The 60,948-nt window shown below is 44.2% G+C and overlaps 2 protein-coding genes across 4 annotated transcripts; both read right to left on the bottom strand.

Annotated features, from left to right (window-relative positions):
• Positions 1 to 2,125: 2,125 nt before the first annotated feature.
• TEX26 (testis expressed 26) lies at positions 2,126 to 25,199 on the bottom strand. 3 transcript variants are annotated; one of them, XM_020884400.2, is made up of 7 exons: positions 25,002 to 25,199; positions 20,637 to 20,718; positions 15,362 to 15,527; positions 12,725 to 12,875; positions 5,022 to 5,198; positions 4,691 to 4,852; positions 2,128 to 2,955 (listed from the first exon to the last, which is right to left on the bottom strand). In XM_020884400.2, exons 1-7 carry the CDS (start codon positions 25,177 to 25,179, stop codon positions 2,882 to 2,884), a joined length of 990 nt encoding a protein of 329 aa, XP_020740059.2. In that variant the 5' UTR covers positions 25,180 to 25,199; the 3' UTR covers positions 2,128 to 2,881. The 3 variants fall into 3 exon arrangements, with proteins under 3 accessions (XP_070327856.1, XP_070327855.1, XP_020740059.2); XM_070471755.1 differs by lacking the exons at positions 20,637 to 20,718; positions 25,002 to 25,199 and adding an exon at positions 14,095 to 14,222 and having other exon boundaries at positions 2,126 to 2,955; positions 15,362 to 15,448; XM_070471754.1 differs by lacking the exon at positions 25,002 to 25,199 and having other exon boundaries at positions 2,127 to 2,955; positions 20,637 to 20,864.
• A 6,397-nt stretch (positions 25,200 to 31,596) lies between these two features.
• Positions 31,597 to 48,389, bottom strand: MEDAG (mesenteric estrogen dependent adipogenesis). The gene is made up of 5 exons (XM_070471753.1): positions 48,016 to 48,389; positions 37,695 to 37,804; positions 35,953 to 36,065; positions 35,229 to 35,514; positions 31,597 to 32,790 (listed from the first exon to the last, which is right to left on the bottom strand). Exons 1-5 carry the CDS (start codon positions 48,291 to 48,293, stop codon positions 32,666 to 32,668), a joined length of 912 nt encoding a protein of 303 aa, XP_070327854.1. The 5' UTR covers positions 48,294 to 48,389; the 3' UTR covers positions 31,597 to 32,665.
• Between the last annotated feature and the right edge of the window lie 12,559 nt (positions 48,390 to 60,948).

Raw genomic sequence — 60,948 nt, 5'->3', positions numbered from 1 at the left:
CATAGCCAAGAGTCTGGAGACAGGGAGACATGAAGAAATGGGGGGTGATACTTCAGTTTACCACGGTGCCCAGAGAAAAAGTCTATCAAATAGTACATCCCAATACTGTGCTTTTAAGTAGCATTTGTGGTTCTAGAGTGGCAGTCACTTGCCTGTTCTGCAGTTCTGGAGGCAGGATGCTTTCCTGTCTCCAGCCACATGGATGGCAACCCATCTGGTTGTCTGCCAGCAGGTTATCTGCTGCTGGCAATGGAGGTGATATAGGCTTTTCTTGCCTGTGCTGCCCTTAGACTACCAAAACTACCTCCGAAGAAGTAAAGGGAGATTTGGGAGAAGGGTCGATTAGGTGCAGGTAGGGGATATTCTAGGGTGGAGAAACTATTATGTATGATACCATAATAAGCACATGATACCATGCTTTTGTAAAAGCCCATATAACGTCACAGCACAATGAGTCAAATTTAATATCTATAAATTAAAAAAAAAATTCATTTAAGAAGTCAAAGATCAGGAATTCACTAGCGCTCCAGTGGTTAGGACTCTGCGCTTTCACTGCTGAGGGCCCAGGTTCAGTCCCTGGTTGGGGAACTAAGATTCCATAAGCCAGTCAACTTGGCCAAAAAAAATTTAAAAAAGAGGTCAGTGATCCTATCTGGGACTTCCAGGGGCTGGAGCTCTCTTCAATCTTTCCCAGCATCAGGGTCTTTTCTAATGAGTTGGCTCTTAGCATCAGGTGGCCAAATTATTGGAGCTTCAGCATCAACATCAGTCCTTCCAATGAATACTCAGGGTTGATTTCCTTTAGGATTGAATGGTTTTATCTCCTTGCAGTCCAAGGGACTCTCAAGAGTCTTGTCCAACACCGCAGTTCAGAAGCATCAGTTCTTCAGCACTCAGCCTTCTTTTTTTTTTTTTTTGTTAAATCCAACTTTCACATCCATACATGACTACTGGAAAAACTAAAGCTTTGACTCGATGGACCTTTGTGGAAAGGAGGACAGTGGAAAGCTGAAGGTCCAGCTATAACGTGTCTGAAGAGATGAAACCTTCAGCTTCAGGAGAAGCTTTGTTAGCACAGTCTGAGGAAGTGGGTTAACATAAAACCAAACCGTGTTCACAGGGATACACAGCTTGTACTAGCATAAGTTTATTGACTATTCTGGGACACACAAGCTAGAACAAGAGAGCCCATGCTGTCAAGAGCCAATGACTCTCTCTCCATCCATGATCTGACTCCTGCCTCCTAGACCTCTTTCATCTGACGACCCTCTGCCTGGTCCCCAGCCAACTATGCTTCAGCCACTCTGCCTTCTGACTCTTTCCAGAACACTTCAAGAAACACTTCAAGATATTTCCTACTTGGATGGCTTGCTGTTCCCCAAGCCTGGAAAGCTATTGCTCATCTTTTGGCATGGCTGGCCCTTCCTCTTCTTAATGGGTCAGCTTAAACCAGGCCTCTTTATAGGAGCCTTGGACTATCACAATACTGCTTACACTGTGTGTGTGCGTGCATGCTTAGTTGCCCAGTCATGTGTGACTTTTCTGTGACCCCATGGACTGTAGCCTGCCAGGCTCCTCTGTCCATGGAATTCTCCAGGCAAGATTACTGGAGCAGGTTGCCATTTCCTTCTCCAGGGGATCTTCCTGACCCAGGACTCAAACCCAGGTCTCCTGCATTGCTGACAGATTCTTTACCATCTGATCGACCAGGGAAGCCCGATGCTGTGTGTAGCACCTACACTTCGTAATTCTCCTGTTCATTTTCACTTGTTTATGATCTCTCCCTCTCTCCACGATGCAAGCTCCATGTATGTCTTTCACTACTAGTGTATCCCCAAGATCTACAACCCTGCCTGGCACATAAGAGGTGTTCAATAACTATTCATTGAAAAAAGGGCTCTTCAATGTTTAATATTTGGTTTAAGATCCTGACGGAATATGGGCCATACTCTGGAGAGTGCTGGGAGGACAGGAAGTCCCACTGCAAACACTAAACTGAGAGAGAATCCATATGAAATTACTCGTGGGCCACAGCTACAGTCCCCAGTGCTCCAAGAAAGACAGAAACAGCAAAAAAAAAAAAAAGAGAAATTTGGAATTAAGTAAATGCACAGAAAAAAAAAAACAAACCCAGATGAGTGGCAATATGAATATAAATAAAAAGCATAATTCAAGGTCAAAACCATTAACACGGTCAAAGAAGAATAACATGTAATAGGAAAATGAAGGAGCTCTGTGTAAGTCATAAGCACTAATAAAAAACATAGGAGCCAAAAATACATAGCAAAAATCCCAGAAATACTAGGAGACATTGATGAAAACACTTCCATTGTGGAATTTTTTAAATATTTTTGCCTCAAAATATGACAGTTAAAATATACAATTAAGACAAAGAAGTGGCTTAAAAATATAATTAACTATACATTTTTTCTTCTGCTATTCATGTAATACACAAATCATTCTTATACTTGGCATAAAAAATGTTTGCTAATTTTCCCAAAGCAGAGATTTGTTTTTTAACTTTCAAATTCAAAATCAACAATAATGAATTTTTTAATCCCCTGATAATTGAAAAATTAAGAAACCTCTTCCACATAATTCCTGGTTCAAAGAGGAAACCAGAATTGAAGACACAAAGTAAGTATCCAAAAAAGAATGGTGAGAAAACATTACATCAAAACTCACTGGATACAGTTAAAATTGGGTGGGAATAGGTTGGGAGGCAAGTGATGATTTTCAGCCTTAAATGATTTTATTGTTTAAAAATAAAACAAAATTACACAAAGTCATGATGAAATTATAATTCAGAACAATTTGGATCTTATTTTTTCTTGATTATTGAGAAAAGAACTCAGTTACTTTCAGATGTTCTTCATTTGAACTATTGTTCTTTTTTATCCATTCTTTGGCCCATATCACAGTAAGAGCGAAAAAAGCGATCAAGAATCTGCCTTTCTGAAAATTATGAAGAAAAACAGGATGAAATTTTCCACTTAACTATTTCAGGGTTAAATAGAGAAATTTATAAGTAGACAAATACCCGACAGTAGTACTCTAAAAAGCATTCAATGAGATCAAAAGAATCACGATAGTCAAAGCTATTATGTCTAATAGCTAAAAAGACTCTTCAATATTCAACATCTCTTGAATGTAATTATTGACTAAAAAGAGCAAACAATATTCAAGGGATCAGCAAGACTTCCTGGAAAGAGCGTGGATTGTGGAATGAAATAGACTTAGGCTTTAGTTCTGTGCAGCCCCTCTAGTATTCTTGCCTGGAAAATTCCCTGGACAGAGGAGTCTGGCAGGTTACAGTCCTTGGGGTTGCAAAGAATCAGGCACGACTGAGCACAAATGGCATACGTCTGTCATCTCTATTTATTCGTTGCCTCATCTCTGAATCAAGGTACTGATACTTACCTAGCACAGTTGTTGGAATGGATGAAGAGTGCTATATGTGAAGCACCTAGACCATGCTTGTTCTGGGTGATGTGATGATAAACAAAACAATAGAGACTATTGTTCCAAAAGTTTCATGAAAGCCAGGGTTGCTTTTCTGCCCACCAGTATTGGTAGGCTTTGCAGTCTTTGAGTGATAACTGACCATGGGAGGCCCCTCGCTCCCCAGCCTCCATTTCCTCATCTGGAAATTGAAGGAGTCTTGTCTGGTTATGAACATCTATGGTCCCTTAATTATAATTACATATTTTTAGATTGTACATGGTGGAGCTGTAAAGCTTTGTCACTCCTAGAAATTACCATCTGTGCGGCCAGAACTAAGAGAAAGGAAGAATGCAAGTGATGTTACCTGTCCTGTGTTCAGTGTGACGAATGCCACTGGAGGGCTAGAGAGCAGGGTGTGTGTGTGTGTGTGTGTGTGCGCGCGCGCGCACCTGAGTTACTCTCCACCTAAGCTGGCATTTGTTTTTGTGATCTCACGTTTAACTTTGAATGTTTTACAATGTACGTAACATGTTAGTTTGGTGATATAGGAATATGTGTCCTAGAAAGTGACCCAACCAGTCCTGAATGACATTTATCTCTTTGAGGATGAGATACATGAAGATTTGCATGTACCCTAAGAAGACTGTCACACACACACACAGAAAAACACCAAAGAGGAATAAAGATTACACAAACTAAAACAAAGCTATGAGAGAGCACAGACTTCCACTGGAGAAATCAATTAACCGTAAGAAAAAGAGAAGTCGCCCTGGAGCAGTTCAACCACAGCAAAGTGAGATCAGAAGTGAAAAGCTAGATGTTTTCTTTTTAATAAGTGGGGATATATTCACTGGGGCCTCTTGGAAGAAAAATTTATTTTCAATAGGTTGAGGTTTACACAAAACTGTATATGTTGCATGCGTGCTCTGTCGTGTCTGGCACTTTGTGACCCCATTGACTGTAGCTCTCCAGGCTCCTCTGTCCATGGGATTCTCCAGACAAGAATACTGGAGTGGGTTGCCAAGCCCTCCTCCAGGGGATCTTTCTGATCAAGGGATTGAATCTGCATCTCTTGCACCTCCTGCAATGGCAGGTGGATTCTTTACCACTGTGCCACCTTTTTGTATTCACCTACATATCTATTGAACACCAGGGGCTAGAAGTTGGGAAAATTTCTATTTGGTGGAAAGCCACACATTATTATGATCTGTAATTTATCGAATAGTAACTTGAGACCTCATCTTACCTTTGTAGGAAACACCCTGAAGGTACTCTGTGACTTGAGAGGGGCTGAATGAGTTCAGAATCGTCAAGAAATCCAGGTAGGCTTTCCCGTAATCACTTTGGTAAATGGACTGCTTCTTCGTACGCTCCTGGCTCCTCATGTGGCTATACAGCACAGAAGGGACTAGAGAGACGCATGGGAAGGGAGGCCAAGAAGCTGTCACTCAGCAGAGAATCCCAGCCTTTATTTGTGGGACTCGCCAGGTCCCACAGATGTGTTGTGGAAAGTATTGAGGAATCTCGGAATAAGAACAGTCTACAAAATTGTTTTAAAAAGCTACAGATGTACTCACCTAGACCTTGAGAAGCAATGGGTAGGCTTGAGTAGCATCCGTATTTGAAACTAAAATCCTGTAACTCAGGAATTTTAGCTGGAATTTGGTAATTCCTTCTAAATTCTGTGTCTGCTGGTCGGGGAACTAACTTTTTCCATTCCAGAAACATCTGAGAATGCTGTTTATCCTTTGGATCTGGGGAGGAGGTACAAATGGAAGGCAATAATTACTCCTTGTAAAGTGTTTCTAAATAACATCATATTTTCATTCCATTTTGCTTCTGGCAGTAGCTTCCAATTTATCACACTCAGAACCCTCTCTTCTTACATTTAGAGGTATGGTCAATGTACTTTTTATGGACGTTTCAACCAAGAAATAATTTTCTGCTTTATCAGGCACAGGAAGCATAGGCTAAAATGATCAGAAGTAGTTTCTAATGAATATACTGTTCATCAGTTAGGAGTGTTCTTTTGTTTCTGCTTCATGGACTCAGAAAGCATGCCTCACTCCAGTAGTCCTGCCTATGCCCTGGGGCTGGGGTTAGGAAGCAGAGTGAGATATTTTAGATAGGGCTATGGTTGCCATATAAAATATAGGAGTTCAGTTAAATTTGTTGTAGTTGCTGTTTTGTTGCTACACAAGGCCCTTGCAATGGAAATGTGGAGTTAAATTTGAATTTCAGATAATGAATAATTTTTTGTGTCTGTATAAGTACTTATTTTTTACCTGTTATTAGGACTTCCCTGGTAGCTGAGATAGTAAAGCATCTGCCTGCAAATGCAGTATTCTTGCCTGGGAAATCCTATAGACAGAAGAGCCTGGCAGGCTTCAATCCATTGGATCGCAAAGAGTCGGACACAACTGAGCTGCTAACGCAATATCATTAATCAGTTTTAATTGAGCATGTTGTATTTTTATTTGCTCAATCCAGCAAACTTAGATAGGCAGTACACATCATCCCCATTACCTGGAAAAGAACCACTTGAAAAAGGGCCTTACTGATGGAGGGTTAGGCCAGATCATTGCTATTAGTGGGTCATAGTAGTGTTGTTTTTGGAAATAACTCTGCTAAGAAATATTCACTAATATGATCATTAAAACCTCTGATGTACTAGCTAAAGCCAGGTTCCACAAGCATTGCCAGATTAAGAAAGGAGAGAATCATGTCATCTCACTTAGAATGAGCTCACCCCTAATTCTTGCTACAAAATGTTGGTTCAGAGGCACATCACACAACATCAGCTTTAATCAGAACAAAAATATTAAAAACAGGAGTATCATGAGCAATGTCACAACAGTGCTAATTACTACTGACTCTAACCTTGATTCTTCTTCCAAAATAGTTTTTCAATAGGTCTTCTCAAAATAGACTCCAATGTACATTGTATATCAAGCAATATGTGATGTCATCTACTGGCACCCAAGAGCAGTTTAATATGTATTTTTTAAAGAATGATCTCCATCCAGAACAGCACAGAGGGAAAGGGTTTCACTATATGGTGTCTCTTAATTTAGATGTCACAGGGAGAAGAGGACATGGGTGCTCAATGGCCCTCATAATGACCTCATAAACCACCCGAGAAGACAAGGTTATAGAGAGGAGAAAACTCTAGGGCTCCAAAATCAGGACACTCCTTAAGATATTTTGGACAACTGTCTGGTATTGTTGCTAGCAAGCACCATCTATATAACTTGGTTTTTGTGAATTACTAATAGCTTTATTAATAAACAAATTCCCATTTTTTGCAGATGTCTATCCCTTTTCCCTAGCTACCGCTCAAAAGCAAATGCTTTCAGTTCCTACATGTGTTCTGTGCCAAAGTTAAAGATAATGAAGTCATTGTTCTATCTTACTGCTACTGCTAAGTTACTTCAGTCGTGTCCGACTCTGTGCGACCCCATCCCTGGGATTCTCCAGGCAAGAACACTGGAGTGGGTTGCCATTTCCTTCTCCAATGCATAAAAGTGAAAAGTGAAAGTGGAATTGCTCAGACATGTCTGACTCTTCATGACCCCATGGACTGCAGCCTACCAGGCTCCTCCGTCCATGGGGTGTCCTACCTTGACAACCTCAAATGAGTGTGATGAGAAAGAGATAGACAGGAGACACAGATACAGAATGTAATATCTTGCAACTGTAACAAATGGAGATATAAATCAGAATTACCTAGGAAGGTTATGCCAAAATATACCTGCTGAACCTCATCCCAGACATGGAGAATTTCTAGATGTGGGAGGGACCCAGGCACTTATACTGTGAACAAGCTTCCCATATGCTTAAGAATCACTGACTCTAAGCTTTGGATAAGGTTCTACAGAAGCCCAGAGGGAGGGACTTCTCTGGTGGCCCAGTGGTTAAGACTTCACTTTCCAATGCAGGGAGTGCAGGTTCGATCCCTAGTCAGGAAACTAAGATCCCACATTTCTCATGGCCAAAAAAACCCCCAAAACATAAAAAACAGAAGCAATATTGTAACAAATCCAATAAAGACTTTAAAAACAGTCCGCATGAAAAATCTTTAAAAAAAGGAAAAGAAAAGAAACCCAGAGGTGGAAGGAAGACAAGAATCAAAAGGCAGATACAGTGGGAGGGAACACGGGTAAACCTATGGCTGATTCATGTTGATGTTTGGTAGAAACCAACACAATACTGTAAAGCAATTGTCCTTCAATTAAAAATAAAAAAAGAAAGGCAGACACAGAAAAAGGTGTGTTTTGACGAATGTTCAGCACTGAAGCTAAAATGGGTGGTGCAATCGTCAAATGCAGTCTAACTGGTGTGAAGGTGAAGAATGCAGGGCAGGGAGGAGCAGTAGCTGAGGGTGAAGCAGGAGGGGAAGGTTAGGATCCACACTGAGAAGGGTCTTGAGAGACTTGTCCACAAGTAGAGCAACTGGAGATGAAGACCCAGAAATGACAAAAATCAGGCTCCGGATTTACTCTGAGTTCCTTTGAAGAGGAAGAGTAAGTCTTCATTGATCCTTAGTACATATCACCATAATAGACCTCATTAAATATTTACTAAATTGAGTGAACAAAAGAGAAAAAAGAAACGTAATCGCTATGTATTAGTAATTAATCTGAACCACACTCTAGTGACTGCCTACATGATATATGCTTACAGTAACTTTTAGTTCTTAATCCTTAACTAATGGTTTTATAGTCTTTATAAAATTTCCTAAAAATGAGTTCCTTCGGCACTATTGGGAGAAATTCCTGATACAGAAGGATCTGAGGAACACCATATGAGTGCTGAAGTGCAGCCGTAATGTTGCTGAAGTCCCAACAGAGAAGATAACCTGACCCAATGTCAACCCCACCCCGAGGGACGATCCCTGCGCCTCAGGAGACCAATTCCCACTGGTTTTCTTTTCCAGTTGGTAAAGGTGATAGGGCTTCCCTGGTGGCCCAGTTGATAAAGAATGCACGTGCAATGCAGGAGACCCAGCTTCGATCCATGGGTGAGGAAATTCCTCTGGAGAAGGAAATGACTACCCACTTCAGTATCCTTGCCTGGAGAATTCTATGGACAGAGGAGTCTGGTGGGCTACAGTCCATGGGGTCACAAAGAGTCAGACACAACTGAGCAACTAATACTTTCACACTTTCACAAAGGTGATACCAGAGTAGTTATAGTCCAAAGGGAGAAACTGCCCCTTTGAGATAGTCCATGGAATTGCAAAGAGTCAGACATGACTGAGCAACTAAACACAGCACATGACGTTCAATCCCTAGGTGGGGAAGATCCTCTGGAGAAGGAAATAACTACCCACTTGAGTATTCTTGTCTGGTGAATTCTATGGGCAGAGGAGTCTGGCAGGTTACAGTCCATGCAGTCGCACAGAGTTGGACACGACTGAAGCAACTTAGCACACATAGCACATGGTGGCTGCAGAAGGGCCCCTGCGAATCTACAGCAAGGACTGTTCAAAACTACTAAGACCATGGGCACTTACTCTATAGGCAGGTGAAAGCTAGTTCTGCTGTTCTAATTCATCAAAGCCAAGTTCTCAAGCCTGAATGTGTAAACAAGCCCCTTTTACTGCTTCTCACTCATTGGCCTTAATTCAATAATGAGGATTCAAAGATAAGACACAGTCTCTGTGTTTCAGAAGCTTAAAGTATTAGAGAAACAGATACATAAAAGGGAATCACAATATTTTTTGATAAATGCTGTGGAAGAGGGAAGAATAGGAGCTACAAAAACATGGGAGGGGCACCGATCCAAATCTGGGGGATCAGAGAAGACTCCTGGGAGAGAAATGAAGTTTACATTTAGACTTCAATTATGGACAGAGATAGGGCTTCCCAGGCGGCTCAGTAGTAAAGAAACTGTCTGCCAATGCAAGAGCTGCAGGAGACATGGCTTCGATCCCTGGGTCAGGAAGATCCCCTAGAGGAGGAAATGGCAACCCACTCCAGTATTCTTCTTGCCTGAGAAATCCCATGGACAGAGGGGAATGGAGGGCTACAGTCCATAGGGTTGCAAAGAGTCGGACACGAATGAGTGACTGACATCTGGACAGAGATAGGCTAAAAATAAAAGGAGGGAGAGGTCTTCACACAGAAGAGGCAGAGGGCAAAGAGCACAAGGTTACAGGAGGCATTGTAAAACTGGAGGGTAGGGGGCAGTCGTGGAGGCTGGAGGACGCTGTGGGGGTGGGCAAGGACCAGATTATACAGCACTCACCTTAAGGCACTTAGCTTTTATCCTGGGGATAAAGGGGAGGGAGATATCACTGAAGGATGTTAAGCTGAAAAGTGATGTCAATTGGCACATCTGGAAACTTACTATGACCCTAGTATGGACACGAACTTGAGGAGACAGAGTTGGAGAGGGGAGTGGACTAGAGGTCATCCAAGAGATAGATGATGATAGCCTGGATTAAGGCAGTGGCCGTGGGGAGGGAAAGAAGCAGATGGAGGTGAGAGATTTAGGAGGGAGTCTTGACAGGTCTGGGGTATTTATCCACACATGGGGAAATGGTAATTCGTGCTTGCAGAAAGCACAACTCTAATTGGAAGCTCAAAGACATCTTTTAAGAATGCTGACATTTCAGATGTTTTTCCATGACCCTTTATCTGCAAGTATGGAGGTCTTTTGGATTCTGTTCCCATCCAGCTTCAGAAAGTATACTTCCCAAACATTCTCTCCATCACTCAACAAATATTTACAGGGAATGAGGCTACATACTGTACTAGGTCCTGAGTGAATAAGAACTTTGGGGGGCATACTGAGTAGTAGAGGAAAAAGTAAATCACCAAGAACAGGAAACAAGAATCAGTCAACAAATGACTGCAGAATGCAAAGGAGACAGACAAGCAAGATGACAGCACGCCTCTTCAGATAAATTTAGGAAAGGTCTCACAGGCAAGGTGACATTTAAGCTGGAGTCAAGAGAGTGACAAAATGAAACTGCGCCTTTCAGGCAGAGGGTACAGGCTGAGTGCTGACCGATGGTGGGAAAGAGGTTGCGATCTTAAAGGAACTGAAAAAAGGCTCATGTGGCTGCAGACTAGTGAACGAGAGGGATGGAGTGAAGAGGAAAGCAAGGGCCAGGACAGGCTTGCAGGGTCTTGTGAACCAGGAGAAGGAAGTGAACCATGGATTTTATTCAAAGTGCAAAGGAAGACAGTGAAAAGAAGCAGTAGAAGTATTCGATCCAGTTTAGACTGTGAAAGAGCCTCTGACTGCCATGTGGCAATGGAATTGCAGGGGTCTGTAGATGACACAGGAAGTTCAGTGCTAGGGAAAGAAGAAGGTGATGACTTGGAACCCTAATGAGGCCTCTACTTGATCCCCCAATACACAAAATCAGGGGCCCAAGGAAGGACTTGGGGAAGAGATACAAATGCGGAAATCCTCAGGATGATGGAGAGTTGCTTTTATAAAGGAACCAGGAACTCAAAGGAACTCTGTTAGAGGTCAAGTAGAAAAAAAAGACCAAAAAAAGAAGGAGACAAAGTAGCAGAAACCAGGAGAGTGTGGTGTCACAGAAGTTCAAAGGAAGAGAGTTTCAAGAAGGAGCAAGTGGCCACCGGCATTTCATGCTGCCAGGTTATTCGACATGTTGACAAGAGTAGCTTCAGTTACCAGATGGGGGCAGAGACCAGATTGGAAGGCTTTGGAAGTAAAAGAATTAGCAGTGCTTCCTATGAAACCCAGTGGATGGTATCCATGCAAATGACTCCTCCCTCCCTGCACTTGACCATACTGAGAGGAGACTGGAGAGGTTAACACATTTTTAGAAGATGGAAACCAAATAGACATGCAGCAATTGAGTTAGCAAAGTAGAGAAAGCTGAAATGAAGGGACTGCAGAAGGGGTTAACAAAAATGTGAGCTAATCCACACAGCAAAACTCCAGCAGGCTCAAAGTCAGGGAATTGGTTCAGTGGAAGGCTGATATGGGGGCTCAGGGTGGAAAATAGGTGACCTTGGTCAAAACTTGGATACAGAGTGGTTAGAATTCCCTGGATCACCTTCTTAACCTCATGGTAGTCACATGATTACCCTTCTTAGCCAGGTTCTTGGGGCAAAACTGAACCAAAGCAGCTCTGGATCCAGGGACACCAGACACAGCAGAAGGTGATGCACTGAGATGCTGGACCAGGTAAAAACGGATTCAGTGAGTGTGACAGGCACATAGGAAACTAAGCATCTGAAAAGAGATAATTATTAACTATGGTAAAAAAGAGCAAAAGAGAACTAAAAGGAAACATACCCATAAAATATCATTTGGCTCAGCAGTGTTTGTTGTTGCTGCTATTTAGTCTCTAAGTCATGTCCAACTCTTTGTGACCCCATGGACTATAGTCTGCCAGGCTCCTCTGTCCATGGGATTTCCAGGCAAGGATACTAGAGTGGGCTGCCATTTTCTTCTCCAGGGGATCTTCCTGACCCAGGGATCAAACTCGTGCCTCCTGCTTTGGCAGATGGATTCTTTACCACTGAGGCACCAGGGAAGCCCAAGCAGTGTTAACATAATTATAATATATCATATGATCATAATTATAATATAAACACTAACAAGTGCATTAACTCCAAATTTGTAATATAATTATATTGAGAGGATGGATGGAGGGGACTTGAGAAAGAATTGTAGGAGGACCACATCCTCAGTTACTATAACTGAAGTCAATCATAACGCCTAAGACTGAGGAATCAGAAATAGTAGTGTGAGGTATATGATTTTAAAATATGGAGGATCCCATAAGAATAAATAGTTGAAAGGATGGAAATTGATAGTGGGAGTAGGACCGAGAGTGGATGGGGGAGGAGTTAGGGAATTGCTGTTTCACTGTGAGCATTTAGGTAACTATTAGATTCACTCTATGCACATATCAGTTTAATAAAAGGAATTTTAATATAAGTGTTTTTAAAATGGTAAACCAGCAGTAACTAATTGAAGACAGCAGGCTTAACTCGACCCCATCATCTTCTCCTGGCTTGTCTTTGTCCTTTGAACCCAAGAAGCCTTTCCTGACCTCTTCCTCCAGTGTCAGGCTGAATGTCCTACTGTGCATCCACAGGACCCTGCATTTCCCACAACGTGCACCTTTTTATAGGTGCTCACTAGGTCAACTTTTGTTTGCAAAATTGCCTTTCTCCACATCTATACCGTGAGTGTCTTGAGGGAAGAGACCACATCTGTGTTGCTCACCATGGAGACTCTGGTCCCCAACATTTAACCAGGGAAAAGGAGAAAAATGGATGTTTACCCTTTGATCGGTCCACAAAGTCTCTCTTTGTGATGGAAATAAACTGATTTCCTATTGCCTTCCGAACCTCTTCCATCGATGCAGCAATTTTCCAAGGAAAGTAGCTTTTTACTGAGGTTGTCGATTGAGGTAGTGTCCAGAGAAAGAAGTCCTATGGATACACACACAATTTTCAAGAAAATCCACAGGGTTTCACCTCATGGAATGAAGAACACGTGTGTTTTCGTATGTATGTGCTGTCGCTTCAGTCGTGTCCAACTCTTGTGATCCCATGGACTGTAGCCCGCCAGGCTCCTCTGTCCATAGGATCTCCAGGCAAGAATATTGGAATGGGTTGCCATTTCCTCTTCCAGGGGATCTTCCCAACCCAGGGATCGAACCCAAGTCTCTTACATCTCCTGCATTGGCAGGTGGGTTCTTTACCACTAGTGCCACCTGGGAAGTGTTTTTGTATACACATTCTTTTGAGTTCTTTACACCCAGCTACCACATTGAAGCTGCAGTGTCTTGCAGAGCTATCATCTGACCCAGTTATAACATGGAGCTTTGTCATTTCTTTGACTTTTCATGTGGAGGGCAAGAAAATATGACTGGGAGACGTGATCATATTTAAATATATTTTATAGGTAAATAAGGTTTCCCGATGCACAGAATGTGGGATGTGAAGCAAAACAATGGGCCAAAAATGGCAGAGAGGCCTCAAAAGAGTAAATAATGCAATAGAGCCTCAACTTAGGTGATGGGAGAGTCTACAGGCTGGCGGAGGAACACTCATTGGCTTAGACAGCACAGAACCCGCCCACTCTGGCTCTCATTGGTTGAGACAGTGCAGGACACCCTGCCAGCCCAGCTGTCATTTGTTGAGAGCCTTCAATAACACTTAAAGGGAAAATAAGTGCTGTTCAGTATGTATGTGTATGTCATGTGTATACATATATAGTGTAATATTGTAACTATTTTACGTTAATTATAAATCTTCAGGAAAATACTTAAGAGGTAAATAGATTATATGTGGGTGCCATGAGGAACCAAGTTAAATGGGGCATGTGTATGTGTTCTAATGACTCCAAAGCCTACATCTAAAGCTCACCTTTTCCATTCAAGTCACAGATTTGTGCATTCAACTGCCTATTGGACATATTCTCACCCAACATGTCTTCAACTGAGCTCACATTTCCCCTAAACCCTTTCCCACCAAACCTGGTCCTCCCGAAAGTTCCAGTTCAGTAAAAAGCATCAGCACAGACCCAGCCATCCAAGTAAAAATCAGGAACAGCATCCTTCATTCACTGCCACCTTGTCTTTTATATCATTGCAGTCATCAAATCCTGACCTTAAATTCTACTGGCCTGACCATCAAATTCTACTACCTTATTATCCATTGAACATGTCCAGGTGGTTCCATCCCAGGAGGCACCATGCCATGTGGCAACCCAATAAATGAAATCTTACTACAATTGAGCTTTGCATTTTATGATGGGAGAAGGGTACATAGTACCTAGAAAACAGAGTGAAGGTCAGCCACTTTCATTTAGTGGAGAAGGGAATTCTAGCTGGCTCTTTTTAAACTAAGCCTATGAGTTACCTTGGTGGATAAGAGAAGAGCATTCTGGATAAACAAAATAGTACAAGTTCTGATGGTTTGAGAATGCAGATACCAAATACAAATACTTGTATGTGCCTGTTCATAGCAACTTTGTTCATAATAGCCAAAAGGTCAAAGTCACTCAGTTGTGTCCGACCCTTTGCAACCCCATGGACTATGTAGTCCATGGAATTCTCCAGGCCAGAATACTGGATTGGGTAGCCGTTCCCTTCTCCAAGGGATATTCCCAACCCAGTGATTGAACCCAGGTCTCCCACATTGCAGGCGGATTCTTTAGCAGCTGAGCTATCAGGCAAGCCCAAGAATACTGGAGTGGTTAGCCTATCCCTTCTTCAGCAGATCTTCCTGACCCAGGAATCGAACAGAGGTCTCCTGCATTGCAGGTGGAGTCTGCAGCCAAAAGGTGGCAATAACCCAAATGTCCATCAATAAATAAATGGATAAACAAATTGTGGCATATAAATACAATAGAATATTATTCAACCATAAAAAGGAATAAAGTGCTGATAGATGCTACAATATGAGTGAGCTTTGAAAATGATGTTTTTAAACAATGCTAAGTGTGAAGCTAGACACAAAAGTCACATATGGTATGATTCCACATATAAAATATCTAGAATGTCATCCATAGAGACAGAAAGCAGATTGATAGTTGCCAGAGACTAGGGGAGTGAGAAACAGGAAGTAATTTCTTAATGGGTACAGGGTTTCCTCTTGGGATTATGAAAATATTTTGAAATGAGATAGAGATGGTGGTTGTAGAACATTATGAACACTAATTGCCAGTGATTTGTTTACATGAAAATGGTTAATTTCATGCTACATGAATTTCACTTTAATTAAAAAATATTTCTTATTTAGGGGGATAAAGGAGAAGTAGTTAGAAATAATTGTGAGAAAGTGAGCAAAAAATAGTCTAAGAAGGACCATAGCTGTAGATGATGAAGGATCTTTGGGATATATCCAAACTCTCATTCTTATGGATTATGGATACAATATTAAAGTCAAAAGATATGTAGAGAGTATCTTACCTGACTAGGGTAAAATCTGTGGTTCTTGATTCCTCTTGAAGTCCCAACATTGATCGAATCCTCTTTAGAATAAGATTTCCAGACATACTCATCATTGTACTGTGTTTGATTAGGAATAGGATCACTAAGTGAATATGTATATCCTAGCCTTCTGGTACTTTTCTGACTATAAGAAAAGAGTAGAAACCAAACTAAGATTACATACCAAATTTCACAAGAGTACACATGTCAAATAATTTTTCAAAGGTTGGCTGGCTTGATGCCATAAATATTTCAATATCTAGGTTTCCCTGAAACAAAACAATCCTGTATCTTAGGATGGCCCTTAACTAAAGTATGGGAGTCCTAATATGAACTTTAAAAGAATAATCTCAAATTCATTAATTTTTTTAATTAATTTTTTAAAAATAACTGAGTACTCTTCTGTGTAAACAAGTAGTTCAGTGTAACCAGATACTTGGTAAAGACAAGTTTCTATGAAAAGTATTCCAGTTAATAAAAGGAAGAAATATAAGAATTAGGATACCAATGGTTTTCAAGTCCCTACTGAAATAACGAAACGATCAGCAGTTGCCACTGTGAATATACACACAAAAAGCCACCTATTAAATATTTTTGTCAAAATACCCAACCTGAATCAGATGAAGTCTTTGCAATATCAGATTACAGGAAATACATGAAAAGGAGGATGTTTTTAAATGACAGGATGAGGGTGGAATCAGAAAAATCCAGAAGAATAACTTGTTTCTTTGACAAAGAAATTCTCAAAGCCTCCAACTAATAAAAAAAAAAAGAAAGAAAGAAAGAAAGAAAGAAGAGTGGAAGAACCTATAGGTTAAGTGAATAAAGAAATATAATGTGTAGACCTTGTTTGGATTAAATTTCTAGCCAACTTCTTTTTTTAAATTATGAGACAATTGGGGAAAATTGGATTGCTGATTGGCTATTTGAAATTAAGGAATTGCTTTTTTAGGTGATATAATGGTATTGTTACATATTTTAAAAGAGTCTTTATCTTTCAAAGATACATAAAAACAAATTAGAATTGTGTGTGTGTTGGGTTACTCAGTTGTGTCCAACTCTCTGCAACCCCATGGACTGTAGCTCACCAGGCTCCTCTGTCTATGGGATTCTCTAGACAAGAATACTGGAGTGTGTTCCCATTCCCTTGTCCAGGGGATCTTCCTGACCCAGAGATCAAACCTTGGTCTCCTGCATTGCAGGCAGACTCTTTACCATCTGAGCTGCCAGGGAAGCCCAAATACTTAGAATTAACATTATATAATGCTTGGATTTTGCTTCAGTATTATCAAGTGGGAAGGCTAAGTGGAGGATATATATTAAAAATGTCCATGTGTTGTTGATTATTATAGCTGGATGATAATTGGGAATTTATTGTATATTCTTTTTTCTATGTCTAAAATATTTCATGTTGACTTAAAAAAAAAAAGAGGGATGGGTTAGATTCAGGTTATGTTTGTAAGAAACCAAACATCTGGAAAGTGGGATCCATCTGGATGCTGGACTGTTTCACTTGTCATTTAGATGCGCAGATGCAAGCATGACTGTGGTCCTAAATCAAACCAAAGTCATCAAAGGTGCATGAAGATTTTTGCAAAGGGAACACAGCACAGATTACTTTAAAGGAATCAATTTGCACATCTGCATTTGTCAGTATACTCTTTCCTAACGTGTCTTCCCAAGTACAAATCTGCATATCTATGTGGGTCTTTCTTTCCTGCATCTCCCATCTCTTGCTCTCTGCATTCTTCTTCATCATTATACTTTGGGGTATAAGCCGCCAATCATGAGAAGGGTGCCTGGCAAAGGGAAACTTCATTACAGTGATTTCAGGGAACCCTCTTGTAACCCAAATTCCATACACTTACCCAGGACTTGCTGTTCTAGGTCAAGAGTGAAGGGTGGAACTGTAACCAGATTATTCTGGCCTGTGTGGGGATGTTCTGAATGTAGGTACGCTGTATGTAGATGGTGTGGCTGAGAGTAACAGCTAGTTTTCCCTTTCCTAACAACTATCAAATGTTCATCCCTCTCTAAGGAGAGCTTCTAAGAGAGCAGAGAATATAGATTGCTGAAAATGGCTCTTTCACTCACATCTTTAAATGTAAGCATTTTTCCAGCTTTTTAAAAAGTCCCTAGGATATGTCGATAGCAGGAAAGAAGAGCATCTCTGTGAAGATGAAACAGTACAGAATGGCAATGCTGATTCTTTTCAGTGTAACTGGAATCTTTCAGAGACTATCACATTTTTAAAGATTTACTGTATAAAACTGGTACATGAAAATCTTGTGATCTTTTTTCAGATTTTTAAAATTCATCATTCAATAAGATACTTAAATCTACTTTTTTAACCCATATGCATTATGAAACATTTACTTCAATATAGCCAATCCTCATTTTATTTTATTATGTAAAATATTTAATACATGAAAGTATATGCTAGATTGTCATACTATTAATTTTACATGTATAACTATATGCTAACCTATATAACTTTTTCTTTCATTAAATGCATAGTAAATATTTGTTTGGTATCTAAAGAAATCAATTAAGTTGTTTTTTATTTTTATGCATGGTATTATTTAATCATTTCCCAAAGTCAAGCACCAGAGTTCTGCACACACGAGAACATATTTAACTAAGAAACCTCATTTTTTGAAATCATACTCCTCACTTAACAGATAGCTTACATATTTAGCTACACATTTCACTGTATTATTTTTATTACTTGGATATAATTAATCATATTAGACTTAAATCGCTTTACACTTCCCCTGTCTACTTTTAATAATCTTCACTAATATATGCATTCCATAATTTATCAGTAGTTTTCATAATATTTCTCAAAACATATTTTAACATTTATTTGACCTAGAAGTGTAGCCAGATTTTATTTTGACAGGAAGTAAACCTAACTTCACTTGCTGGTTGGACAACAACTGATTTTACCAGCTAAGTAAGCCTGGTATAAATTGCATGAGTTAAATATTCAGCTCAAAGATTTGGATAAAAATAGATTTAAAGTATGTAATGATAAAAAAAATATTATATTGGAAAACATTTACTGAAATTAATGTTCCTATTTTCCAAGTACTTTTTGAGTATATAATATGAAATAAGTTTCTTCCAAGTGAAGGAGTAACAGATGTAATTTAATAATCATTTGCTAAGACGTGCCTTTTCAGTACATGTCTCAGAAAATGAGATAGGGAATAACTCAATAACCAGATGACAAATCATCTAATTATTTTCTTTCAATAAAAGTGAAGGAGTACCCAACCAAGCTGTCAGCCAATCAATCATTAAAAATCACCTGTGATTTTGCCATAAAACCATGAAGAGTTCAGAGTATTGAATGGCAATGCTTCACTAAAACTCCTTTCATTCACATCTACTTAATTATGAGAACAAGTCTTCTCAATATGAGCATTTATAAATAAAAAAAAAGTAAGCAGGGAAAATTGATGCTGAGTGTGGTCTTATTCCAAAAATAATAACACTCAAATATGGAGACATAAAGTAATTGAAAACAAAACATCCCCATTTATCTCATGAAGATGCAATTCCAAAAAATTTACTTTTTGTGTTTAGTAATTATCAACAATTTGTAATGTGTTTATTGCTTTGAGCAATTCTGTACTAAAAATAATTGTGATAACTCAATACTCAGTCATATAACATGTTTAAAAATTAATTTCAATTAATATACTGAAACACTTGCAAAGAGGTATAATGGAGTGATCAATAAATTGCTTTCAAACACAAAATATATTAGAGCAGGGTAAAGTTCTATGGAGGAAGTGGACTGGGAGTAAGAGTTCAAGAAGGAAAGAGAATGAAATAAATAATCTATTAAAGAAGAGCTTGTTGGTGTATATTTTTAAAAGGGTCAGAGAGTATCAATTTGCTAAGGTGGTTAGATTGCTCACTGGTTATGTGTAAAGAAATGATTTAATGGTCTTGTTTTAAAATGTCAATGTTTAGGATGGGCTGGAAGTTTTATGTTGTACAGCTGTTTTAATTTATGATGAGAACTTTCCTGTGACCTTTAAAAAGACGTGAATTTGAAGACCACTGACCTAGACTCCGTAAGTACCCATTTGGCTTTGGCTTTCATCCCAAATGTTTCCTCCTCAGACAACCGTTACTGTCAGATGGTGAATCTCCCCGCAGGGGACATAATGTGGCTCCGTGGGATAGCAAGTAACTCAGAAATCAAGAGTCTTGCAGCCCTGTGCCTTTTGGAAATCTGTCATAAATATTATGTTGAGGGAAAATGAATGGAAATATGGGGGGTAATTTCTTCATGCTAGCCAGGAGACTAATATGTTCAACTTGTCCTCAGAACAAACACGTTAGTTACGAGTCATCATTCCCACTTTGCCAACCTTAAAACCTTTAGCCGAAGTAAAACTGGGCTTGTTACTTGTCTAAGGTAGCAGAGAAAACAAGGGTTAATTAGAACAGGGTACTGAGGTTCAGCTCAGAACCCATTTCTGCCTGACTGCACTGCCGCAGTCTGGCCAATACTCCATTGGACTTCTCAACAACGTGCACTTCTAAGGTGAAAAGATCCTCTACATTGGAAGCAATCTATAGAGTAAATACAGGCAAGGGAGGGACCTCCATGCTGATTTCCCATCAACCACCGATGCAATGAAAGATGGTAGCCCCACCCTTGCTCACCCACCAACGAGCTTAGAGGGGCAGCTGATGGAGAGAAATTCCCACCACCCTCGGTTCAGGTGGAGCTGGGGAGAAGTTGCAAAGCAATATTGCTTTAGGAACCAATAGTTGGAGGGGTGAAGGTAAAGGAAAGCGGACCTTGACCTTGTTCGACCTTTTAAGACTACAGTTGCGTAGAAGTGCTAACAATTCCTCACTTGTCCATTCATTCATTTGTTATTGCCTACCTCCTGTAAACCAGGTAATGGACTCAATTCATGCTCCATGTTTAGGTAGCACAATTATATTAACTATATACTGAGTCTGTTGTAAAGCATGACACACAGTGGCTTTATGAAGGATCCATGTATTAAATTTCTAAATCTCCCTATAGGGGCTTCGGATACTGTTTTAAGGTGAAAACCCTCTCTGATGCTTGGAGGAGACCTGTGTGTGCATTGGGTCTTGTCTGAATGCATTTTCTATAAGCATTCTCTGATTACTCTCTATCAGTTTTGGACTCTGAATAATAAAAGACAGGTGAACAAGGTCAAGTGTGTACATCAATCTGGCACGAATAGGGATGTACCGAAACAAAGCAGGTGCTGTTCCTGTCTTAGGTGTGAATGCAGTCCTCATCGTGGTGGCATAAGAATCCCAACTGGTATCACCTGCTAAGAGCACAATAAAATGGTTTTAAATGTGGCAGACAGCATATTTTGATCAAATGTTATTTCAATACTTAGAGCAATTTTGCAAGAGAAAAACATTTTGAGTGGTAATATAGAGTCTAAAGGAATGAAGGCCAACTTGTGAGCTCCACCAGGGAAGAAGGGAAGCTCAATTTAATCATCTGAGTTTCCCCCCTAAATAAAAATGTGTTCAGCCGTGTCTGATCCTTTGAGACCCAATGGACTATAGCCCGCCAGACTTCTCTGTCCATAGGATTTCCTAGGCAAGAATACTGGAGTAGTTTGCCATTTCCTTCTCCAGGGGATCTTCCCGACCCAGGGATCCAACCCATGTCTCCCACGTTGGCAGGCAGATACTTTACCACTGAGCCACCTGGGAAGCCCTTCTTTAAGTTACTCAAATAGGTCTATTGTTTTCCTTGAGAATTCACATAGGCTGTTTTCAAGAATTTGAGCAATACATAAAAATATAAAGGGAGTTCATTTGAAATTCTATCATCTTAATATACTCACTATCACTGTTTTAATGCCTGACTTTTCATGCATCACGTTAGATACATCTGTAAATGCATGAACTGATTTTACACAAAAGGGGTCATAGTTTGCATGTCGGGTATTCTCCTGGACCCCTTCTCCTTACTCCTTGCTCATGCTGTCCTCACCCTCCACCCGTCCCTCCCCCCGTGTTAACAGTTGTGCCTGTTTCTTTCCAGACTTTCAGACCAGCAGATATAATCATATACAGATTGATATATATGTATATCAAACTGGTTTGTAAAACATTTTATTTTTTAAATTTCCCCTATTCTTTCTTTATTTTTAATTTTTTGGCTATATGACATGGCATGTGGGGTCTAGTTTCCTGGCCAGGAATCAAACCCGTGCCTCCTGCCTTGGAAGTGTGGAGTCTTAACCACTGGACTGCAAGGGAAATCCCAATGTATTGGGTTTTAGTCCTATTTTGTTTCACAAAAAGAGGCTTATCCTACACAAAGTAACCTTTGTGTATCTCTTCTATCTGTCACTTAATAGCATGATATGAAAATCCCTCCAATTCATCTGGTGCAGCTCCAATTCATTCTTTGTAATGACTGCACAAGATTGTATGGTACGGTGAAGTCACTCAGTTGTGCCCAACTCTTTGCGACCCCATGGACTATAGCCCACCAGGCTCCTCCATCCATGGGATTTTCCAGGCAAGAATACTGGAGTGGGTTGCTATTTCCTTCTCCAGGGGGTCTTCCTGACCCAGGGATCGAGCTAGGGTCTTCTACATTGCAGGCAGACTCTTTACCAGCTGAGCCACCAGGGAATCCCATTGTATGGTATAGATGTTCTTTCAAGTCGTGAGAGTGGGTGAGCTCAGCAAGGGATGGAGTGTCATTAGAAAAGCTAACGTCTGAAGGCTGAAGCCCAGAGCTGCCCAATGTCAGAGGTTTGGGAGATGAGGAGCAGCTGGAGAAGGAGGCTGAGAAGTGTGTGAGATGAGCAGAGAACCAGGAGGCTGTGGATGGTGGAAGGAAAAAGGAGGTTCCAGGAGGAGGGAGGGACCACCTACAAGGCAGATGCTGCTGGCGGACCCAGGAGAGTGTGAACAGAGAATTCACTGCTGTGCTTAGCCACTCAGTCGTATCCGATTCTTCTCGACCCTATGTACTATAGCCTGCCAGGCTCCTCTGTCCATGGGATTCTCCAGGCAAGAATACTGGATTGGGCTGCCATGCTCTCCCCCAGCAGATCTTCCCAACCCAGATATCAAACTCAGGTCTCCCGCCTTGGCAGACCCTAGAACTGATCTGCCCAACCTCTCATTGCCAACGAAGTACCACCAAATTACTTGGGAATATAGTTATAAATTTCAATTCAGTGGTCATTCACTCCTTCATATCTTGGCAGTTACCTGTGGCTTTTTACATTTCACCAGCACCTGGGTGAAATGATCCCTTCACATTTGGTGAGTTTCACCTCCACCTGAGGCTCCCCTAGTCTAATGAAGGCTTAGCCCCTGCCTGTCATGCTCTGTCCCTCTGCTTGCAGACTCCTGTCTACTCTCTGATCCCGTCATACTAGAAATGACATTATCCTTTGATTCTCCTGCTTTAGTGGGGATCACTTTACACTTTAAAGCATTTTATTCCAATTGCAGAATTAATGCTCTTTGTTGAGAGAATTTCAAGCACGGACAAGTAAGTGGGGAGAAACTGTGAGGCGGTGTTGCTCTCTAAAGAACCATCATTGAGCCTGATTTGAAGCTCTGAGTTTGACTCTTAGAGAAATCAGGAAGTTTTTTCCTAAGCAAGCAACACCAACCTAGGCCCTATTACTCTTGGCAGATGCAAGTAAGGATGTGAGGTGAGGAACATCCTGGATTATCTGTTGGACCCTAAATGCAATTTCAACATCCTCATAAGAGAGAGGCAGCGGGGTTGAGGAGGCCATTGTGAACATGCAGGTCAAGACTGGAGTGATGGGGCCACAGGTCAAGAGTGCCAACAGCCACCAGAAGCTGGAAGACGCAAGGCAGGATTCTCCCCAGAAGCCACCAGAGGGGGTAGCCAAGTCAATAGCTTGATTTCAGGCTTCTGGTCTCCAAAATGTAAGAAAATAAATTTTGTTTGTTTTCAGCCACCTGTTCATGTTAATTTGCGATAGCCCTTGGAACAAATACAGCACTTAAGAGCCCAGTCAATAGTAATAGTTTAATAGCAATCAGCCCACGGTGGTCATTATCAACCTCATCCTATTTTGAGATCAGACCCACCTTTTGGAGGGTGATCCAGCAGTGGAAGATGGAGCAGCACAGAGTGACTGTTAGAGATTTGAGACTGGGTGTGAAGGGGCAAACTCCCCCAGGGGGAAGAGGCACTTTGGAGGCAGAATCAATGAGACCTGGTGATGACCTTGAGGTGTCGGTGCCCTCCCCTCAACTTTGAGCATCTGGGACCCTCCTCTCTGCACTTTTGAGTCTAGGAGGACAAGGAGTATAATTTTGTACATGAGTCTGAGGCCCTCCTGTGACACCCAAAGGCATGTGGCAGACAGATGGATATTTTGGTCTGAGATTGAGGAGGAGTTTATGAGCTAAAGATTAGAGAGCCATGAATTGGCAGCTCTGTGTAGACTTGAAGCCCTGTGTCAGGATGTGGCCACTCAGTAGTATGTAAACCAAGAGGGATACACCTTGGAGGATAGCAACATTCCCAGACAAGAGAGGGGAGAGCAGACAGTGAAAGAAACCAAGACAGGGTGGCTAGATAGGGAGACGAGATTCAAGGGGAATGCAAAGCGGGAGATCCTGGGGAGGAGCAACCCCCCCCCCTCCCCAAACACACACACACTGTCCTCTGCCTCTCCTGTTTGCCTGGACACCACAGAGAAACTCGGCGTTGTAAATATTTTTGTATTAATTTTTTTTTTCATCTGCTATATGTAATTTACAAAGGGATGAATGGGATGAAAGTATGCATTTCATTCATTCTCCCGGGGAGTGCAATCCTAGGGAATTTACAGTTGAACAATCCCCACTGCTCTGGAGCCACCAGGGGACCACAATTACCCAGCCAGAGGGCTGCAGTGGGTTATTATTGCCACGAGAAAGGCCAGGATGGAGCTGACTACACAGTAATCATGCCACTAGCATCACAGCTAGAGCGCCTCTCCCTCCACCGACACAAAAAGCTGAGTTAGTAAACCCGCGGCATTTGCATGCAGAATTAGTATTAAAAGCGCTGCTTCTGTTAGATACAAAATCCCTTTGAAAGAAAGGGAAGCGAAGATTAGAAGCGAGCACCAAGGGCCCTAGTTCCCAGCCTCTGCGCCTGGAGGTCGCGTCTCAGCCTTCTTCAGCCCTGCCCCCATGTCTGGGCTGTTTCTCAGATCCTGCCTGGGATCAGGGCTCCCCCTGGGTCTGCTCTTTTCAGAGCGCCCCACCATCGTTCCGTCTTTGTCTTTAGCCTTGTTCTCCCAAAGGCGTCAGTCCTCCCTTTCCCTGGTACCCTCCTGGGCATTTCGCCGGGCGTTTAAACAACTGAGCCCTTTTAGGGAAGGGTTTGGCAGGAGTTAGGGCGAAGGTCTGGGGAGAGGCAAGGTCGGGAACGCCCTTTCATTCTCTCCGAATTCCCAGCCTCTATTTAAATTGAGTTCCATCCATAGAAGCGCGGCATCTTGAAGACCTAGGCGCCTTCGCCCTAGGTACCCCAGCTCCAGGAGAGACCCCGCCCCCGAACCTCGCCGGGCCAGCTTGGCAGGGTCCGCAGGCTTATTTGGCCGTCTCTTGTTGCCATATTGAGAAGGGCACGCATCTTCCGGCCCAGGCTCTGCCATTCTTGCTCCAAGAGACCGTCGTCGAGAGGCGCTTTCCACCAGCTCGACTGAGTGCTGCGGTGGAGCCTGTTTTGTGACGCGTCGCCATGGAGACGCAGGAGGCTCCCGACAGCTCATCCCCGGTGCACCGAGGTGCTGAGCTCTTCCCCAGGCCGGCTGATGACCCTGTGCGATGATAAAAAAGATGTGTTTCTGGTGCCATGGATACCTTACTTTTGTGTATTTGTGTTATTCATGCAATGAGCTTTCCTGAGCACCGTCAGACATTTGGGGAGAGGAGCAAAAGGGAATTAGACTGAAAAGAAAGTAATGTTGTCCAACTTGAACTGCAGATGTTCATCTTTGCACAGTTTTCGGCTTAAGCGAATGAAGGCTAAGTTGTCAGGGATCTTGCAGGATCTGAGCAAGAGGAAGTAGGAATCGAGCAAGAAGACAAAATCGCAAGTCATGTGTGTCAGTGGAACTCGAGCCAGAGTCTCTGAGATAACTCCATGCTATCAAACGGGTGACTCTGGCACAGGAATTAGGGTACAGTGGGAAGGTGGAAAGTGTGCTTGGAAAGAGGACTGAGCAGGGATGAGTGAGACCCCATTCTCTTCACCAGGCCACGTTCCTGGCACCAAAAACTGTGTTTTGTACTTGTTGATTTAACTATTCTGTCCCCACAGATTGGACTGTGTCTCTCTCCCCCAGGTATGTTAGCATTTTCACAGCATGTAAGAGGGTCTTATATTATTGGCAGCTACCTGGTAATCTGGTACATACTAGCTGTTTAGTAATACTGAATGTCTCCATTACTGTCTCCAATAGCTGTTAGGATACAGCTATTACCCACTTCCTTAGCTGGTAAAGAATCTGCCTGCAATGAGGGAGGTCTGTGTTCTACACCTGGGTTGGGAAGATCCCCTGGAGAAGGGAAAGGCTACCCACTCCGTATTCTGGCCTGGAGAATTCCATGGACTGTATAGTCCATGGGGTGGAAAGGAGTCAGACATGACTGAGCTACTTTCCCTATCATTACCCATTTAGCGCTTCCCTAGGTGGCGCTAGTGGTAAAGAACGTGACTGCCACTACAGGAGATGCCAAAGCCTTGGGTTCAATCCCTGAGTCAGGAAGACCCCTGGAGAAGGGAATGACTACCCGCTCCAATATTCTGCGTGGAGAAGTCCATGGATGGAGGAGCCTGGAAGGCTACAATCCAGGGATCGCAAAGAGTCGGATGTGACTAAAGTTACTTAGCATGGGTTACCCACTTTGGTTCAAAGAGAAAACAGTAAATATGCATTGGAGACTGCCAGCTCCATGTTTAAAAAGCAATTTATGACAATCCCTTATCCTTTCATGAAGTTATTATAACACAGACCTTAGATAAACATGTTTACATGCAAGTGCTAAAAAAGTTCATTTTTAGCCTAAAAATGAAGTGCTAAACAAGAATTTTCTGAGAGTAGAGTCTCATCCATGTAATGGAATGAATATAACACATTTAGACTCTGAAATTTGTTGCAGTGAATGGTGGGACACACAGACTTCTGTCGATGTTATTAGAAGGAATGCATCTAAATTAAGATTTAGTAGTGGAGTCTAAATTAAGCAAGTAACACCCAATAACAGATTACTGTCTGGAAATAGAGCTCATTAGCATAGTATAATTTAAAAGAGGTACATTTTAAAAATAGAGCAGTGGGTATATAGAATTTTAAAAGTGAATTTTTATTAATATCTTATGTTTGTCTTCTCCTAGGCAAGCTGTGAAATGGGCAAGGGGTGGGATGGGTTGGGTACACGCTGAATTGAGAGGCAGAAGATCTGTCAGCTTTTACCTGGGGGCCTTGGGCATAAAGCAGATACAGCTCCAAGTCTCAGCTTCCTTATCTGTAAAGTGAATATATGAGTATCCACCTCAATGGGCTGTAAAAACGAATAATTCTAACGATACTTTATAAATCGTAAAGCCATACACACCTATGGTATTGCTCTTTTGTCTTATTGCTCTTCTGATCTTCATTCCTTTTTGTAGTCTTTCATTTCTGCTTCAAAATGGATGGTTCTCATAGGTCCATTTCATTGTGAGCAGTACAGTGCTCTTCTTGCCTTTGAATTTGGGTTCCTTGAGGCAACTAGAGACTTCCCTGGTGGCTCAGATGGTAAAGCGTCTGCCAACAATGCGGGAGACCCTGGTTCAAACCCTGGGTCGGGAAGTTCTCCTGGAGAAGGAAATGGTAACTCACTCCAGTATTCTTGCCTGGAAAATCCCATGGACAGAGGAGCCTGATAGGCTACAGTCCATGGGGTCGCAGAGAGTCGGACATGACTGAGCGACTTCAATTTCACTTTCACTTGAGGCAACTCCGTTCAAGGATTAAGTAGAAACATTTCCCTTCTTTCCCTTAGCAGATACTGACTGAGCACCGGAAGTGAGCCATATGATGTATGTTAGAGGCACTAAGGGTTATTACTGGAACTTTGGGGTGGGTGGGTGTGTGGGACACAGTGAAAACAACCTAAAAGGAATTTCCTGAACTGAGCTCACTTGGAGAGTAAGATCAAACCAGTCCATCCTAAAGGAAATCAACCCTGAATATTCATTGGAAGAACTGATGCTGAGGCTGAAGCTCCAATACTTTGGCCACCTGATGGGAAGAGCCAACTCACCGGAAAAGACGCTGATGCTGGGAAAGGTTGAAGGCAGGAGGAGAAGGGGTGACAGAGGATGAGATGGTTGGATGGCATCACTGACTCAGTGGACATGAGTCTGAGCAAACTCCAGGAGACAGTGAAAGACAGGGAAGCCTGGTGTACTGCGGTCCATGGTGTTGCAAAGAGTCAGACACGATTGAATGACTGAACAAGCTTCCAAGGGTGCTCGGAAGGCAACCAGCTGAAGAGGGAGTGGCACCCAAAGACTGAGTGAGGTCCCAGAAGCCAGGAACGGCTTGCATCCTTCAAAACCCCTGAGAACTAGGTGTTGCCTTTCTGTGGAAGATGAGGGGGAGAGCCTAGCAGAAGGCCCAGCAGCCACTCTGGGAAACTTGGGCTCCACCTGAATGCGAGGAGAGTGCACTGAAGTGGATTAGGCAACAGCATGAAGGGTCAGGTCGGCAGTTTAAGTAAATCCTCTTTTCTAGGAGTAAGAGAGGCAAGGTTCCATATCCCCTGCCAAGGTGAGTCAATCACACAGAAACTAAGACATCGAGTCTTCCAATACGCCTTTGAAAGAGTTTTGAATTGATCAAAACCAAATGGGGGCTTCCCAGGTGGTGCTAGTGGTAAAGAACCCACCTGCCAATGCAGGAGACATAAGAGAGGCAGGTTCGTTCCCTGGGTCAGGAAGATCCCCTGGAGAAGGAAATGGCAACCTACTCCAGTATTCTTCCCTAGAGAATCCCACGGACGGAGGATTCTCCGGCCACAGTCCATGCGGTCGCAAAGAGTCAGACACGACTGAAGTGACTTGGCACACACACAAAACCAGTTGAGAGTAGTTGCAGCGAATGGGTTAAAGGTTAATTGGTTATTCCTAATTTAAAGGATTACAATCAATTTCTGTCTGCCACACACACGTACAGAAGAAGCATGAGATGAAGAAGTAAGGACAGGCGTGGGTGGTGGAGGGAGGAGACATCAAGGAAAGAACATTGAATTTTGTCCGTGTAAGAGAAGAGAGTCTAGCGGGGGAAGAGGGAACAGGTCAGGTACAGGGTTATTACCTGAGAGGAGAGAAGAGTAACCAAGTTCATAGGCCAAGGCCAAGGCCAAGGAGCCGCGAGAGAGAACTTGACCCTCCAGGGAGGGTGGATGCGGCCCCAGCCTGGAGGAAGTAGATGTGCCAGGAAGTGGTCCCCAAAAGGAGCATGTCTGTCACGACCTGGGCATCTGGTGAGGACACGGGTTCTGAGTCAGCAAGTCAGGGCAGAGGGTGGGGAGAGGGTAAGAGTCTGCTTTTCTAATAAGACCCGCAGGTGATTCACAACATTTGAGATGGATAGATCTAGAGCCTTGTCCCAGGACCAGCAGTCTTGGCATCACCTGGCAGCTTGTTAGAAACACAGATGCTCAGGCTCCATCCGGATCTCCTAGATCAGGATCTGCAGCCTCACCCTCAAGAGATTCCAGGGCACATTCCATCCTGAGAAGCTCTGCTTCGGTTAACATGAGATGTGAGTTTGGAGTGAGAAGGAGTGGGAAAGAGTTGGTGGGAGACACTGTCGGTGGCTGCTTCCAAAAGCCCAGAAAAGGTCACAGATATTCTTCAGTGATGCCAAGTGCTTTGGGTACCAATATGATGAGTGGGGTTTTTCTGACTTGCTTGTTATATTTGGGCAAAAGACTTCCTGTTACTATGTGGTATGCAATGCTTTTATTTTTATTCAAGTCTCTTCACGTAAAAAAAAAAATTGCCATTTCTCTTTTAGCTGATTGATTACCTTGTAAAACATTTCCTCAACTTCTGTGATGGACTCTGTGTTATTAAGGGCTCTCTAGAGAAACAGAACCAACAGTGTGTGTGTGTACAGAGAGAGACTTAGTTTAAGGAATTGGCTTCCACACCTGTGGGGCCTGGCCATTCCTAAATCTGCAAGTAGGCCAGAGGCCAGAGGCCCAGGATGGCCCAGGGTAGAACAAGGTCCAGGTCTTCCTGAGGTCACCTGGTTCCTGTCTGCCACCAAGAGGGGTTGTGGTTAAGCAATCCAAGAATGACTGCTATCCTTCCATTGAAAAATCCAGAAAAGAAAACCCCATACTAGTCTCTATTAGGACAGTCCAGTTTAACAGGGTAAATTCTAAGCTCTGCTTCTAACTTGCCACTCACCAAACTCACATTTTATTCAAATAAAGCCATACAGCAAGTTCAGACCTTTCATTCTATCAAAACCTTGTCAATCATACATATATGTCACCTTCCTCCTGGGCCATCTCTGTTGTCTCTTGAGTAATTATTCATGCCTTACACTGTTGGTTCTCTCAAGTTTATTCAAGTCATGAGTATCAAGTGTGAACATTCATTTAAAATCTGTTGGAACAGCATTTATCCTTCCAAATGAATGTTCTCTTCTTAAAAGTAATCATTTATTATAATGACACTGCTATTGCTTAAAGCATCTTTGAAATGTGTTAGAAACTCCGTTCAGAAATTGATGCACATTCTTTTGAATTCCTTAAATACAGGTATAACTTTGCTCTTTGAAGACAGACTGAGTACTTGAAACAGAAGACGTTTGAGCTGATAATTAAGGTAGGCAATCGAGTTAGGCAGTGTTATCCTTTGGCCAAAATTCAAACTCTAACCATGAGGTAATAAGAGAAAAACTCCCTCCTTCTGTAGATAGTGTCTGGATTTGCATTCTTTTGGAACAAATTAATAGCTTCCAAGGTGACTCATTCACTGAGAGCTTCCATAATCTGTCACTTGGATAAATCAATCATTACGTATTTATTTTAAAACTAAATCTTACACTTACATGTCATTAATTTTATCACCAAAACTGGATCATAAGCATTTTAGATGCTTTCATTTTTGAATCTGTCCCTGAGCACTGATAACTATTGTTCTTACTAGCTGAGCACCTGTCTGTTACAAGACTGCATGCTCCTTGAAAGCAAGGGCCATGTTTTAGGCACCATTACTCAACAGCACCTCGGCTTCGCTGGTGGCTCAGATGGCAAAGAATCCACCTATAGTGTGGGAGACCTGGGTTCAATTCCTAGGATGGGAAGATCCCCTGGAGGAAGGCATGGAAACCCCCTCCAGTGTTCTTGCCCAGAGAACTCCATGGACAGAGGAGCCTGGCAGGCTACAGTTCATGGGGTCACAAAGAGTCAGACATGACTGAACAACTAACCACACACACATATTTCCTTAGAGGCAGTGGATAAAACTTTGCTAAGTGCATATCGAATGAGCGGATGCACTTGGTTCCGAGTCAACTGATAAAAAATTTTAATGATAAAAAAAACTTTTAGATCTTTAGTCCATTCCTAGAGTGATGACTGATGGCTTTTCAAAAAAAATGGACTTTGTCAATTTTTGTGAATAGAGTTTCTATTCCCCTTGGGAAGCATATACTATTGGATATCCACCTAAGATTTGTGTGCTCTGGTATAAAACTTATTTGATTGTTAATACTCTTCATTTTGCACTGCATTTGAATAATAAACATTTATCATTTTCTGTTATTAAGGAAGATTCCCCTTTTCTGAGATATCAGCATCACTTTTTTCCTCCAAATAATTCATAGACTTGTTATTTAAAAAAGGCTCTTTTTAAAAAAAAATTTTATTTATTTTTGTGTGTGCCCTGCAGTATGTGTGATCCTTGTTCCCTGACCAGAGATCAAACCTGCGCCCCCTGCATTGGAAGCACATAATCTTAACCACTGGACCACTGGGGAAGTCCCCCAAAAGGCTCTTCCTGAGAAAGTAGCTATAAAACCACAATTCTTACTGTAAGTAAGTTACAAGGCCAAACATACCACCTGCATAGCATGATGGAATGGTCACGCATATTGGTCACAAATTTAATCAAGTCTATGTTGAATGCTAAGGAAAAATTTAATTGCACAAATATGGCACATACCATTTCAAATACAAATGAAAGGACAATGGGTGGTGCTATCAAAACGTATCATACAGGAACATTCTTTAAAAGGATAAGAAAATTATACTCGGGACCCATAAATCTTTCTTATTAGAAGCCTATGTAGCAATTCATTCATGCAGATTTTTGTATATAGATAAGATGATTTTTTTTTTCTTTTTGAAGAACGCCACTGTAGCTATGAGATGAAAAATGTATTGATGTGACTACAATGTATTATGGTAATGCATAGCTTTCTTCTATTTTGCTTTTAGTGTTAGGATTGCTAAAAGCTTATAAAATACCCAACTGACATTATGTGCTTTTAATAGAGAGGACACGGCCGCATACATTATCCTTCTCCTGTCACGTTTGGTATCGCATCACCTGGCCTCTTTCTACACAGGCCACTTTGTTAAGAGGGAGGCCAAGGGAGTTCAGATTTCAGGCAGCGGGGGGCAGGGTTACAATCGTACCATCCTGGCCAGTCCTCCATCCAGCCTCACCTCCAGTGTTTGTCCTAAGGTTTCATCCTACCAGCAGGATGAAAAACTGGCTTGACTTCTGGAGAAAGGTCCTGGACTTTTTTGCTCAGCCCGGTTTGCAAGACAATGGCACTGCTAACCTCATACTTGCTGGGTTTAGGTTCAGACAGGGATGTCCCCAAGCAGAGGGCCAAACCTGGAGATAGGAAGCATCTTAGAGCAAAACTTGGGTAAGATGGCTCTGCCTGGGAAGCCCCCAGGATGCCAGGGTATGCCAGGGTATGATGCCTGCTGCTTCCCTCTGGCTCTTTGCAGAAGCATTCAAAGGAGAGGAACCTCCCAGCCGTGGGGCCAAAGCCTCCCATCCTGAAGTCAGCTGCATCAGGCTGCCAAGGCATCGTCCTTGGAAATGCAAGGAAGGGGGCCCTGTCAGAGGAGAGGGTCTGGAGGTACCTGCCTCCCCACTCTCTCACGTCCCCTTAGGCCTCGATGCTGGCACAGGCCTGGGGTGTAGGAGGAACTGTGGAACATCCAACCCAATCAGATAAACGGGTTTGGTGTCTCCTCAGATTCCAGAACGCATGGAAATGGCAATTCCACCACAAGAGGCTCCATCAGAGATGATCTGGGTGACAGATTGCAGTTAAAAACTTCATCTATTGAACCTGAAAAAAAAGTTAAAAGGGCCTGCATTATTACCATCTCTGGAAAACCAAAACCAAAACCCAACAGTACTTAAAACCCACACAACATCCAATGTAACCATTTCAGTGTGAACAGAGAATCCTGGCTTCCCCAGAAAATCTCAAAAGGCAGAAACATGCTACTTGCTGTTCACCAAGATGATGCGAACGGTCACTTGCCTCTCCATGGAATGGGCATGAAGGTACCGTTTCTCACTTAATGACAGAAGGCCCACAGGTGGGGACCAGATGCCAAGGACAAAGGTCAGTTTCTGAGAAGGAGACTCTAACTGATCACCAGGGCAGAGTCAGTGGAGATGCCTGCCTGGCCACTGATGTGTTGTGGCTAGACCACCTGAGGTGCATAATTATGGCTCAGATGAGCCTTGAGGAACCTTCCCTCCCCTGGTCTGGAGTGGAAGGGGGCCCCAGGGCTGGCTCAGAGTAACCTTGCAAGGAAGCATCGCCCAACTTCACACGCCCCTCGGTGTCCCCGGGATAACCAGTGGACGCCCAGACAGCCTGCAGGACAGAGAGTGAGCGATGGTGAAACAGAGAAAGCCTGCCCAGGCTGCCCTGGCCAGTGGGTGAGGCTGGACGGTGTCCAAGGAAGGAGCGGACATCTGGTTTGGGCACAGCCAGGCAAGGTAATCTTCCCCCAAAAGGGTAAGCATATAAGCATTCCCCCTCTTACCACCACCACACATGGCTGCGATGGAACAGAACATAAAGGCATCTTTGTAAGGAACACCCAGACAGACAACAGAAAGCAACATGGAGGGGGAGAGAAGGAGGAGGAGGGAAGGCAGGAGGGAGGGAGAGACACACAGAGACAGAGGGAAGCTGCTTCCAGGCTAAGAAATAACCGGGAGAAGCTTCCCTGGTGGCTCAAATGGTAAACAATCCGCCTGCAAAGCAAGAGACCTGGGTTCGATCCCTGGGTCGGAAGATCCCGGAGAAGGGCATGGCAACCCACTCCAGTATTCTTGCCTGGAGAATTCCACAGACAGAGGAGCCTGGCAGGCTACAGTCTTTGGAGTTGCAGAGTCAGACATGACTAAACAATTAATACACACTTTAAGCATTTTTGCTAGAAACACTGGAAGAAAGCAACTATTATTAAAAACAATTAGTGAAGCATCTGTATTTAAAAAAAAATTTTTTTAACTGCAAGTTCATAGAGACTGGTGGATTTTTTTGGCTTATTTGAGTGTTTTTCTTTGTTTGCAATTAGCTGCAAGAGTCTTGGTTCAAGGAAGTTGCCTTTCAGCACAGACTAGCCTGGGATAGAGGGCAGGCTCAGCAGAAGACAAATCCAGACAAGACTTGACTGGTGTCACTGCCTGAGCCATACCACCTGAAAAGTCTTACCAAATCCTGGGGAGGAGCTACTGCATAGGAACTCCAGAATGCACCAGATATGACCTGCAGTTTGTTAAGTGAAGAATTCTCAAGAGTTATTCTTTAGTGGTCTTAGAAACCCTGGAGAACCTTCCAAATATATTTTTTATAATTTTACTGGTTTTATTTATTTTCTGGCTGTGCTAAGTCTTTGTTGCTGCGTGGGCCTTTCTCTAGTTGTGGCGAGTGCGGGCTACTCTCTAGTTATGATGGGAGGGCTTCTCATTGTAGTGGTTTCTCTTGTTGCAGAGCACAGGTTCAATAATTGTGGCGCAAGGGCTTAGTTGTTCTGAGGCATGTGGGATCTTCCCAGGCCAGGAATGGAGCCTGTGCCTCCTGCATTGGCAGGCAGATTCTTCACCACTGAGCCACCAGGGAAGCCGTCAAACATTTTTAAAGATGGATATCTTGACCACATGTCTTCCTCCCCTAACCAACACATTTCCCTGAATATGCACATCAGGAAAGCATCATTCTTCTTTGTAAAATTATTGTTAAAAATACTTCAATGAGCATTAACATGTATCTATGTTAATAACATATTTTAAAACTATTTTCTGAGTGTGCCGCACAGTGAGACACCTGAGAGAAAAGCTTAAGGAGCTTAAAAGGAAAAGTCACTATATTCTTTTTTAAAAATTTTACTGGAGTGCAGTTGATTTACAGTGTTGTGTTAGTTTACTATATTTCCTTTCAGTAGTAAATGTTTCTCACTTCTTACTTTCTGAAAAATGTGATATTATATTTCCCCTTTATCAAGAGGCCTTTCCTTTTCCATTAATTGATCCTTTTCTCCCATGATATTATTCTACCCTGTAACTATCATTCTGGGGGTACTTGAGAACTTTTTTAAAGGTCATATTTATTTTTTCATTTTTAAAAATTTTCTGGCCCCTCCACGTGGCATGTGGGATCTTAGTCCCCTGATTAGGGACTGAACCTCACTCCCTGCAGTGGAAGTGCAGAATCTTAACCACTGGACCACCAGGGAAGCCCCTACTTGAGAGTTTTTAACATACCTCTAGAAGTTACACTGAATTTTCGATCAGAAAAACTGCTCCTTCGGATTAAAGGTTCACTCATTTTTTCCAGAAATAATTTAATGGTCTCCTTCTTTTCTGGGCTTGTACTTGACAAATTTAGAACTTTTCCATTCACTTTTACAGTGGAATTGCTGAGCCCAAACCAATAGAAGAAATCAAACAATGCATCGGCTTTGAATTCATACGCAAAGCTCAAATCTTCTCCATTAACAACCTTGTTTCCTGGAGGGAAAAAATTCTTTACTGCCTCTTGAAAATCAAACTGAAAGAGAAAGAAGCATTTAATTAATTACATGGATATGACGATAACATTATATTATAGACATACATTACCACACAATTATAGAATTAACAGCTGTCCAAATGTCCAAAATATCACACCCTTTATTTCTCTGACATAATTTTAAATAGTTTCCTTCATTTAAAAACAAACAAACAAATCTTTGCCTTTGCATCAAGTTCCATCAAGTTCAAGGTAAAGACCTTGAACTGCTTGGTCAAACTGATATTTATTCTTACCCCATTTCTCAGAAGTTGCTAGAAATGAAGTTCACTTTATTGGTAGTGATAATGCAGCAATAGACAATGTCAGTCTGGATTCAGTTAAGTGAGAGTTAAGCTCTAGGGACTCCATCCTGGCCTAAAATGCCCAGAGCCCTTCTGTCTGTTGGCAGCCCTGGACTAACACAGGCCAACTCACCTGGAGCCGGTAGCTTTCTCCAATCACTGAGGAAATGACCATGTCCATCCCCTGCTCTATTTGTCTTCTTATCTTGGGATGCCTTGTGTTCACAAGAAATGCGTATGTCCTTTCTAGAAATGAGGAAGCACAAGTGAAAACCAAGGGTGCTCTTGCGACCTAGACCTACTTCTTAGAGAATTGTCGGCTTTCTGGTACCAGCAAGCCAAATGACATCAAGGGCTCAGATGCGCTAACAAGCATTCCTTGTTACACTGTGATCTGTTCCCGGCCCTCCTGCAGAGAAGGGCATCTTGACTTTGAATTATGAAGTGAGCAGGGGATCTGAATGACTCTGAACAAAATGAGCAGAGAATCGGCTCTATGAATCTGAATGAGGATGGGAGTGTTTGAGGAAGTCTCTTTGGAACTTGTAGGCCCATTCTTACTCTCTTGGACTCATTTTTAAGAACATTTTAGGAGTAAGTTTAAGAAATTCTAATGCTATCACAGAACTTATGCTCGTGACTCTCTACATATCACTTTGAGCAGGAGGAAGATGGGCAAATGGAGATATTTTCATATTGGAATTTGAGTTAATTTAGTTGCTATCAGTTTGATTTCCTGGAAGAAACAATAAAGAAATATCTTTGAAATTTGAAGGCCACAGCATGAAACATGAAAGCATCTACAAGCATTTTTTTCCCTTTAAAATTAATTTTTATTGAAGAATAATTGCTTAATAGTGTTATGTTAATTTCTATTGTACCGCAAAGTCAGTCAACTATGCGTATATATATCTTCCCTCTTTTTGGGGATTTCCTTCCCATTTAGGCCACCACAGAGCACTGAGTAGAATTCCCTGGGCTACACAGTAGGTTCCCATTATTTATCTATTTTGCACATAATATCAATAGTGTATATACGTCCATCCCAATCTCCCAATTCACGCCACCCTCCCTTTCCCCGCTTGGGGTCCAGACCAAGCTTTGTAAATACCATTTATTTTCTTTATCCCAGTTGTCTCATCTGTGAGAGATAGAGAGAAAACTAGGATTCTCATCTGTAAGAATCCACCTGCAATGTGGAAGACCTGGGCTCAATCCCTGGGTTGGGAAGATCCCCTGGAGAAGGGAAAGGCTACCCACTCCAGCATTCTGTCCTGGAGAATTCCATAGACGGTACAGTCCATGGAGCCGCAGAGTTGGACACGACTGAGCAAATTTCACTATCACTATCTTACCTGTAAAATGGGGATGGTATAAGTACCACGGAGGCAGGATGACCAGGCATCCCAGTTATGCCTGAGTCAGTTCTAGTTCATACCTCTGTCCCAGCATAATTATTACAGTTCCTGTTTTCAGGTTCAAAAATGTTCTCCTTTGGATGACATGCCCCACAGGGTTGTTGCCCAATTATTGACATTAGCTCATTCCTCACAGGAGTGTTTGATATGGGGTAGACAGTATGATATATCATCATCATCATCACTCTAGTCATTTTTGCAACCCCATGCAGGCTCAGAGATCACTTCCTGCCAAGACAGGAAGTATGAAAGAAAACTCAGAGGCAGATAACTTCTGCCGCAGGGTGATTTACAGGTTTGCTCTGCAGGCCTCTGCTGATGGCCTAACCCATCAAGCTTCCAGCCTAGCACAAGCTGACACCCTCTCTGCTTTCTCCACATCCAATTTCTGCCTCATCAACAGGCCACAGTCCACAGCCCAGAAAGGTAGAACCAAACCCAAACTTTATACACCTACCTTTCGAGGAGTCCTTTTTCGTCTGTACATGAACAAAGAAGAGCATTGGTTTGCTCAATATAGTTTCCCTGTAGTCTTTATAATCGCAGTAGTTTGTCAGTTCCACATATCTGTGAAAAAAGCAGAGATGATTACAAATGCTATGTAGCCTCCCGCTGAAGTCAGGACAGGCATGTACTGGACACACACCTGCTATATCCACAGACTCTCCAAGGGAAGTCCTCTAAAGTGTATTCTTCGGGAGGCAGCCATATCTTGTATCAAATAAGTAATTCCCCCTCCCCTGGTTGACTGACAGATCAACATGCCACCCAAAGGTGGCCTGGGCCTGGGGGTGCCTGGCACCAGCACTCAGCTCTCAGGGGCAGCCTTTACCAGATGATGACCACTACCATCTGTTTGGGCTGTAAGATAGCAGTGTGTGTGTGTGTGTATGCGCGCGTGTGCGTGCTCAGTTGTGTCCGACTCTCTGTGACCCTGTGGACTGTAGCCCACCAGTCTTCTCTGTCTATGGGATTTTCCAGGCAAAAATACCAGAGTGGGTTGCCATGCCCTTCTCCCGGGTATCTTCCCAATCCAAGGATCAAACCCTCATCTCTTGCATTGGCAGTTGGATTCTTTACCACTAGCTACCTGGGAAGCCCCTAAGATAGCACTACCAGAGCACTGGTATCCCTGGATTGAGAATGAATTATACTTAAGTAAGTAGACTTCTCAAGGTCTTCTCCAGTGTAGTCATCCTGACGGATGGATCTGAAATTTTCCTTTCATTTTCTTCCTCTCTTCCCTTTTCTAATCCTGAGATAAACCCAGCCCCCTCCAGAGATGCAATATTCACATGAACTACTTCACATCTCCCCCGATTGTGAGCCTGTACAGTTTTAAAAAACTAATGTATGATTTCTGCCCAGGGCCCTATTCAACTTAGCCTCCTTGGTCTTGATTCATTATTCCATCCCAGGAAGATCTTTTTGCTTTTTGACTGTGTCTTCCAGCATGTCAGTTTCCTCTCCCTATTCTACACATTTTCCAAGCTGCCTTTCTGTGTCTCTACCTGCATTGTTGATTTAAAAGAAGATGCAAATTGGCTTCTTTCAAGAAGATGGCTAATTTTCTAACCAAACCCAAGTTCAGAAGCAGCTTGGACATAGGTTGGCTGAGAGGTACCCAGCGGGCTGGGGGATGCGTCTGCCCTGGGCCCTCTTCAAGACAGAGCGGCCTCCCCACTGATGGGCATCACTGTGAGGTCTGCATGGGGTGAATGGGGGCTTTTGTTATAGTGCTCTGTGTTGGCTTCTAGTCTCAGGCAGAGACCGCTCTTGCATTTCTGGCTTGTGGTCCTTCCAGAACCTGACCTGAAAAATCACAGCCTTGGGGACCGCCTGCAGCTGGGGGGCTCTGGTCACACAATCCGCAGCCTCCTTCTTCATCAACCCATTTAGAGGGGCCGGAGCTGGAGACCCAGACCGAAGGCTGGGTCAAGAGCAGTGGGAGAATTTCTCTACCCCCCGAGTCAGGAAAACACAGCTTCCTCTCGTCTGCCTCCAACTCCGTCTCGTAGAAATCTGTGTCATCATCTTTTTCTTCTGGGGTTGTCAGATCTGACATTGAGAGCTTTTAAAACCTGACCCCCAATGGAGCACCTGAAATGCTTCCTGCCTTCTATTTCACCAGGCTTTTAATGCGGCCTCCACCTCCCAACCCTGGGCATGGGGTGGGAGGGTGGTGGTGGTTAGGGGGCTGCTCCCGCGATGGGTGAGGGGGACACAGGCTGGTGCATCCAGGCAATGAGGGGGGGGCTGGTGTCCCTGTTCAGGGGTGCGGGTGTGAGGGGGCAGGAGTTGGGGAGAGGAGGGTTGGGGTGGAGAAGGGGGGAGCCACGGAATAGACCGGGTGAGATAACACAGATGCAGACTGGGATCTGCATGGCTCTTCCTCCGCGCCTCCCCCACCCCCACCCTCCCTGGGCAGAACAGGGTGGGGTGAGCATGGGCTGAGCGGGTCCCTGAAGGGTAGTGTCACCGTTCTATGTCCCAGCTGACCAACTGCCAAAAGGTCCTGGAGAAAGGAAGCAAAGGAGAAGGGAGGAGGACGGGAATGACCCTTTGCTGGGCTCCTGCACTCTCATTCACTCATCCACTAAGCCTGGGTGCTGACCTGTGCCTTATGCAGCTGAGGCGCTCAGGGCCCAGGAAGTGGGGGTGGGGTCGCAGGGCAGCAGTCCCGGGGTCCCCCTGTGCTCCCCACCCCCTCTGCCATCCATCTATTCGGCTGCCTAGAACCGAACACAGGCAGGTGGGAGTGACCAGGGAAGCAGGTGAGGAGAGGCCAGCCGGTGAGGTCTGTGATTTCAGGGGGTGTGAGACAGGGCAGATGGAGAAAAGAGGAGCAAGAGCTTATAGCAGAAGAAGCAAAGACCCAAGTCTGATTGGTGTAAATGTCAGAGAGACACATGCATGATGCTGGGCCGGGAGTACCACCTGTGATCCATCCAAAGCAATTTTCACACTCTCCCCAACTTGATTATCGTGGAGTGAATTCATGGTCACTTAAACACTTAATATTTCCCTCAAGGTGATTCCTCTGCTCTCAACAGCCACGGTCTTACAGTCACTCTCTAGGGCGTGCGTGCATGTGTGTAATACATTCAGAAAGCCTGCAGTTTGGACTACTCAAATGACTTGCCTCTGCCTACAAACTCGACTGATGTCTCATTGGAGGTATAGCTGGCAGGGAAAAGATAAAAATCTCAACTTGGAAACAATCACTGGCTGGAAAAATAATTGGTTTCCCCCAGAATTCGGCAGAAGAGGCTTTTTCTGAATGCTACTAGCCCTGATCAAAGACAAGGGACTTGGGGGGTGGGGGGGTAGTTCTGGAGAGTCACATGTTGAGTTAAATGCATAACCTAAACATGAGTCACTTCTTCTGGAGCCTGAATTTCATAAGATATCCTGAATAATAAGATGACGCTCGACATCATTTAATCTTCCTTTGATGATTTAGAGGCACTTTTAGGATCTTACCCGGGCTGTCAACAGCATCACAGAGCAGTGCCAGTTATCACTGTACCACAGATGTGAGGAAATGCTGCTCACACAAGAGCTCTGATAACAGAATTTACAGACAAGATTGTGGCAAGATCCCTGCTTAACGCTCTATTGAAACCAGGTCGCAAAGAAGCAATATCCCCTTATGTTCATCCATTCCCAACCTCCCAGATATGGTCCAATTGTTAAACACTTCAGAATCACAGTGGAATAAATAAATGGGAACATCGCTTTTGAATTCAGACAGACGCACAGACACTGCCCTTCAGAGGCCCGCTGGTACAAAGTTTGGATATGCAAGTCACTGAGATACAAAAAAGACTGAGGACCTAACTGTTAAACCTCACAGGTCTTCAAGTACCTGACATTCAACTACCAGTTTTAAGATGAGCCTGACTAGACTACCTTAGTCTGATGAGACTAGCTATCTCATCTTTCATTATGCATATTTCTGAGCTGCTAATGCAGATATTGCTCCTGTGTCCTGGATATTTATTATATTTGCTGAAGTTATCCCTAGGGAAGAGAAGCAAACAGTTGAAGAGAGCTGCTTTTATTTTTTTTTGAGAGCTGCTTTAAACTCTGATTTCTTCAGTGCTTTTATTCTGGCCCCAGAATGCTCCTAGGTCGGAACTTTCTACACCTGGCTTTTATCAAGGGATTGAAAGGCAGAACACTGTGATGCGAAAGCATGGTGGTGGTGGTGGTTTAGTCACTAAGTCGTGTCCGACTCTTGCGATCCTGTGGACTGTAGCCTGCCAGGCTCCTCTGTCCATGGGTTCTCTAGGCAAGAATACCGTGGGTTGCCATTTCCTTCTCCAGGGGATCCTCCCAACCCAGGGGTTGAACCCAGGTTTCCTGCATTGCAGGCAAATTCTTTACCAACTGAGCTATGAGGGAAGCCCCAGTGGAAAGCATAGTGATTCAGAATAAGATTTAATTTGCATCCTGATTGACTGGCTGTGTGAACTCAGTTCCAGAGCCACAGTTCATCTTGACCTTCAGTGAGTTACTTAACCCATCTGATCCGGTCCCCTCATCAATAAAAGGGATATAACAGAATCACCTTCCATTCGATGATGTAATGTGCCCATAACATAGACATACAGATGTGGGCTCATAGTAGATGATCAACAAACATTATTAGTGTCTTCAATTCTGGCCAACTCCGCTGGCCCGTGGGTGAAATTCTGTAAGCTTCTGACACACAGCCAGGGTTGTGTTCATTCGAGTTACCAGGAAAAGAGGACTATATAAGTATCTGAAAAATAAATGAGTAAGAATTTCTCCTCCCTCAATCCAATTTCTTTACTCATCTTTTTAGTTTGGAATGTTAAAGGGAACAATTTAATGAAGGCAGTATCTGAAAGAACCAAGAAAGAACATTGAATTTTTGCTTCTAGCAAATTAAGAGTGGCTGAAAGATTCCCCACCCCAAAGATACCTATTCTTCTCCAGTTTCCTTCAGATTTTACATCATCTTGGAATGATTCAAAAGTCACTCCAAAGTTTCTGGCCCCTGACAATTTAAACTGGCTTCCCTCGTGACTCAGCAGTAAAGAATCCGCCTGTTAATGTAGGAGACTTGGATTCAACCCCTGGGTCGGGAAGATCCGCTGGAAAAGAAAACGGCAAACCACTCCAGTGTTCTTGCCTGGTGAATCCCATGGACAGGGGAGCCTGGTGGGCTACAGTCCATGGGGTCACAAGGATTTGGACACAACTTAGCAACTAAACAACAACTGACAATTTAATACTCAAAGACAAATAGAAATTGAAACACATGGCTCACATCTGTGTGTGTGTTCATTTCTAAAATATGTAGGGAGGAATAGAGAAAAAGAGGAATATATGGAATAGTCCTTGTGTAAAAGGCCCAGAAATTGCTAATAGCTTCCACAATTCTTCGCTAAGAATTTACTAAGCAAAAGCTTACAAGGATATTCTTTTCAGTATCAACTTGTTAGTTTTATGCAAAACCTCCCCTACACACTCAAAACAGTTCCTTTGGTTCATCATCTCACCTTCTTCTTCTGCCCAACTCTTGTGAAATAAACAAAAATTTCAGATTCATCATTCTAATGTCTGTGGCTCTAATCATTGATATGCATGTTCAGTCATTCATTTCTGCAATAAACATTGACTAAGCAAATATTAGGACAAACCTAGACAGTGTGTTAAAAAGCAAAGACATCATTTTGACAATAAAGGTCCCTATAGTCAAGGCTATGGTCTTTCCAGTAGTCATGTACAGATATGAGAACTGGACAGTAAAGAAGGCAGAGTGCTGAAGAATTGATGTTTCTGAACTGTGGTGTTGGAGAAGACTCTTCAGAGTCCTTTGGATAGCAAGGAGATTAAACCAGTCAGTCTTAAAGGAAATCAACCCTGAATACTCTTTGGAAGGACTGATCCTGAGGCTGAAGCTCCAATACTTTGGCCACCTGATGCAAAGAGCTAACTCACTGGAAAAGATCCTGATGCTGGGGAAGATTGACAGCAGAAGGAGAAGAGGGCAACAGAGGATGAGATGGTTGGATGGCATCACCAATTCAATGAACATGAGTTTGAGCAAACTCCAGGAGACGGTGAGGGACAGTGAAGCCTGGTGTACTGCAGTCCACAGGAGTCGGACACAACTTGGTTACTGAACCACAAAGCACCTACTATGCGCTTGGCACTGGGGCCCTAACAAAGAAAATAGTCTTGCTTTCTAGAAGCATACAGAAGCCCTTAGGAGAGGACTAAGAAAACATACCATTTCAATATGAAAGGATTCACAACTAAGACCTCATTGCTTATAGTCTGATTATTAGACTTACAGCACTGACATCACAGGGGAGCTTGTAAAACTGCAAAATTCTGGGTCCCTCTTCAGTTGTATCTGATCTGAAATCTGTGTTTTAACAAGCTCCTTGGGAGACTTGCAAGCTTATTAAAAGTTTGAGAAGCACTGGCCTAGGACACAATCCCTGTTACTCAGAGGCTTACAAACTAGTTAATCATTCAAACACACAGAGACCAGAGGAATGCACAGTGCTCGGCTTCCTTGTGTCCACAGGGCTATGTCCTAGCAATGTAAATAGGAAGAAGCAAAGCCAAGAGGCCTGGAGTTAGAACCATTTACTGAGCTGAGTCAGGTGTAGCAGAAGGGTTGTTCTGTCAGGCCAAATAGACTGCCAATGGGTGGGCAGAAGGAGGAGACGGGGGCCCGGGTGGGGGCAGGGAATCATGGCTTAGCTAAGCCTTGGGGACTGTGGGTAGCTGCATCCAGGCCTACAGGTGTGTGTTTGCAAGGACTGGAGTGTGGCTGGAAGGACAAAGCCAAGCTCCCGAGGAAGAAAGCATCAGTGGCTCGTGGGTTTTGTTATTTTAATTGCATCCAGTCTTAAAAAGTATTGCAGCATGCATACTCTTAGTTGAGGCACATGGGATCTAGTTCCCTGACCAGGGATTGAACCCAGGCCCCCTGCATTGGGAGCTCAGAGTCTTAGTTACTGGACCACCAGGGAAGTTCTGTGGCTCACGGCTTTTGAATCACCCCATCTGGGTTTGATTTCTGCCTCTGTGACTTCAGCAAGTATTTTAACCTTGTTGAGGTGCATATTCTCACCTATAAAATCTGGCTGACAAGAGGTGCCCCATGAGGAAGCTGAAAGGTTAAATAGCATGTGAAGCATTTGGCGTTGGGGCTGCTTGATGAGAACAAAAGCTGACATTGGTCTTGTGATGAAGATGAGCCACTGACTATCTTGAGGACTTAACAGATTTTAATTTTGAACAACTTATAAAGTTGTTGGCATTATTATTCCCAGTTTACAGCTGAGGAGACTGAGTCACAGAGATGAAGTAACTTTCCCCAGTCACTCAGCTAGTAAGCTGTGGGACTAGGGTACAAACCAAGGCAGCCTGGTCTCAGCACTCATGCTTGTCCACACTTTATTGTTCAGCCGTTCAGTTGTGTCTGACTCTTTGTGACACCATGGGCTGCACCACGCCAGGCTTCCCTCTCCTTCACTGTCTCCTAGAGTTTGTTCAAACTCACATCCACTGAGTCAGTGATGCCATCCAACCATCTCGTCTTCTATCACCCCCTTCTCCTCCCGCCTTCAATCTTTCCCAGCATCAGGGTCTTTTCTTTGCATCAGGTGTCCACACTTAACCCTGAATGGAATTCCATAAAAATCACAGTTCAGCACATGAGAGGTTATTACTTCATCAATATCACTATGCATTCTGTTTAAGGGGCTGCTATCCTGGGCAGGTCATTAAATCCAAGGCTCAGACCTAGGCCAGAGCAGAGGATTGGTTGTGTCAGAAGCCCACTGAGCACAACAGTAAGGGTGGCCAGGCTCCATGCAGGGATGCTTCTGAGAAGCAGGACTGGGCCGCAGATAGGGCCCAGGCACCTCCCACCCACCAAGGACGGAACTGACGCTCCCCCCAGTGACAATCTAAGTATGATCCAACCCTGACGCATCCTCCCCTGAGTCTTTACCCCCATGTGTCTCCTCCCCGCCTCCCCTGCACTTCCTGCCCCAGGAGGCTCACCTCAAGGGGCTGAGACCATCACCCAGCTAAGAGATGCTCAGATCTGAGCAGAAGCAGGTCACAGTGCTACTTCCAGTGACTTCCTTCAAACCACTGGATTTTCTTTCTCTCTTAGGCTGATTATATGTGTACTGGCTGATGTAATCCCAGTCATTTATTTGAGGTTCAGGAAATCTATGAGCGTGCCGCTGTGTCCTAGAGGAAGCCAGAATTATTCCAGGTTGGAAGCAACTAGCTGACAGCCTGGGCTGTAGTTAGACAACTCTGCAGAGAGGCCCTGACCCTGCAGTTCACCGGCATCTCACCCGGGGAAATTGCTTAATCTCCCTGAGTCCTAATTTTCTCATCTGTAAAAATGGCAAACAAACAATGGCACCAACTTTGCCAGCTTCTGTGAGACAACAGCTGTGAAATACTTTGCACCAATGCTGAGACTCAGGTAAACATTAAAGAAAAATGTATTTGCTTTTTTTCCAAGCAGCCTCTTACATGCTAGAGGACCGCTGAAAACAAGGGATTAGAGCTCCTCTTTGTCAAATGTTGGCCATTACATCCCACTAACAGGCTGCATTACAAGAAAAAAGGGAAAGGTGTGTGTATGTGTGTGTGATAGTTAATGGTAATTTACACCTGGTACCCTGAGCAAATTTCATTTGTAACATGGGCGGCAATTCTGAGCTTGAATCTGGGATCTTTAGAAGTGTGCCAGAACTTACTGGGAAAGAGTAAATCATGCAAATTCCTCTTCAGTTAAGTTGGCTAGAAATCACCGAAGGAAAGAAGGAAGAAAGGAAGAAGTGAAGGATAGCTCAAGAGCAACTATTTTGAGACAGGAAGCTGCATCTATCTTCAGACCAAAGACAACTGGGTAAATCTGTGCCAGTTTGAGAAGCAGCAACTTCAGATACCTGAATTTTGACTGTGCCTCTCACTCCTGATCCGTGAGGGGAAAACCTCTCACTGCTATCCACAACTGTCTTCCCCTTCTTTCTAGAAGGCTCCCTCTGTTCAGACCAGGTTTCCCTTCCAATCCTGAAAGAGGACTGCACACCCACCTGCCACAGTCTGTCCCCCAAGAGGAAGGCAGGTTGTTCCACCTCTCGAATTATTCTCAGGTGCACCTTGCCATTCCCACGTACAAAAGCCCTCACGCTAGGAGGTAGCGTGGCCAAGCGGTCTAAAAGCCCGCACGCTATTGCTTAGCCCATAAGAACCTTGTATTTGCTGATTCTTCTTTGCACCCTGGTCTCTGTCACCTTGTTATTGTTTATTCTGGACTCCAAACTGCTGGGGGAACCACTGCTGTTTAATTTTCCCTTATGGAGGAGGTGTTCAAAGCAAGAGTTAAACAACCAGACTTCAAAACCAGTTCAAGTTTTGCAGCGCTGTTGGTTGAGATCAGGGGAGCCAGGACTGCCTGGCTAACCTGCAGGACCTAACCTGCAGCCTCAATTAACTCTGGACATTTTTATTTTTCATACTCTGTTCTCAAATATAATGCTTATCTTCTTTTTAAAATCTCTGCAAATTTGATTTCTAGCTCAGTTCCTACCACCATCCCCTGCTTATGGCTTGGAATTTTCAATTCACTCAGAAAGGGAGAGATTTTTGCTGGGGAATCCTGTATCAGGCGCTCAGTGAAAGCCCTCACTATCTTTTGAGTGGAAAAGCAAGGTGTTCCCCAGCAGCTTTGAAGAAAGCATTTTAAATATCTCCTTTGGTTTGCTTGCCCCTCTTGACTTATCCCACCCATAGGGTGCCCAGGGCTGCTGTCTCTCCCAGGAGCAAAGCCTTTCTAGCTTAATAGCTGTCTGCTCACTCATCTCAGAATCAACCTGTCCCGCTTCCTGATACCCAGCTCCATAGCACAAACGCAAGCTCCCCACCCCGCAGGTGACCTCTGGAGGGACCGGGTGACCTCTGGAAGCAACAGACCCCAGCAGAACCCAGGGTGAAGCTCCCTGCTCCTTTGCCCTCCCAAAGCCCGCCTCAGATGGGCTTCAATCCTGCTGCCTTCAAGTCCCCTAGGAAGAGCTCCAGGCACTTTTCCACCGCACTTAAACATTCTGTGACCCTCCATCAAGTTGTTTTGGCCCCAGCTCTGCTCCCGGAAGCCACACTCACTGCACACGTCTTCCCAGAACAAACCTGCCCACTCGACAGCCCACATGGCCCCAGGGTTGGACTTCACGGGCTTTTGTTCTTACCAGACACGATTTATTAATTTTTTTTTTGAAAAGGCAGTGAGGCTAAAGATGGGGAACTGTAAACTTCTGCTTGCTCTCACCGGGTCTCCTCTCTAGCTGATAGCACAGAAGAAAGAACCTCTCCCCGCCCCTCCTCCCCCAGGCTAAAGCCAGGGTGTGAGTCTCCGCTTAGCAAGGGTGTGCCCCCAGTTTGAACTCATTTGACCCGGTTAAGGAGCCAGAAAATAAGAATCATCAGCCAGTTCCGCGCTCCCCTCCCTGCCCACCCCCCACCCTCCTCACGGGCGGCTTGGACAGCTGTGAAATGTCGGTGCAAAGAGCAGAAAAAGCCAGGGCAGGGGGAGCTCCGCACCTCTGGGTGATGTTAGCAATGAGAAAAATCTAGAAGTGTGATGGGGGTGGGGAGGGTCCAGGCTGGATCTCTGGAAGCGAGGCATGGGGATGGGGGTGGGCAGCGTGGAGGCCTCGGCGGGAACCAGGCGGCGGGCCGGGGCGCGCGGCGAGGCCACCCACCTCTTCATGTAGCTGCTCAGGCTGTAGAGCTGCCCGTCGAGGCGCACGAACCCGTCTCCGAAGACGTTGAAGCCCCCGCGCGCGGCGGCGGGCTCCGCGGGCGCGGGCACCACGAGCTGGTCGCCGCGCAGCTGGAACGCGCCGGGCTGCAGCCGCAGCAGCTGGCCCAGGGGCAGCAGGGCCAGCTCGCAGTCGCACGTCCACAGGCTGCGCAGCTCCCCCGACGAGATGGACGTCAGGCTCGGCCTGGCCGCGGGCGCGCTCTCCAGCCCCGCCATGGCCGGGCTTCGCTGTTGATGGCCCCCGGGGAGGCGCCGGCGCCCCGACTTGGTCCGCCCGGGACCCCTGGACGCCGCTCAGGTCCCCGCCGGCGAGGAGCGCAGAGCTGCGGCCACCGCGCCGAGAAAACGGCCCCGGCGCCGCGCGGCCCTTTTATCCCGCGCCGAGCCCCTCCCGGCCCTCGGGCACGACCCCAGACGCTCCGGGCGGGCGTATTACAGCATCTCAGGACTTGGCACGCTCCCGCCCGGCCGCGCCCGTTCGCGGCCAAGGGTTTACTCATCTCCCTGGGGTCCGCCGCTCCACGCCTGGGGCTGGGCCTGCCCCTGCCTGGACACCGTGGGGGGTGGGACACACACTGCCAGGGGACACTGGCGCGAGGACAGTGCCAGGACGCAGGGAAGCGTCCATCGAGGGTGCTGGGTCAGGCCCGAGGTGGGAGCCAGGGCGCGCAGGCAGCCCGAGGCACCACATGTCCGCGCACGGGTTGAAGCGAGGCATGCATCCCTTTCCGCGGCTCCCCACCTGGGGCCCTGGGCCGTGGGGCAGCACCGGATCTCCGATCCCTACTCCCATGCCCCGCCCCCAAGCAGGAGTCAGATGCCAATCACCGTCTCCTGTCCTTGCTTTGTTTTTTTCCTTCTAGATTATTCCGTGAATCTCCCCTGCTCAGCCTCTCCTTCGCCTGGATTCCCTTCCATGTGGAAATCCCACTGGTCATCGTGTCATTTTCCCGCAGTGGCTTTGTGAATCCCCTGTGGATTTCATCACTTCGTTCTGCTTGCCTCTCTGGCACGGCAGACCACGGGGGAGTGTCCAGAGCGGGGGTGAGGGTGGGGAACCGAAGGGACCCAGGGGTCCTCTCCTCCCCTGCCTCCCCTCGAGTCCTGGAACACCTCCGTGTGTTCAGTCTGGAGATATTTGAGAGTTAGATGTGGCTCGTTTTGTACAAGGCATGAAAGGAGGGCTTTCCCATTCAGTTTAATCGAACAACTATTTCCAAAACATCTACTAGGGGACAGGCAGAGAGCTAAATTCTGAGAAAAGTAGAATGAATAAACATAAGCCCTGCCCTTGGCTAGCCTGTGCGTATCTTTCAGTCGAATCCGACTCTTTGGAACCCTGTGGACTGTAGTCCGCCAGGCTCCTCTGTCCATGGGCTTCTCCAGGCAAGAATACTGGAGTGGGTTGCCATTTCCTTCTCCAGGGGATCTTCTGGACCCAGGGATCGAACCCTAGTCTCTTATGTCTCCTGCATTGGCAGGCAGGTTCTTTACCACGAGCCTCAACTTACTGTCTAATAAGAGAGGTGGACAAGCAAGCATTCCAGCGATTCTACCACACTGAATGAAAATCTCTGTTGAGGATAAACCTGAATTTATGGGAGGAGAGAGTCCAGTCTAGCGCTGAGATGCTGGGCAGACTTCCTCAAGTACTGTAATTTAGGACTGACTCAACCATTTCCCGAAGTTTGAGTAGAACTTAGAGAATATCTTTAACTCGTCTTTGTGTGCCCCCACCAGGACCCTGCGTAGGTTTAATCATGTGAAATGAGGTCTTTCTGTCACATCTCATTGGATCTCAGAATATAAAGAAGCTCCATTCACTCCTTCCTCCAGACAAGAGTCCCTTTGCCCCAGCATCTGTCTTTATGGCTGTGTCTTCCTGAGCAAATCTAATTTGTCCAGCGGGCATTGATACCGAATCAGTCTTCTGCAGGAGGAAGAAGGCGTCTGCCTGGGAAACAAGCCCCTGAGGCCGTTCTTTCACAGGGTGAGCCTGGGGGTCACTGCACAGGAGGTGGGTGTGGAGGAGGCTGAGGCTGTAGGAGAGACCCAGAGCCTGGGGCTGTGTTCACAATCACGGAGGTGGCACCAGGAGTAGACCCAGCACTCCCCACTCAGGTGTTCATTCATTCTCACCCCAAACACTGCTGTGGTTACTGCTGCCCACCAGGCACAAAAAAAAAAAAAAAAAAAGGACTTGATGAAGGTGAGAGCTAAACTAGATGCATGGATCAAGGATGAGGGCAAGATCAAGAGAGGGCTTGATTCTACCTGGCAGGTCCCAGGAAGGGTTCTCAGAGGAGGTGACCAAAGGGCTGGACTCTGAATACAGGATCAGAGCATCATCAATAAGAAGTTAGGAGATCCTGGGCCAACCCTATGCAAAGGAGAAATTAGGGGAAGAGTAGAAAATTGTGTGACCAAAGAAGGTGACACCTATTTAGGGTGCTTTTTTGTTATTCAGTTGTTAAGTTGTGTCTGACTTTTTGTGACCCCATGGACTGTAGCCCACCCAGCTCCTCCGTCCATGGGGATTTCCAGGCAAGAATACTGGAGAGGGTTGCCATTTTCTCCTCCAGGATTTAGGGTGAGAAGGTGAGTTTTGTAAGAGATGAGACCAGAAAGGGAAGGTGGAGCCAGACAGCGATAGGTTGTCTGAATTGTCTAAGAATTAGGATTCTTAGGGAACTGAGGAGCCTTTGAGTGCTTTGAAGGAGGGAAGTGGCATAATTATGGCTGAGTTTAAATAGATGCTTTCGGTTATGGCCACACAGAAGAGGTTTTGAAACAGGAAGTTTGGAGGCAAAGAGACCAGGAGATTGATGCAGTAGTCTAGGTAAGATTTAATGAAGGTCTGACACAGCAGCTGTGAGAATGGAAATGACAGGATGAATTGGGGACATTTTTAAACTAGAGTCAGCAGGATTTCATGAGCTAATCTACAGAAGACGAAAGTGCAAGGCAAAGGAGTAGAGATGCTTTTAGTTTCTCACTTGGGTACCTCAAGGGTGATGACTGTAAGGAGGTCAGAGTTTGTGGGAGAAGGAGCAGATTTGGGAGGGAATCTGATGAGTATGTACGGTTGTGAGAGCTGGACAGTAAAGAGGGCAGAGCACCGAAGAATTGATGCCTTTGAACTGTGATGCTAGAGAAGACTGCTAAGAGTCCCTTGGACAGCAGGAAGATTAAACCAGTCAATTTTAAGGGAAATCAACCCTGAATACTCTTTGGAAAGACTGATGCTGAAGCTGAAACTCCAGTATTTTGGTCATCTAGTAAAAACAGCTGTCTCATTGGAAAAGTCCCTGAGGCTGGGAAAGAATGAGGGCAGAAGGAGAAAAGGGCATCAGAGGATGAGATGGCTGGATGGCATCACCGATGCAATGGACCTGAACTTGGGCAAACTTCGGGAGATGGTGAGAAACAGGGAGGCCTGGCGTGTTGCAGACCATGGAGTGGCAAAGAGTCAGACACAACTGGGTAGCTGAACAACAACAACAATAACTGATAAGTGCAGGAGGAAACATCCTTATTTGGGACTACTTATGGAACACCCACTTGGACAAGTCCAGTAAGCAGTTACTGAGGGGGATCTGGAGTTTTGGAGAGAAGACATTGTTAGTGATTGAAGTCTGAAAGCCATTAGCTCAAAGACAGGGCTCAAAGCCGGAGAAGTGGATGGGAACATCTACCAATAAGTGAGAAGGTAGGAATTTGAACCCAAGCCTTTAGCTCACTTCCACAAATGTTTGTTGAGCACCTGCCATGTTCCAGGGCCAGTGGTTTGTTGGCGATTCCAAGGTGAATAAATAGAGGAGGGCCCTTTCCTCAGGTCATGGAGAAATGTAGGGATCAGCACAGCTAATTTTCTGGCACCGTGTCCAGACTTGTTGCTGAAGCCTAGTTATTTATTTCGCTTATAGCAGGTCTCTGATGCAGCAACAGCAATAACAGCTCCAAAAGTGGCTTTCCCAATTATCAGGTCAGTGAGAGCAGGTCTACAGCAGAGCTCCATCCAGCCCCACATGGACCAAGTTCAATGCTACTGATGACCCTTAAACTCTTACTATGAATGGTTCGGCTTTGTTGAGAGGCGAAGTGTTTTGCGTCAGAGTTATATGCACTTGGTTAAGATGGACATAGCAGCTCTCCCAGCTTCCCAGGTGGCTCAGTGGTAAAGAATCCGCCTGCAATACAGGACACCTGGGTTCAATCCCTAGGTCAGGAACATCCCCTGGAGAAGGAAATAGCACCCACTCCAGTATTCTTGCCTGGGAAATCCCATGGACAGAGAAGCCTGGCAGGCTGCAGCCCAGGGAGTCCATCGAAATATGTTTCTGTTGCAGTAAAATATCAACATTTATTACCCGAAAAGAAGAATTCAATGACATTTTTCTCTGTTTTTCCATAGTTCTCTGATTTTCCAATTTTTGTATTTTTCAAATGAGTATATATTGTTTTGTACAGAAAAATGATGTGGAACACAATAAAAATATTTTAAAGAGACTTTCCTGATGTGTTATCTAGAGGCTTCATTTCATGCATTTTCAGTAAAGCACCTGCATTTCTTAATGGATAATTTATGCACTACCAGAATGCCAGAGAAAGACATGAAAAAGTGAACAGAAAATAATAGCATTCATTGTAATGCCAGACATTGCTAACTAGTGGAGAGTTAGAGAGATCTTTTCATGTGTTGTTTCCTTTTCATTAAAAAGTATTAACCAGGCAAACGTAATCAAGTCTAGCAAAGATATCTTCAGTCATTTTCATATTGTTGACTTGTTTACACAGTTGTGTTCATATGGTAGAATTAAGACCATTTATATATATATATATATATATCTCATGTTTCAAAAATTGTTTTTGTAAGTATTATTTTAAGCCACTATTTTTTTCACCAAGTGGATATATTATAGTTTGTCTTGACATTTCTTTGCTCTTAATCTCTTATGTTACTTCCAGTTTTTTCTTATTATAGACAATGCTGCAATGAACATCCTTGCACATTAAGTTTTTAATCCAAACTCTCAGAAATGGAATTATCGAGATAAGTGATAGGACAATACACAAGGCTCTTGAAACATGTACCATTGTTTTCCAAAAGAATTGTACCCAATTGTCTTCTCACCAGCAGAGAATTCTCATGGTTTCAAATCTTTGGTCCTAGGGGTATGATATCTCAGCTATCTGTATTTGTAGTTTTTAGATTACAAATGAAGATAATAGTTTCAATGTGATGTTATCATTCAAATTTAGAAAACTGTTAATAGCAGAACAATCACCCATGGGTGAGTCTGTGGCTATGTTTGCAGTTCAAGCAAGACAATCAAGATTTTGCCATCCCCCTATGCTCCCTTTGGGGTGACGTTGCCAGCTCACAGGCTCAGTTCCTCAGGTTTGGAGGTTCTAGTCAGCCAAACCCAGAGACCTTGATTCCAATTAACCATACTCAGAGCAGAGTGAAAGCCAGTTCTCCACCAGCATAAACCCCATCCTTGGGTTTCCTGTCAGCATGCAAATACATGCAAGTTTTCCCCTCTTAACAAAAGAATAATTTTTGAGCATTTTTATCTCTCTCTTTTTAGCTGATCTCCCATCTCTTTCTCTCTTTAGTCAAACTTCCTGAAAGGACCATCTAAACTATGCCTACCATTCACTCTTCAGGACTTTACCACTTTACCACCTCCACCCCATCACACCACTGTAACTGACCTTCCTGACTCCCAAGTGATCTCCATGCTGCCAAATCTAACAGATGCTTTCTGTCCTAATCTCATTAGACAACACTTTTGCCTGCAATTCTGCCCTCCCTTAGCTTGTGAAAAAGTTGCACAGACAGTGGATAGTGCAAAGGTTTTAGCTTAAAACTCAATGCTGACCCTTATTGGCCATGTCGTCTTCACCCCTCTGGTGCTTGACTTCCCCATTCTTAAAATCCAGGCAAGGCAGGAGGAGGCAGGACAGTCACGTGACTCCTAGCTCAGCTGTTGCCGCCTTATCACCTGTATTCCAGTTCCATGTCCAGCTCGCTCTGTGATCTTGAGCATCTGGCTCCTCTCTGCTCCAGTTTCCTCCTGTGTAAATGGTGGGACTTTGTGAGGATTCAATGAACTACCGCCAAGTCTTCTCAACAGTGCCTGGCCTTCAGTAAGTGCCCTTTAAGAGTTTGCTTTATGCCTGTAAGAGGGGACTTCTGTAAGAGTCACATGAGATGCTGTCACGGCATCTATTAGCGGAGCATGGATGGTCATGCCAGCTCCCCATCATCTGCTGGTCTTCCTCCCACTACTCAGGCCATTCCTTTTCTGGAGTCCCAGGGTTCTGTCCCTGACCACCTTCTCTTTACCTGGGTGACCTGGTTCAAATCCTGGCTCCAAATCCTCAGCCTCAACTTCACTGATGATTCTCGAATCTCTAGTACCAGACCAGACTCGTTTTCAGATTCTCTGACCAACATCCCCAACTCCTTGCTAAACTCTCCAGGTGGTTTTCCACTGGCACTTCTAACTAATCAACTTCCTCCCCGCCTCCAGACCTGCTCTTTCTCCCCTGTCCCTCATTCCAGGAAGCATCACCATCCTTTGGTTCAGGACTTCAGAGTCATCCCACCCTCTTGCTTCCTTCCTTCCCACACAGCCTCCTGCACTGTCCCTCTGCCCAGTCCTCCCCGCCAACTGGCTGCCTCCGCCTGCAGGTTCTGCTGCAAATCCCAGGAATCTCCTGCTTTCTCCCCAGGCCCGCTGCCGTTGTTCACTTAACTTTGCATCACTCTCCCCTGGCCTAGTTGAGTAGCTGCCACACTGGCCTCAGCCCCCACCCCCCCCTCCACCTCATGGCATTCAGATGAATTTTGTTGCTTCCCCCACATTAGGGAGGGGCCCCCATCCAATGGGACTGGTGTCCCCCAGAAGGATGACTGTGTGAGGACAGAGCAAGAGGGTAACATCTGTAAGCCCAAGAGAGGCCTCAGGAGGTAACTAAACTGCTGACACCTTGACCTTGAACTAAAGGACTGTGGGAAAAACCAATGTCTGTTGTTTCAGCGCCCCCAGTCTGTGGGATCCTGTAGGGCAGCCCGAGAAAGCTGAGACCCCCCCCCCCCCTCAGCCTCAGGTCTGGGCCCCCTGCTCTAGGCTGGTGTGGTTGGGCTTGCTGCTCCCCAGAGCACAGGCTGGCTTTCCATCAATGCTGAGCTCAGGCTTAAACATCACCTCCTCAGGGCAGGTTACATGTGCTTCCTCCTCATCCCCAGGACAAATGATACCCGCTGTGCGTGCCCCTATGCCAGGCATTGTGCTACTGATTTCCTTGTCTATCTCTTCCACCAAACCCATGAGACAGAGAGAGAGAGAGGAAAAAAAAATGTATCCAATGCATTTTTCATTCCTAGCACAGTGTGGTTTCACGGAACACATCCAATTTATTTTTATTGAATGAATGAATAAGTGAATGAAAGGCAGCGTCGTGTCATTATACATAAAGTTCTCAGAATGGTACCTGACTCTGAATTCGTACTATTGAGTGTTTGCTCAATAAATGGGCAAAAAAAAAAAAAAAATGCTGAACATGCTTTGAATCACTTTTTCTTCAATTGTATCTGTTGAAGTCTTATGAGAGCTAAACTAAGAACATATGGGAAAATAAAAGCCCAGATTTGCAAAGAGATTTACTCATGCAAAGCGGTTCAGACTCGCAGTTATTGCACTGATTCCTGACAACTTTAGTCATGGCTGAACCAGAACGGAAAATTTTACCTCCTTTGCTCTATGCTGACCTCACTGGGCTCTGACTGTGTTCATCTCTGAGTTCACTGTCTGCCCAAATAAACACTCCCTTTCCGCGTCGGAGTTCACAGGCAAGCCTACCCAGGCCAGTTGGTTCATCCCGTTAACGTTCTTTGGCGCTTTGGTTAAAACCTCTTTAATTGCTGGTGGGGCGCGAGTGATGTGGGCAAGGAGGCAAATGTGGGTTAGGATGTTGTAGCAGCTGGAAGCATCTAGCACAGGAGAGAGGCTGGAGGGAGGGAGATGACTGGAGAAGAGCGTTGTGTTGATGAGAACCAAGTGTGGGAACAAAGGGCCAATTCAATTCTACAGACGCTGATTGAAGGTTTGCTGGGCTAGATGCTTGGGAGGCAAAGACACCTAAGACCTGTTCCCTGCTTCCAGGGACCTCGAACCAAGCCAATTCTGAGTATTCAAAGCCTAAAATATTTACATCCGAAGTGGGACTATAATGCTGCACATGTGCAGCTTACGTAATGTTATAAACCAGCATTACCTCAATTAAAAATAAATATTTATTTTTAGAAACTAATAAAATATTTACTGCCTTGCCCTGTACAGAGAACACATGCCAGGCCCTGCTTGGGGTCCAGACTGGGGTCTGGATTGAGTTCCCCTCACCAGGGCACCTCCCTCTCCTGGAGCAACTCTCTGCCCCCCATCTCTCCCACAATCTCTCCAGAGCTACCCTCCACCCCTCAGCCATGGAAAAGACTCCAGACCACTAGAAAATAAAAGCTAGCCCCCAAACCCAGACCCTCAAACCCCTCTCTCAAATTAAAAAAAGTAACCTGACTTCATGGCCACTTTCGCCTTCTTTGACAGTCTAGTCCACACATTCATTCACCTAGTCATTCATTCATCCCATAAACACTGCTTGAGCCCCTTGGCCCTGGTGCTTTCTAGGGTAGCTGAGAGAGTGAGATAGACCTTCAGCCTCCACAGAGTCAATAGTTACCTCCAGTCTCAGACCCTGATCTGAATGGTAAAGGCACAGACTTGGCACTTGGGTAGACCTGGGTTAAGACCCTGGTTCATCCCCTTGTAAACTCTGCCTGCATGAAAGTGACTAAACCAGGCAGCCCTGAGGAAGTGAAGGGGTGGAGTTACTTTAACCCCTTCTCATTTCTGGGCATAGCCCTTTGCACCGGGGCGGCAGGGGTGGGAGGTGGGGGATGGTGTGGGGTGGGAGGTGGGGTGGGGGAGAGGAGGGGTGGGGTGGGGGAGGGGTGCACAAGCCCCACCCCAGAGAACTGTCATCTCCATCTCCAGAGACTGAAGAATCCAGCCAGCCGCACCTCCGCGTTGATAAAATAGCCAACGCAGATTTAGAGAAAAAAATCCCGGGTGTGTTTTCCCTTCTTAAAAATTTTAATACCGGGAAACACTGCACTATTTCTAGGCCCCTTGGTATTTGTTACAATCTCAAGAGCCAAAATGATTTGAGTCAACAACAACAACAAAAATGAGAATTTTCCTCTCACCACTCACCTCTGGGATTCTGAGAAAATGCAAAGCAAAAATAATAAGGATCTTGGCAATGCCGGGCTGACAGCAGTGGGAAGAGGGACCCAGCTGCCGGTCCTAACGTCAGGCCTCTGGAATGTTGGGCCCTAGTGCAGTAATCCTTTTAGAAGAAAAAAAAGAAAAAGGCACAGAACAGAATGTTTAGAAAGAAGTGAAATTTAGCAAAAAAACAAAAAACCACAAAAAAAAACCCAAGACATTCTGTGTCTTTGGGAGGCTTTACAATCAAGGGCTTGGCGGGAAGGGGGTTAGGAAAGCTGAGCCGCCCTTCCTTAATCCTGTTTTGACCTGTAAATTACCAAAACAGCCCAAGGAGGGGGAGAATGGCTTCTTCCTTATCACTTAGGACAACTCCACAGCTCTGAAAAACTTGTAATTCATTATCAGTAAGCGAAGCGTGCTAAATGCAGAAACATCAGAAGATATTGATCTGATTTTTTAAACTAATACACGGAAGTCTCCCCCCTGGAATTTCCCCCATCCAGAGGTAAGCACTGAAAGCTGGTCCACGTGTGATGCCTTTCTTTCTCCCGTGTAAAGGGAGAGTGTAAATCACACTTTTCACCCAGTGTAGCTGCACTGGTAGTTAAGACCAGGCTCCCTGAGGCCACACGACCTGGTCTGGAATCAGGCTCTGCCCTTACCAGCTGTGCGGCTTCAGGCATGTGCTTACCTCTTTCTGCCTCAGTTTCCTCATTCTCTGCCTCAGTTTCCTCTTGACAGGGTTGTACTGAGAACTGCATGCGTGTGTGGGTACTCAGTCACTTCAGTCATGTCCAACTCTTTGCGACACTATGGATTGTATCCCGCCAGGCTCCATTGTCCACGGGATTCTCCAGGCAAGAATACTGGAGTGGGTTGCCATGCCCTCCTCCCAGGGATCTTCTCCACCCAGGGATTGAGCCCACATCTCCTGCATCTCCTGATTTGCAGGCAGATTCTTTATCCACTGAGCCACCTGGAAAATCCATAGTGAGGATTAAATGAGTTATTATATGTAAACAATTAAGACAGTGACTAGTACTGTTGTGTGTGTGTGTATTCATTAATATATACATGCATTTATCTTAAATAAAATTACACCAATCTATTCATGGTATTTGGTAGCCCTTTTTATGGGTTAATTATAATGACAATATTATGATTATTGTAATGTATGTAATGTTGCTCAGTCGAGTCCAACTCTTTGCGACCCTGTGGACTGTAGCCTACCAGGCTCCTCCATCCATGGGATTCTCCAGGCAAGAATACTGGAGTGGGTTGCCATTTCCTTCTCCAGGGGGTCTTCCCAACCCAGGGATCGAACCCAGGTTTCCTGCATTGCAGGCAGATGTTTTAACCTCTGAATCATCTTATTTCTCACTATTATAAAAAAAAGGCACTGCCACGTTTTTGCACTTATCTCTGGCAACTTGTCTAATACTTGCCTAGAATTCATTGCTAGAAACTGAGTCAGATGCTATGCCTTTTTAAAAGGATTTTGATACATAATGCTGAATTATTCTACAACAGGTTTTACCACTTTAAATTCCCAGTAGCATAGTATGAAGGTGACTTTTTTCCTAAATTCTTGAAAGTACTGGATATTTTCATCCTATTCCATTGTTTTTCCCCCCATCAGGTTGGGGAGTTTTATTGTTTTAATTTTTATTTATTTTGTTACCAGGAAGGTTAAACATTTGTTTATATTTATTGGCTACTCCATTTCTCCCCTGGAAATTTGCTATTTATGTCCATGTTAACATATGGATTCATCTTTTACTTATTGGTTTGTCAGTGCTCTTTATATATTCAAAGTGTTCCTTATATTTTTAAGTTTATCATCTGTCTTTAAATTTTGTTAAATACCAAAGCATATCTGAGTATATTTTTTTATCATTCAGAAGTTTTTTGTGTGCATGTGTATTTTAAGTACTCAAATCCAGCAATATTTTCCACTATGGTTTTTGTCCTAAAAGTCATTGTTATTAAATCCTTCTCTGCTATCATCTCTGAAGTTACAACAATCTATTTTCTCCCAAAATACATAAAATTTCATTTTTACATTTGAAAATTAAGTTTATATCAAGCAACTTGTAGCTAATATGTATGGTTTCTCCTGCAGATTCAGTGATTCTATAGACTGATCATCATCCAAAGTGCTTGATTGTTTTGAACATCAGTGTTCTTTTCCAAAAACTGAAAATTATGACATAACCTCTGCTTGTGATTGTGATTATCTGTATTTTGAAAAGTATTAAGTGACACAGTGGTGTACATAATTATAACTGAATTCCACTTGAAGATGTGAAAGGCGTGAGACACAGAAGAAAGGTTTGAGAATTTCTTTCAAGACTTTGAGAAAAAGTGAGACATCTTCAACTCTACGATTCCCTGGTTCTGAATGACCAATAAGCTTATGAAAGCCCAGAGCAGGGAGGCATTTGGGATTTTATCGCATAAATATATGGCTTAAATATGTAAATCGACACTTTATGCCTTTAGATATCACAGAACTGACTTTATATGCTGTCTAAAAGCAAACAAACAAAATTCAAATTTTATAATTTAAAGAATTACTACTGTTTATTATTACATGGGCTTTCGTGGTGGCTCAGATGGTAAAGAATCTGCCTGCAATGCAGGAGACCCAGGTTCCATCCCTGGGTGGGGAAGATCCTCTGAGAAGGAAATGGCAGCCCACTCTAGTATCTTGCCTGGAAAATCCCAGGGACAGAGGAACCTGGTGGACTACAGTCCATGGGGTCATGAAGAGTCAGACACGACTGAGTGACTAACACTTTTCACTTTCTTATTATTACATATTTCAGCAAAAAAAAAAAAAAAAAAAACTAAAAACCAAAAAACTTCCATTTCCTAAATTGGTTAGATTCTCCATAAACCTCAGCAAATTTGTTAGTGTTATGTAAGACTGTCACTTTTGTTGCTCAATATTTGCAAACTCTCACCTTGTTATTTTCTCTAAATCAGAATATGCATGCTCAGTCATTCAGTCATGTCTGACTCTTTGCGACCCCATGGACTGCAGCCTGCCAGTCCCCTCTGTCCATGGAATTCTCCAGACAAGAATACTGGAGTGGGTTGCCATTTCCTTCTCCAAATCAGAATAGTGCAGATAAGGGATAGGTCAGAAGTGGTTGGTGGGGCCATCCCTTTCAGACTCTGTGCTCTGGGCTCTGTTCAGAGCTGCCTCCACCCACACCTCGTAGCTTTGTACCAGGATTCATCCCCAAAGAGGTGGGGTGGGGGGAGTGTGGGAGGAGGAGGGGAGGGAGAAGCCCACAGCCACCCACTCTTCTGCTTTATCCTTGGCCCTTAACACGAATAAATCATGCCATTGACAGCTGACATGGACTCAGCTTCAGAGACACATTACCCAAGGGGAAACAGCACAAGTTCATGAGTAAACAGTTACAAAACTGTTTTCAGCATTTCTGAAAGGCTGCCGAGAACCTGCTGAATAATCCTCAGGTCATCCATCTCTTTTATTGTTCATTTGCTCAGGTTCCTGCAGGACACTATCAGAAACATGAGGCACTTTGGGTGGTTTTCAA

This window comes from Odocoileus virginianus, chromosome 8 (genome assembly GCF_023699985.2).
Source record: "Odocoileus virginianus isolate 20LAN1187 ecotype Illinois chromosome 8, Ovbor_1.2, whole genome shotgun sequence".
NCBI classification, from domain to species: domain Eukaryota; kingdom Metazoa; phylum Chordata; class Mammalia; order Artiodactyla; family Cervidae; genus Odocoileus; species Odocoileus virginianus.
This window is presented reverse-complemented; position numbering and strand designations above follow the sequence as displayed.

Bases quoted from the DNA above. Each gene is read 5' to 3' on its own strand.
- TEX26 (XM_020884400.2), bottom strand. From the start codon at position 25,179: ATGAGCTGTCGGGAGCCTCCTGCGTCTCCATGGCGACGCGTCACAAAA. The intron at 12,876-15,361 runs GTAAGATACTCT...GTGTATCCATAG, and splicing joins ACAGATTTTACCCTAGTCAG to GACTTCTTTCTCTGGACACT. The intron at 5,199-12,724 runs GTAAACATCCAT...CCTCCTCCCCAG, and splicing joins CTTTGTGGACCGATCAAAGG to ATCCAAAGGATAAACAGCAT.
- MEDAG (XM_070471753.1), bottom strand. From the start codon at position 48,293: ATGGCGGGGCTGGAGAGCGCGCCCGCGGCCAGGCCGAGCCTGACGTCC. The intron at 37,805-48,015 runs GTGGGTGGCCTC...CTTTTTTCACAG, and splicing joins CTGAGCAGCTACATGAAGAG to ATATGTGGAACTGACAAACT. The intron at 32,791-35,228 runs GTATGTTAAAAA...CTTTTTTTTCAG, and splicing joins ATTCAGTGTAACTTCTAGAG to GTTCAATAGATGAAGTTTTT.